Source organism: Chrysoperla carnea, chromosome 1 (assembly GCF_905475395.1).
Source record: "Chrysoperla carnea chromosome 1, inChrCarn1.1, whole genome shotgun sequence".
In the NCBI taxonomy this organism is placed as follows: Eukaryota; Metazoa; Arthropoda; class Insecta; order Neuroptera; family Chrysopidae; genus Chrysoperla; species Chrysoperla carnea.
In genome coordinates, this window is record NC_058337.1 from 139,380,888 (window position 1) to 139,452,976 (window position 72,089).

General features: G+C 31.2%; 5 protein-coding genes across 5 annotated transcripts; 2 read left to right on the plus strand and 3 right to left on the minus strand.

Moving 5' to 3' along the window:
* Nucleotides 1-17,949: 17,949 nt before the first annotated feature.
* Nucleotides 17,950-20,852, minus strand: LOC123296414 (propionyl-CoA carboxylase beta chain-like). Its single transcript, XM_044877885.1, has 3 exons — nt 20,828-20,852; nt 20,261-20,739; nt 17,950-19,314 (listed from the first exon to the last, which is right to left on the minus strand). Exons 1-3 carry the CDS (start codon nt 20,850-20,852, stop codon nt 17,950-17,952), a joined length of 1,869 nt encoding a protein of 622 aa, XP_044733820.1.
* A 41-nt stretch (nt 20,853-20,893) lies between these two features.
* On the plus strand, nt 20,894-23,097 carry LOC123296424 (putative ankyrin repeat protein RF_0381). The gene is made up of 3 exons (XM_044877895.1): nt 20,894-21,299; nt 21,498-22,713; nt 23,016-23,097. Exons 1-3 carry the CDS (start codon nt 20,894-20,896, stop codon nt 23,095-23,097), a joined length of 1,704 nt encoding a protein of 567 aa, XP_044733830.1.
* Nucleotides 23,098-23,482: 385 nt separating this feature from the next.
* LOC123296431 (tyrosine recombinase XerC-like) lies at nt 23,483-24,196 on the minus strand. The gene is made up of 2 exons (XM_044877906.1): nt 24,010-24,196; nt 23,483-23,883 (listed from the first exon to the last, which is right to left on the minus strand). Exons 1-2 carry the CDS (start codon nt 24,194-24,196, stop codon nt 23,483-23,485), a joined length of 588 nt encoding a protein of 195 aa, XP_044733841.1.
* A 162-nt stretch (nt 24,197-24,358) lies between these two features.
* LOC123296440 (DNA polymerase III subunit alpha) lies at nt 24,359-26,712 on the plus strand. Its single transcript, XM_044877916.1, has 2 exons — nt 24,359-24,935; nt 25,124-26,712. Exons 1-2 carry the CDS (start codon nt 24,359-24,361, stop codon nt 26,710-26,712), a joined length of 2,166 nt encoding a protein of 721 aa, XP_044733851.1.
* A 22,178-nt stretch (nt 26,713-48,890) lies between these two features.
* Nucleotides 48,891-54,499, minus strand: LOC123296450. The gene is made up of 4 exons (XM_044877928.1): nt 54,388-54,499; nt 53,817-54,229; nt 52,924-53,192; nt 48,891-48,950 (listed from the first exon to the last, which is right to left on the minus strand). The coding sequence occupies exons 1-4, from the start codon at nt 54,497-54,499 to the stop codon at nt 48,938-48,940; spliced, it is 807 nt and encodes a 268-aa protein (XP_044733863.1). The 3' UTR covers nt 48,891-48,937.
* Nucleotides 54,500-72,089: the final 17,590 nt, after the last annotated feature.

Consider the following 72,089-nt stretch of genomic DNA (forward strand, 5'->3'; position numbering starts at 1 on the left):
GGCAGCATAAGTCCTGATCATGTTCATATATTAGTATCAGTTCCACCGAGTATCTCAATATCTAAGGTGTTACAATATATTAAAGGAAAGAGTAGTCGTAAATTGCTACAGGAATTTGAACTACTTCGTAAGCGATATTGGGGTCAACATCTTTGTGCTAGAGGGTATTTTGTTGTTACAGTTGGTAATGTGAATTCAGAAGCAGTACAGAAGTATATAGAGCAACAAGAAGAATATCATAAAAAAGATGATTTTAGAATATCAGAGTTTTAGCGTTTACGCTTTTAATCTGCTTTGCAAGCGTAAACCAAACTACCGGCTTTAGACGGTAGTAATTGATACAAATATTCCATATTTATTTTGTGAGCATGAAATTTCAGCAGGAACACGTTTATTGGAAATTTCTTCATATAGTGTAAAAACTAAAATATGGGATGATCAAAAGTTTCATAACTCGTATATATATAGCTGGATACCTAGTAAATTACCCACATTAATTATTGGAAGCCATGATGATAGGTTACTTCCTATTGAACTATTTCTGGAAGAAAAAGAATGGTCTCGTCATATAAAAATAGTCGAATTATGTAATACGGGACACTTTACTTGGCTAAGCTGCTTTGATCAAATTAATGAAGAATTGTCAGGACTAGCAAAAGAACTAATTGAACAACACTAAAAGCTCTACTGCTTCGGTATATTGACTCATTTATATTTTTTAGAAAATAATATCAGTAAGCATATTTTTCTCTTTAAATATATTTTAAATAATATATTGTAGGTATCAATTACTACCGTCTAAAGCCGGTAGTTTGGTTTACGCTTGCAAAGCAGATTAAAAGCGTAAACGCTAAAACTCTGATATTCTAAAATCATCTTTTTTATGATATTCTTCTTGTTGCTCTATATATATATCTGCAACTTCTGTACTGCTTCTGAATTCACATTACCAACTGTAACAACAAAATACCCTCTAGCCCAAAGATGTTGACCCCAATATCGCTTACGAAGTAGTTCAAATTCCTGTAGCAATTTACGACTACTCTTTCCTTTAATATATTGTAACACCTTAGATATTGAGATACTCGGTGGAACTGATACTAATATATGAACATGATTAGGACTTATGCTGCCACTAATTATATCTATGTAATTAGCTGCACATATTTCCTGAATTACTTCCCTTGCTCTACTTGCTATTTGCCCAGTTAAAACTCTATACCTGTACTTTGTACAAAACACTATATGATACTTTAAATCGTACAGGCTATGAGACCCTCTCCTATATTCCATCTCTTCCTCTAGTAACTTTTTAGATAGATTATACTAAAGTGTTCGCCTAAAGGCGAGGGTGTTATCCCTATCCCACTGAACTACATAAAAAATGTTAATTTATAGCATTTTTTTACTAGATTGCTTCGTCGCTTTGCTCCTCGCCATTACAGAAAAATAAGGCTATTTAATATTATGTAGGTTGGTAATAAATAAGATAAATAAATGTGGGGATGAGAAAAGTTTTTTGAAAAGCAAACAATTAGTTAAAGATAGTGACAGTAAATATTTGGACTGAAGTAATTACTATTAAAGTAATGTACTTAAATTTAGTCTTTAAGGAGGTAATCCCCTACGGCTACCTTGTTACGACTTCACCCCAGTCGCTAATTTTACCGTGGTTGGCTGCCTCTTGCGTTAGCTCACCACTTTCAGGTAAAACCAACTCCCATGGCGTGACGGGCAGTGTGTACAAGGCCCGAGAACGTATTCACCGCGGCATGCTGATCCGAGATTACTAGCGATTCCAACTTCATGCTCTGGAGTTGCAGAGAACAATCCGAACTGAGAATGAGGCAAATAAGAATGAGGGTTGCGCTCGTTGCGGGACTTATCCCAACATCTCACGACACGAGCTGACGACAGCCATGCAACACCTGTGTGTGGTCCAGCTGAACTGAAGGAAAGCATCTCTGCGATCTGCGACCACCATGTCAAGGGTTGGTAAGGTTTTTCGCATAACATCGAATTAAACCGCATGCTCCACCGCTTGTGCGAGCCCCCGTCAATTCCTTTGAGTTTTAATCTTGCGACCGTACTCCCCAGGCGGAGTGCTTAATGCGTTAGCTGCGAAACCGAGAGAAAATCTCCCAATATCTAGCACTCATCGTTTACGGCGTGGACTACCAGGGTATCTTATCCTGTTTGCTCCCCACGCTTTCGTGCATCAGCGTCAGTTGTAGCCCAGATGACCGCCTTCGCCACCGGTGTTCCTCCTAATATCTAAGAATTTTACCTCTACACTAGGAATTCCATCATCCCCTACTACACTCTAGATTAGTAGTTTTGAAAGCAATTCCGAGGTTAAGCCCCGGGCTTTCACTTCCAACTAACTAAACCGCCTACGCACTCTTTACGCCCAGTAATTCCGAACAACGCTAGCCCCCTCCGTCTTACCGCGGCTGCTGGCACGGAGTTAGCCGGGGCTTTTTCTGCAAGTAACGTCATTATCTTCCTTGCTAAAAGAGCTTTACAACCCTAGGGCCTTCATCACTCACTCGATATTGCTGGATCAGGCTTTCGCCCATTGTCCAATATTCCCCACTGCTGCCTCCCGTGGGAGTCTGGGCCGTGTCTCAGTCCCAGTGTGGCTGATCATCCTCTCAGACCAGCTACAGATCGCAGGCTTGGTGAGCTATTACCTCACCAACTACCTAATCTGACGCGGGCTCATCCATCAGCGATAAATCTTTCCTCCGTAGAGAATATACGGTATTAGCTTTTATTTCTAAAAGTTATTCCGTACTGATGGGCAGATTCCCGCGTGTTACTCACCCGTCTGCCACTAACTAATTGGAGCAAGCCCTAATTAGTCCGTTTGACTTGCATGTGTTAAGCATACCGATAGCGTTCGTTCTGAGCCAGGATCAAACTCTCAAGTTTGATCTTGTCAGTTTTACTTTAAAAAATTGACAGATTTAATTATCACTTTTGTGATATGTATATGTTTACTGTCACTATCTATATTTAATTATTTACTTTTAAAAACAGCTGCGATTTTTTTCATTTGTCGCTCTCGATAGGTGTAGTTATAAGCAATATAATCGGACCTGTCAACTACAATTTTGAAATTATTTTTATTTTTATTTTATAACTTATTACTACCCAGTATAAATATTTTATTTCAAAAGCCTTAAGAGCTGATTCTTAAAGGTTTTTTATATTTAATTACGTATTAAAATTTATTTTAAAAATTATAATTATTTTGCTTTAATTATAACAAAACTCAAAAATTCACAGATATAATTATCTTTCATTTACTTTATTGCCACGTTTTACTGTTGATTCTTTTAATCTCTCCACATGACTTTTTTATCTGTCATTTTTTTCTTTTCTTGCCTTTGGACAACACGCTCATCAAGTTTTTTTTGATAATAATTTTTTGATGAAGATATACCTAAAGCACCTGACATTTTTCCAATAAGCTTATATATTTTATCTTTAAACGGCAGTTTAAAATCTTTCATAGCTTCTTGACGATCTTGAGAAGCTTTGCTTTCTAAGTACTGATCTACTTTATTATGAGCAGCTAATTTATTTTCTTTAAAGCACTTTGCTAATTGTGTTTGAACCTTTTTTAGTTCTTCTACCTGATTAGGATTTTGTAAATTTGCGTTATCTATAATATCTATTAAAGGTTTAATAGAATTTTGTTGCATCTATTTTGCTTCTTGTGCTTTTTTTATTTCAGACTCAAAACCTACTGCCATGCGTCGCTTTAGCTCCGATACAGGTGGTGCTTCTTGTACTTTCTTTGCTTCTTTTTGTGCTTTTGTTTTGGATTCAAAGTCTTTAGACATATACTAACTTATTTATGTTAAAAAATTATACAATACTTAATAAGTATCAATTACTACCGTCTAAAGCCGGTAGTTTGGTTTACGCTTGCAAAGCAGATTAAAAGCGTAAACGCTAAAACTCTGATATTCTAAAATCATCTTTTTTATGATATTCTTCTTGTTGCTCTATATACTTCTGTACTGCTTCTGAATTCACATTACCAACTGTAACAACAAAATACCATCTAGCCCAAAGATGTTGACCCCAATATCGCTTACGAAGTAGTTCAAATTCCTGTAGCAATTTACGACTACTCTTTCCTTTAATATATTGTAACACCCTAGATATTGAGATACTCGGTGGAACTGATACTAATATATGAACATGATCAGGACTTATGCTGCCACTAATTATATCTATGTAATTAGCTGCACATATTTCCTGAATTACTTCCCTTGCTCTACTTGCTATTTGCCCAGTTAAAACTCTATACCTGTACTTTGTACAAAACACTATATGATACTTTAAATCATACAGGCTATGATGCCCTCTCCTATATTCCATCTCTTCCTCTAGTAACCTATTAGATAGATTATACTAAAGTGTTCGCCTAAAGGCGAGGGTGTTAACCCTATCCAACTTAACTACATAAATATAAAATCTTAATCTAAGCTAATAAATATTAACTTTTTGACAATTATTTTAAATGATTGTTGTAAATAAAATTATTTATTCAGTAAATCCTCTAATAGTTTTTCCGATGGAATGCAGCCATTTAATAATAATTCGGAACTATGTAAATACTGGAAGAAATATTTATAGTGAAAATTACACTAGTTGTTGAGCCTTAAATTATGGACTTTCTAAAGTTTTTAGAAAGCCTAATTAATTACATTTATTTCATGACGTTTTACCTTGAGCTTAAGCTCATCAAGGTTAAACCTAATATCAATCACAGCTCCACCTGTCTCTCTATTTGCAATATCTAAAACACCGCAATGTTCTTCGACTATTCTTTTAACGATAGCAAGCCCTACTCCTATACCTTTACTTCTAGTAGTTACATAGCTTTCAGTAGCTTTACCTATTAGCTCTGGTGGAAATCCTCTGCCGTTATCTAGGACTGTAATTTTAATAAATTGCTCACTTGCATTTACATTAATTTTTATTGCTGCTTGATTGCTTCCCTCTAATGATTCTTCAGCATTTTTAAGTAAATTTATCATTACTTGATTTATTTGAGTAGTATCACACGTAAAATTAAATTGATCGATATTAGTTTCAAAACTATATAAAATATTATCATTAAGTAATTTACGTGCTTCTACAATATTATTAATTACGTAAATCAAATCACAATTGGTAAATTTAGGTGCAGGAAGACGAGCAAAAAGAACAAATTCAGACACAATATTTTTAATATCATTAGTATGGCGAATAATCATTTTTAAATAATTCTCGAACTCTGCCCTTTCTTTAATTTCAGGACTAAATTTTTTAAGCAATCTTTCAAAAAAAAAAAGCAAGCAAAATAGGTGTTAACGGATTTTTTATCTCATGTGCTACTTTTTTTGTTACATCCGACCAAGCTAATGCACGTTGTGCTATTACTAAATCCCTTTGCTGGCGTGAAAGCTGCTTAATCATTCTATTAAATGCAGCATAAAGCGTTCCTATTTCGTCTTTATCTACTTCATTCTCTGGAACTTGCACTGTTAGGTCCCCACTTTTTACTTTATCAGTTGCAATAACCAACTTCTTAATAGGATTTACTATCTTAGCAGTAACTATAACACCAAAACTTATCGCTATTAAAAGAAGTAGTAAGGCAATAAAGATAAAAATAATTGAAAATTTTATTTGTATATTTCCTATTTGATTTTTAAGACGATGATACTCCGCTGCTGCTGCATTTATATGATCAATAATTTTATTATCAATTAACCTACCAACTAATAAATATACATCATTATATTCTTTCAATTTTATCAGCATTCTTATTTTAGTTGGATCAGATTTTACTTCTACAGGCTCACAAGAATCTGCTTTTTTAATTAAATGTGCAGTAAATGACAGGGAAAAACTTAAATAGCTATTAGCAATTATTGTATTAGTCGACTTATTTAACACTATTGCTTCATCAAGGGATCTCATTTCTGCTTCGGTGTTTAATGTCTTAGTAAACAAAGCGGGGTTATGAATTAAATCATAATACATATCACTTAAATCTTCAGCAACAGCGAGTGCTGTTTCTCGTAATTGCAATTAATGCTCAGCAATATAAGAATCAGCAACCATTATAGATTGATCAAGTACCACAGAAATTTTTCGATCGAACCAAGCTTGAATACTAAGATTTAAAAAATAAGCAGAAGATATTGAAACGATTATAGTGGGAATAGCAGCAGCTAGACTAAATGCAACTACTATACGATTTTCTAACTTAGAAGTATTTTGATCGCTATTTTTAAAGAAAAAACTTTGGCAAAATTTGCGAGTTAATAATATGCCAAGAACTAAGAAAATTATTAAATCAATTAATAAAAACCAAATCACTTTACTAGAATTAACTGCACCATTTTTTGTGCCGATAGATATTGTGTAATAAGCGAAATAAGAGAAAATAATAGCTATTGCGACTAAAATACCTATAAATCTTTTACTATAGAGATATTTAAATAAAAATATTTTTAATTTCGGCATCTTGCTATCTTAAAATCTTAATTCGTTTGTTATTTTAACGTGTTGCATGGCTCGTAAATCGTCATTGCGAGCGACCAAAGGAAGCGCGTGGCAATCTCATGAATTAGAACTCCTAAGATTGCCACGTCGAGGCTTCGCGTCTTCCTCGCAATGACGACTATCCATCCACGCAAGCAAGTCTCACGCAGGAATAACATTGACTATAATAACAAAAAACGCTAGAAATACCACTATTTCTAGCTTTTATGCTTTCTAATAAATGAAGATGGTAATTTAATTAAATTCAAGCAGCATCTGACCTTTGACCACATTATCCTTTTCACTTACGAAAATTTTAGCTATTTTCCCGTCACGTTCGGCTAAAATGATATTTTCCATTTTCATAGCGGTTAAGATCATAATTTCCTGCCCTATTGTTACTTCTTGTCCTTCTTTCACTTTAATTGATGCAATTTGACCGTTAAGAGGAGCTTGCAGTTCAGAATTTTCTTCTGTTACTACTTTCGAAACCATTAACCCTTCAAGTTCTGAAATACGAGGAGAACGAACGAAGGCTTTTACGCTAATACCAGCATGTGATAGTAAATAACCAGTTCTGATATTTTCAATTTTAATATTTGTCTTTTTGCCATTAATTATGGCTACAAAAAGCTCATTACCTAAATTCCAGTTACTACGAATATATATTCGGTCACTTTCATGGCGTATATTATAGCCATTTTCAACAGGCGTAATTAGCACGGGGAATAATTTATCGTCAATCGTTACCACCCATCTAGTACCGATTTTATTAGCTTGGTTATTGATATTTCCAGAAATTGAAGAGGCACGTCTTTGCTCAGATATATAAATAAAAATAGCGGTTGCTAAAAATACTCCCGTTACTTCTGATGTTAGACTTGCACCGGAAAACCCATCTGGATATTCTTCTTGAATAAAGGCAGTAGAAATATCACCGCTAACAAAACGAGGATGTAGCATTACTGCTTCTAAGAAGCTGATATTATGAGAAATACCATTAATAATGTAAGAACTTAAAACAGAACGCATTACCTCAATTGCCTGCTCTCATGTTTCGCCGTAAGTACATAATTTTGCGATCATCGAATCGTAGAACATGCTAACTTCACCGCCAAGTCCAATGCCGGTATCTATACGAATATTTGGGCTTTTTATAGGTTCAGAATACGCCGTAATCCTACCACTTGAAGGCAAGAAACCACGACTTGGATTTTCAGCACAAATTCGTGACTCAAACGCCCAACCTTTTAACTTTACATCATCTTGTGTAAATGATAATTTTTTACCGGCAGCAATTTTTATCATTTCCTCAACGATATCTATACCAGTTATTAATTCAGTAACAGGGTGTTCTACCTGCAATCTCGTATTCATTTCTAAGAAATAGAAATTCTTCTCACTATCTACTATAAACTCAACAGTACCTGCTGAATAATATCCTACCTTTTTGGATAAAGATATTACTTGCCTATACATTTCTTGCTGTTGGGGCGTTGATCGCTGGTTCACAAAAAATAAAATATTTCCCAACACTTAGCGATTTTAAGAATGTTTTCGAAATTTGGACTGTATGAAAAAAAATATGTACTCACCAGTTTTTTATGCAGGTTGATGGTAGAAGAATAAAAGTTGTTATTTAAAAGGTTTGATATGGATAAAATCAGGAAGAAGGGAATTTAGGGTAATTAATCAAACCTTTACGTTGAATTTGTGGTTTTTATTACTGTTGGTTATTGACTTTTGATTGCTGCGCCTTTCTTTATATGTCGAAGATTGCAAGGATAAACTTCCAGCCCGTGGGCCATTCGAGTAATATCGAATACGCGTAAAATCTCGATGGCGCGAAAAATATGTAAAATGTTTAATGCACTGCACTAAAACTATGGTTCACTGACAACTATTCGAATATGAATTCAAAATTAAACTTGATTATCAAGATAAATATCGATTTCGAAATTAAACTTTAACACATTGTTAAATAGCAAATTTAAATGTAGAAAACCACGCGTTTCTACATTGAAAAACAAAAACTTGAGATTGAAACTTTGAAAAGAAAACAGAATCACTGACTCGACAATGTTTAAATTACATTTAGATTGATTTAATTCAATCAATCGAAAGAAAAAAGATCCATTTAGATCGAGAAACGAATTAATTATATTTTTAGATTGATTAATCAAATCAACCGAAAGAAATGATCCATTCAGATCAAGAAACGAATTAATTGTGTTAAAAAAAGTAAAGAGTTATAAACTCATTGGGTCGGCTCCGAAACCGACCCGTTTGAAAATACGTAAACAACTTATACAGCACACAGAATACTGTAATAGGAACGCTGTTATTGGCGGATGTTTTGACAACGTCAGTTGGTGCCAACTTAGTATTAATTGAAATCACTAAAGAAAAAAAATAAAAACAGTAACTTGTGAAATGTCCCTAACATAAGTCGCCCCCCCAAATTCGATAGAATTTGAGCCTACCTAAACAAAAAGGGAAAAATTCAGTTACATGGGACCGAACAAATTGAAAATGTCAACAATGTACATGAAAGAAGAGAAAACAAAGAATATTTGAAATCTAACGGATAAAATATTTGAATTACAAAAAAAATGAATAAATGGGGGAGCGAAGGATGAAATGGGATTACTCGATCGACCCACGCAGTGGAAGCAATCTGGCGACCGCCCGAGTAACTACTTGCTGATCCGCAAGTTTTAAATCGGCAACACGAGGTATACCGTCTGCAGACATGTGAAGTCTGATTATACGACCAATAGGCCAAGAAAGTGGGGAAGTTTGATCCCCTTTTACTAATACGACATCCCCAACCTCAGGGGTGGCGGCAGGCGATTTCCATTTGTTTCTTTGAATTAAAGTATTTAAATACTCTTTAGACCAACGCTTCCAAAAACTTTGAACCAAGCGTCGCAGGTTCAACCAACGGTCACGAACGGGCTGTTCACAAGGTGGGTAACGTTCGGGCAACGAGGTCAAGGGGGTGCCGGTAAGAAAGTGTCCAGGAGTTAAATAAGACGATGCCTCAGAAGGATCAGCAGGCAGATCGCACAGTGGGCGACTGTTCAACACCGCTTCAATGCGGGCGAATATCGTGAAATAATCTTCAACGGAATAGGAAGATTCCTTGAACATGCGTTTGAGGAGCGATTTAGCGGATTTGACGCCAGCTTCCCATAAACCCCCGAACCAAGGTGCATACGCACAGTTGAAATGCCATTGTACACTTTTAAGAGACAAATAATCGGAGATATTCTCGCGATTTTCTTCTAAGAAAATAGAAATTTCATTTAAAAGGCGTGAGGCGCCAAGAAAATTCCGACCTTGATCGGAATATATGTCGGATGGAAGACTCCGACGAGCTACAAATCGATCCAGTGCTGCTAGAAAGCATTGAGTAGTGAGTTCTGAAGCGAACTCAAGATGAACACATTTTGTGGAAAAGCACACAAAAATGCAGAGATAACCTTTTGTTAAACGAGGTTTACGTGGGTTGCCGGATTTAACAACGAAAGGACCGGCGAAGTCGACTCCGGTATGAGAAAATGGTTTCGAGGGGGTGACTCGAGATTCGGGTAAAGCGGCCATTTGAGGCGCGAAGGGCACAGCACGGAATCTGTAGCATGTGGGACAGTTACGGATCACTTTCCGAACAAGACCACGAAGCCCGGGAATCCAATAAAGAGCTTGAACAGAAGCTTGGACTGCTCTGGGCCCAGAATGAAGAGAACACAAATGAGCATGAACGCATATTAATTGGGAGATGTGTGCCACTTTGGGCAACAAAATGGGGTGCTTGGAAGCTGAAGAGAGTGGGGAGTGGTCGAGGCGACCACCCACTCTAATTATGGAAGAAGAATCTAAAAACGGACTGAGCGAGCTGAGACTGCCTTTAAGAGCTTTATGAGCGGATAACAAATGAATTTCGGAGGAATAATAATGTTTCTGAGTTATATGAATGATTTTGATTTTCGCAAAATCTAATTCAGTGACGGACAACGGACCAGAAATGGGTTCTAGATGCTGTAGGCGTGCTTTACACTGTTTGATGAAACGAAGCATCCATGCGACTACTCGGATCAAACGCGTCCATGACGAAAAGCGAGAAAATAATTCTAACATTTGATCCGGAGTAATTAAATTGGCTGCGAGAGCCAAGGGTTTAATTTCAGGCAGCTCAGCAATATTGGAAATTGTATCCGTAAAAGGAGGAGGCCACTGACTGAGAGGCTCCGAAATTAGCGATGGTCCGTGAAACCACAAGTTATGTTGAGTTGATTTGCAAAACTGATCAGGGGTCAGTCCGCGAGATGCGATATCAGCAGGGTTGACAGAAGTGTGAATGTAAGACCAGCACATTTGTTGAGTGGTTTGTTGAATGGCTACAACACGATTGGCAACGTAAACTTTGAGTAAATGTGGAGGAGTGTTGAGCCAATATAAAACGATGTGAGCATCGGTGAATAAACGTGGGGGAATTTTGAACAAATTCGGCATAGTTTGACGGACAGACGAGACGAGTTTGCTAAGCAGAAGTGCTCCGCAGAGTTCCAGGCGCGGTATGCTCAGGGTTTTCAATGGAGCTACCTTAGTTTTAGCAGCAAATAAATTGGATGTTATTGCATATCCATCATCACAACAGAGATAAAGCACAGCTGCGTATCCAAGCTGACTAGCGTCAGAGAAACCGGCCAACCATACCGACCTACTTTCTGAAGGAGCAATAAAACGGGGAATGCGAATTTGAGCTACTAGATACATGTTTTGTTGATGGAGGTCCCAAATTTGACGAATATGTGGAGATACAGGGTCGTCCCACCCTGAGTGATCTAACCATAACTTTTGCAGAATACACTTCAAGCTAAAGGTAATAGGTGCTAAAAAACCCAAAGGATCATACACTCCTGCCACATGTGAAAGCAAAGTGCGTTTTGTCAAAACGTTTTCGAATGATTTAAATTGAAATAGAAAACTATCTGTGTTTGGGTCCCACAGCAGCCCAAGTATTTTGAACACAGTCTCCGTTTCGAACACAAATGGCGTCTCGATGTGATCTACAGGGAGATCAGCTAATATGGAAGGATCGTTGCTAGTCCATTTTCGCAACTCAAAACCTCCCCTACTCATTAAAGTTTGTAATTGTGTCATTAAAGTTTTGGCTTGTTCAGGAGACGAAGCACCAGTAATAATATCATCAACGTAAGTGTTGTGCAGAAGGGCTTGAGAAGCCAAAGGATAATGATTGCCTTCGTCGATAACTAATTGTTTTAGGCACCTTTGTGCAAGAAAAGCGGAAGGAACTAAGCCGTATGTTACGGTATTTAGTTCAAATTCAACGACGTCGGATTCAGTGGATGGTCGGTAAAATATATGCTGATAAATGCGATCTTCTGGACGTACCAAAATTTGTCGATACATTTGACGTATATCAGAACACAAGGCTATTGCGTTAAAACGGAATGAATAAAGGATATCCGAGATATCGTTTTGTAATTTAGGACCGGCCAACAATAATGAATTTAAAGAAATTTTGTTATAACCTGGGTCCGATGCGTTAAAAACAACACGTAATTTGGTGGATGTACTAGTGTCCTTAGTGACACAATGATGGGGAATTATATAACCTGATGAGTTAGTTGCCTTTGACATGTGACATAATGAAATGTATTCATCCATGAATTCGGTGTACGCCTTGTATTTTTCTGGAAATTTAGACAATCTTTTTTCCAAATTAATAAAGGAAGCGAATGAACGCTCCTTGTTGAAAAGGGCAGGGAGGCTGCCCGGACGAAACGGAAGAGCGACAATGTATCGACCCGTTGAGTCACGCGAATGCGTGTCTTTAAAATGGCGTTCCGCCAAAATATCTGAAGGATTTGAGGGGATGGAAACCGAAACTTCTTCAGTTTCCCAAAAATTTTGTAAGTGATCACTTATTTGAGCAGTGCTCAGGAGTGAAATGGGTTGAGTAGGGGGGTTGCCCTCAACAGGACCAATAATCAACCATCCAAAAATACTGTTTATGGCGGAAGGGAATCCCTGAATATTTTGAGAATCCGTACATGACAATATAGAGGGGAACAAATCTGCCCCTATTAAGAAATCCACGGGGGATGATTTATAAAATTGACTATCTGCCAATTTGAGTGACGTGAAGCGACTGATGACTTCTTGAGATAATTCAATTGAAGGTAAATTTAACGAAATAGTAGACATGACATAAGCAGTTGTAGAGACTTTTATGTCAGAATATTTTGACTTTAAAATACACGAAACCGTACCATGACAAGAGGTTTCGGTGGCGCCAATACCAGAAATTTGAGTTGAATTTACCTTCAATTGAATTATCTCAAGAAGTCATCAGTCGCTTCACGTCACTCAAATTGGCAGATAGTCAATTTTATAAATCATCCCCCGTGGATTTCTTAATAGGGGCAGATTTGTTCCCCTCTATATTGTCATGTACGGATTCTCAAAATATTCAGGGATTCCCTTCCGCCATAAACAGTATTTTTGGATGGTTGATGGTTGATCCGGCTCGAAGGACCAAAAATGTTGGGGCGATGGTCGCTGGTTTAAGAAAAACTAAATTATTTCCCAACAATTAGCGAATTTTAAGAACGTTTGAGAGCTATTGGACTGTATGAAAAAAAAATATATGTACTCACCGGTTTTTTCTCCAGGTTGACACTAGTTAAATATTTAAAGGTTTGATCGGATAAACTCAGGAGAAAGGAATTTGGGATGATTTATCAAACCTTTACGTTGAATTTGTTCACGTTTTGCTACTGGCTTGGTTATTGACTTTTAATTGATGCACCTTTATTTATATGGCAAATTGCACGGGTAAGCTTCCAACACGTGGGCCACTCGATTAATATCGAATATTGCTTAAATCACCTCAATGGCGCGAAAAGTAGAAAATTCTAGGTTCACTACACTAAATCACATAATTCACTGGGAATCGAACTTGAATCCAAAATTAAACTTGATTATCAAGATAAAATTCGATTCGAAAAACTTTAACACATTGTTAAATTGAAATTAAAATATTGAAGACCATGCGCTTCAACATTAAATTTGAGTTGAAGTGGGTTTAATAGGTAAACCAAGAGCACGACAACATGATAATGAAATAATTGACACTTGGGAGCCAGGGTCCACAAGTGCCCGAACAGAAAAATAATTACCACTGGGGGTATTAATTAAAATTTGAGCTGTGCCCAGTAAGACCCCTTGTGGGTTTTGGGCATATGAAGTACATGACAGCGCCGGGATGTCGTTGCCGGTGCTGTGAGGGGGTTGAGTGATTGAGTTTGAGGGAGACGCATTCAAGTCCGAAACGGTGGCTTTGGTTGCCGACGTGACCGATGATTGAAACCCAGGATGAAGGGTAGTGTGATGTTGATTAGAATCACACTTGCGACATACATTTTTAGAAGCACATTGGCTTCGAAGATGAGAACCTAAACAATTGAAGCAACGAGTAAGTGATTTTAAATATTGATATTTATTCGATAATTCCATTTTTAAAAATGAAGGACAAGCTGCGAGATTGTGAGGGCCTCTGCAGCGAATACACTTTGAAATTGAGTTTTGTTTAAATGAAGAAATTTTGTTAATATTGTGAGCGGTGTTTACTAAAAATGATTTGGGTTTATTTGCTTTTGGAAACGTTGAGCTACTAGGGCGAGTAGCGGGTAATTGCAACTCTAATGAGCGAAGCTGATTAGTAACAAATGTGATTAAATCCGTGTATGACGGAATCTCCTTGTCTGAATGACGTAATTCAAATTCACGGCGCATATTAGTGTCCAGATTATTTAGTGTTAAGTTAAAAAAAATGAAATCAATTAAATCTGGTAAATCCATAGAGCGAATAGATTTTACTGCAGTTTCATGAGTGGTGAGAAATGAATTTAAATTATTTAAATTAGATAAATGAGTTGTCTTGAACTCTAAAATTTTTTGTAAATAAAAACTAGCTATGCGCCTTTTATTGTTGTAGCGAAAACGTAATGCTTCGTATGCTAATGGGTAGTTTTCGCTAGATAAAGCAAACCCGGAAATCACAGCTGCTGCATCCCCTTTCAACGAGGTTTTAAGATATCGAAATTTACAAATGTTGTCCATGTGTTTTGAATGGACAAGGCTGTCAAATATGGAAATAAATTCCAACCAGGAATCTATCTCGCCATTGAATTGGGGTAAATTGATACGAGCTAAACTGTTATCCTGATGAAGAGGCCTGACTGAATCAACCGATGTTGAATCAGAAACCCTGTCTGGCATTAACGCCTTCATTTTGTGGTAATGCAGCTTGATTGAAAATGTCAACTGATCGTAAGCTATTTGAGCTGAAACTGTTTCGATTCGCTTACGTTTTTCTACGGCAGAATTAAATTTCAAAATATCACTTTGAATCATTTTATGATTTTCAATAAAGGATGGCAATTCTTTACATAATAATTCACACTGTAAAAAATCGGCTTGTGCAAGACCCCTTACAGTGTCATAAATTGCGTTTACTTGCGCAAAGGCATTTTCACGATGAAGGACTAGGTTTTCCTTCACTGCTTCCATGTTTTCTCCATATTGGAGTAAGCTGTCAATAACTTGTGCCATACTTGAATGAAAATGCAAATAAAATTGAAAATAATATTAATTGATGAAGGATTGATAAAACAATCAAATGACTTTAACTAATTGAAATACTATTGATAAGCGATACGTTGATGATTTCAATCGAGTTACAGAACCACTGAAATTAAATTTGTTTGAAATCAAAAGAAAATTTTTTAATAAATTAAAGCGAATCAGCATAAGCTACCCGGGCACTCAGTATTATATATGAAAATCAATGAATAATGAATTTATTTGATACCCAAGAATAAACAATTTAAACTTTTTAGAATACAAGTGAATTCAAATAAAAGTATGAAATTAATTAATTTAAAAAAAATGCAATCAAAGTCAATAACCAGAAATTGAAACTAATTAAATCAATTGAGTATTAAATAATATTGAATTAATACGAAATTTTAATCAAATGCGATTTAATTAAAAGAATTTTAAATTTTTTCAGAAAAATTGAAATTAACAATTAAAGTCAAAAAAAGTAAATTATTTACATTTACTTTTGAAATGTCATTTAATAAATTTTGACAATTGAAAAATACAATCAATGTAAATATTATGATTTGTGATTTGAACAAAAAAATAGTCAATAGTGACATCTATTTTATGAAAAGAGTAGTTTTATTATTTGTCAAATTTGAAATATCAAAATGACGTCGAATATTGTTTTTCAAAGAAGCATGAACTATTACGTAATTTGTTTGTCAAGAACAAGAACACGAAAAAACACGTGATTATTTGAATTGTATGAAAAAAACGTATATTTGGCTTGAAGTGACCAAAAATGTTGGGGCGTTGATCGCTGGTTCACAAAAAATAAAATATTTCCCAACACTTAGCGATTTTAAGAATGTTTTCGAAATTTGGACTGTATGAAAAAAAATATGTACTCACCAGTTTTTTATGCAGGTTGATGGTAGAAGAATAAAAGTTGTTATTTAAAAGGTTTGATATGGATAAAATCAGGAAGAAGGGAATTTAGGGTAATTAATCAAACCTTTACGTTGAATTTGTGGTTTTTATTACTGTTGGTTATTGACTTTTGATTGCTGCGCCTTTCTTTATATGTCGAAGATTGCAAGGATAAACTTCCAGCCCGTGGGCCATTCGAGTAATATCGAATACGCGTAAAATCTCGATGGCGCGAAAAATATGTAAAATGTTTAATGCACTGCACTAAAACTATGGTTCACTGACAACTATTCGAATATGAATTCAAAATTAAACTTGATTATCAAGATAAATATCGATTTCGAAATTAAACTTTAACACATTGTTAAATAGCAAATTTAAATGTAGAAAACCACGCGTTTCTACATTGAAAAACAAAAACTTGAGATTGAAACTTTGAAAAGAAAACAGAATCACTGACTCGACAATGTTTAAATTACATTTAGATTGATTTAATTCAATCAATCGAAAGAAAAAAGATCCATTTAGATCGAGAAACGAATTAATTATATTTTTAGATTGATTAATCAAATCAACCGAAAGAAATGATCCATTCAGATCAAGAAACGAATTAATTGTGTTAAAAAAAGTAAAGAGTTATAAACTCATTGGGTCGGCTCCGAAACCGACCCGTTTGAAAATACGTAAACAACTTATACAGCAGAATACTGTAATAGGAACGCTGTTATTGGCGGATGTTTTGACAACGTCAGTTGGTGCCAACTTAGTATTAATTGAAATCACTAAAGAAAAAAAATAAAAACAGTAACTTGTGAAATGTCCCTAACACTTGCCTTATTTCTTCGGTAATGAATGAGCTTGGTGCCTCTTCAATTACTTTTTGATGGTGACGCTGTATTGAACACTCACGTTCCCCAAGACATACGCTATTGCCATACTGATAAGCAAGCAATTGAATTTCGATATGACGAGGTCTTTGGATCAATTTTTCAATAAACAACCTATCATCACTAAAACTATTACCGGCTTCAAGCTTTGCAGATTCAAAAGCATTTGCCATTTCAGTAGGGTTATTTGCCACTCTCATACCACGCCCGCCACCACCGGCAGCCGCTTTTACAATGACCGGAAAACCTATTTCTTTTGCAATATCTATTGCTTGCTTAACATCATTTATAGTTCCCATATAGCCAGGAACAGTACTAACTCCTGCTTCTATTGCTATCTTTTTTGCTTCAATTTTATCGCCCATTTTCTTTATAGTAGCAGCATTAGGACCTATTAAAACTACTCCCTCTCTTTTAAGAACATTGGCAAAATTAGGGTTTTCAGATAAAAAGCCATAGCCAGGATGTACGGCATTTGCACCGCTTTCACGAATTGCCGAAACAAGATTTTTAATAGATAGATAGCTTTCGGTTGCCGGTGAATCACCTATATAATAAGCTTCATCTGCATGCTGAACATACATTGAGTTTGTATCGGCTTCAGAATATACAGCAACCGACCCTATCCCCATTTTTTTAAAGTACGGATTATTCTAACAGCAATTTCGCTACGATTAGCGATTAAAATTTTATCAAATAAAGGTTTAGTCATAGTCTTTTGTTTATATTATTATGAACTTTAATAATGTCATTCTTGCATGGTGCTGACATTACATTCGTGGATCGAGAGTTGTCTTCGGTGTCATCCCGTGGCTTGACCACGGGATCCAGCATAAAGCGAGATAAATCGAGCTTTTACTTTAAAAAATTTTTTTATTTACTGGATCCCGTGGTCAAGCCACGGGATGACATCGAATGCGTCTTACCTACACAAGGATGGCAGCTATAACGGCAAATTATCATGCTTCTTCCAAGGCAATTCCACCTTTTTAGTACGTAAGAAATTCAGGGCTTTACATATTCGCCATCTTGTATTTTGTGGTCTTATTATATCATCTAAATAGCCTCTAGATGCTGCAACAAAAGTCGATGTCACTACTTTTTTATATTCATCGATTTTTTGTTTTTTAGCCTCCAGATCTTTGCATTCTTGCCTAAATATTATTTCAGCTGTTCCCTCTGCCCCCATCACTGCAATTTCGGAATTAAACCAAGCATAATTTATGTCACCTCTAAGATGCTTAGAGTTCATCACTATATAAGCTCCGCCGTAAGCTTTACGAGTAATCACGGTAATTTTCGGCACTGTTGCTTCAGCATAAGCATATAAAAGTTTAGCACCATGCTTAATAATACCATCATGCTCTTGAGAAGTACCTGGCAAGAATCCCGGTACGTCAACAAGACTTACTATAGGAATATTGAAAGCATCACAAAATCTAATGAATCTTGCTGCTTTTCTTGAAGCATTAATATCTAAACATCCCGCTAAATGCAATGGTTGATTTGCAACAAATCCTACCGGATAACCTTCCATATAGCCAAAACCAATTATGATATTCTTAGCAAAATCCGGTTGTAATTCAAAAAACTCTCCTTCATCTACAATACGTTCGACAAGCTCCTTCATATCATAAGGTTTATTGGGAGTATTAGGGATTAGAGTACTTAGAGACATATCAACCCTATCAGCAGGGTCAACAGTAGGACGAATAGGAAGAGGACTACGGTTAGATGATGGCAGAAAATTAAAGAACCTACGAATTTCTAGTAATACTTCTATGTCATTATTAAATGCAAGATCAGCCACACCGCTTTTGGTAGTGTGCATACGTGCACCGCCGAGCTTCTCTTGGCTTACTTCCTCACCAGTAACGGTTTTTACTACATCAGGACCGGTTACAAACATATAGGAACTATTTTTAACCATAAATATAAAATCGGTTAAAGCAGGCGAATAAACAGCACCGCCCGCACAAGGACCCATAATTAAGGTAATCTGAGGAATAACACCTGATGCTAAAACATTACGCTGGAATAGCTCACCATATCCAGCAAGAGCATCCACACCCTCTTGAATTCTTGCACCACCTGAATCATTAATGCCGATTACGGGAGCACCAGTTGCTATAGCTTGATCTAGAATATCGCAGATCTTTTTAGCATGATACTCACCAAGTGAACCGCCAAGCACTGTAAAATCTTGGCTATAAATAAAAACTAATCTACCATTTATTGTGCCATGACCAGTTACAACACCATCACGGAATGGTAAACTTACTGCATTACAATACTCAAATTGATCAATCTACTCCTGTAGATTATAGAATATATGATAAAGAAACTGATGGCAAAACAAAGAACGAGCATTTTTGTGATATGCTTACTTTAGCTAAAGAAAGAGGTATCAATCCTGATGCCATAGTCATGGATGCTTGGTATAGTGTCATTGCTAAAATAAAAGGGACCAGTAAATTGCACGAAAAAGGGACCAGAGAAGTTGGTGTGACCTAATAAGGTTAATGTGCAATATTTACTAGATAATTAAGCAAGTAAATATCTAGTGATACAATGATAAGAATAAATATGTATACAACAATTATCACCCTTTATAAACAAGGCAATAGTCAAAGGAATATTGCGAAACTAACAAGAACAGACCGCAAAACAGTACGGAAAATAAGAAACCGCTATGTAGAGGCTGGTACAGAATCCCCGGCAATCTATGAACGATCTTCAGTTTTGGATTTTTTGCACGAACAAATAATTGAGTTATTAGAAAAAAATCTAAGTTACATAAGAATTTTTGAGGAGTTCAAAAATCAAGGTTATACAAGCAGTTATACTTCTTTGACCCGTTATATCAAAAAATATAAGATTCAGAATAACAGTTGCATTCGGTTTCATACTGTAGCAGGAGAGGAAGCACAAGTAGATTTTGGTGACATAGGCTTACAGTATAATTCTAAGGGGCGTAGAGTTAAAGCATATGTATTTAATATGCGTTTAAGCTATAGTCGCCTTGATTATTATGAAGTAGTGTTTGATCAAAGTTGTAAAAGAGTCTTTCCAATTAACTGTGTAAATTTTTTCAAAGCCCTAGATTCTTCCTTCAAATTTAATTAAAAAATTAGCCATAGCCGCGTTCCAATTTGGGACAGGCATAGACCATTTTCTAGTCATATAATCAATTGCCAAATATAAGCTTTAAAAACAGCATTATCATTTGGGAAAACTCTCTTATTTTTAGTCACCTTACGTAACTGACTATTGACAGATTCCACAGCATTAGTTGTATAAATTATTTTCCTTATTTCTTCAGGATAGCCTAAGAAAATTATTAAATTATCCCAATTGGCATACCAGGACTTAGCAATTTGAGGATATTGTTTATTCCATTTTGCTTCAAAACTTTCCAAAGTAAGATGTGCTTCTTCTTCAGTACTAGCAGTATAAATAGGTTTTAAATCACCTGCAAGTTCTTTACGGTCCTTATAAGATACATATCTTAAACTATTTCTGATTTGATGTACAATACATAATTGATGCTCCGTCTTTGGAAAAAATGCTCCTATAGCTTCAGACATACCAGTCAAGTTATCGCTGCAGGCAATTAACATATCTTGCATACCCCTGTTTTTCATCTCAGTAAAATTACTAAGCCAAAATTTAGCACCTTCATTTTCACTGATCCATAATCCTAAAATATCTTTCTGTCCTTGTAAATCAATACCTAATGCAACATATACTGATTTATTGATAATACGTTTATCCTGACGTACTTTTACTATTAAACAATCAAAAAACACTATAGCATATACTGAGTCCAGTGGACGACTCTGCCATAGCTTAACATCCTCAATTATATCATCAGTAATTTAATTAAGATGAAGGCTAATATAAGCATTAGGAATTATGATAATGAGACACCTATATATTTAGCCGTGATGAAACAAAATCCAAAGATTATACAATTATTCTTAACGGTGGTAAAAAATAGTAGAATATTATTAGATGGCTCGAATAATAACGGTAAGAATTTATTAGATTTAGTGTTTAAGAATCAAAATAGTGAAATAATATCTCAATTCATTCGTTTTCAAGATCAAGAAGGAAAGAGTATATTATCTGCAGCTGTTTTAATTGATAATCAATCTGCAATAAATCTGTTAGTTCAGCATAAAGCAGATATAAATATACAAGATAAAGATGGTAATACAGCTTTGCATTTAGCATTGAAGAAAATGGATACGGCAGTAATAGAGTTACTATTAAGTTTCGTAGATGATGTTAGTATGTTGCTAATAGCAAACCAGAAAGGCGATACAATACTCAAAGCGGCCTTAATGAGCAAGGATAATAAAATAATTTCACTTTTTGTCAATTTTCATGACAATATGGGTAGTACTACGTTACATTTAGCAGTTAAACATAATAAACAAGATATAATCGATTTATTAATCGCAAATAAAATTAATATAAATATACAAGATAGAGATGGTAATACACCTCTACATTTAGCAATGCATTCAAGCAATACTCAAGTTATAAAGTATTTGATAGACCATGATACGAATCTTGATATCAAGAACAAGGCTGGTGATGCAGCTGTGCATTTGGCAGTAAAAAAACATGATAGTGATATTCTTGCATTTCTTCAAGCAAAGAATGCAAATTTCAATTTACAAGATAAAGATGGTAATACAGCTTTGCATTTAGCATTGAAGAAAATGGATACGGCAGTAATAGAGTTACTATTAAGTTTCGTAGATGATGTTAGTATGTTGCTAATAGCAAACCAGAAAGGCGATACAATACTCAAAGCGGCCTTAATGAGCAAGGATAATAAAATAATTTCACTTTTTGTCAATTTTCATGACAATATGGGTAGTACTACGTTACATTTAGCAGTTAAACATAATAAACAAGATATAATCGATTTATTAATCGCAAATAAAGTTGATATAAATATACAGGATGGAGATGGTAATACACCTCTACATTTAGCAGCACAAATAAAGAATATCCAGATATTTCAATCACTGCTAGACAACAATGCTAATTTAAATCTGAAGAATAACGATAATAAGACAGCCTTTGATGTAGCAAAGGAATATGGTATGGATCTAATAAATTTTCAACTGCCAATACCATTGCCATATAAAGATCATAATATAGAAGACATCGCTATCAGGAATCAAGATTTAGAGAATAGTTATAATCATCACAAACATCGCCATCATCATGGAGAGAGGAATGAGAAAGCTGAACACCACATTGGCAAGAAGCATACTGGAGATAATCAAAGAGGTCGAAGGGATATAGAAGATGCATTACATATCAAGTATGAGAAACAGTACGATAAGTTAGTTTCTAGAGATGATATTGGTGGGTATACTGATATTAGACTGGATGCTATAGTTCAAGTGCGTGATGCGATTGGTATAAAACATACAATAGAACAAGATACAAGAAAATTTATAGGTAGTAAAACATCTCCTGTTGTTAACAGTGTTCACAATAAATTGTTAGTAGATTGGCAAGGAAATTTATTATTGGGGTACTTATTATTTGGTAAGAAATGCAGTGGTGCAAAATGTGAGATAACCAAAGATGTCGCTAACGAACCCAAGGATTTGGAATATGCTCATAGACTTGCATATAGTAGTTATGCCCCAGTGATTGGACAAAATGCAGAGGATATAGAGTTAGTAGGGGTGGTATAATCTTGTATTGTAGAGGGTGTCAGAAAACGCAGATTAAAATATTAATGATTGAGAAACTAAAAACGTTCTGATTCTCCTAATTAACACAATACTTATAGGGGCACCGTCAAGTTATATAATGGACTGAAAAATCAAGACAAATTATTGAATAATATTATTTCCTATTTTTGCATTTTTCAAGCGGCTATTTGTTGATAATTTTGTATATTAGTCAGATAAACACTCATAGGTTTTTGATAACCAATAGTAGAATTAAATCTTTGATAATTGTACTTATTGATAGTCCCTTTGGAGGTACAAACCTCCATCTTCCAGATGGAGAAGCTTTAGCTTGCCATGTGCACGATGATGCGTTAGCATCATAAGCACTATGACACATTACAGCAGGAAATCACATACAGTTTACTATCATCGCTATCACATAGTGTGGATTACAAAGTATCGATATAAGGTATTAACTTACGATATAAAAAAGAGGGTTCGAGAAATTATTGCACAGGTAGCAACAGAATTAGGTATTAAAATAGAAAATTGAGTAGTATCAAGCGATCATATACACATTTTTGCTAATATTCCACCTCATATAAAAATCTGTGAATTTGTACAAAAAGCGAAAGTCAGATCTTCAAAGAAGATGCAAGAGGAATTTCCAATATTAAAACAAAAATACTTGGGTAGACATTTGTGGGCACGGGGTTACTTTATTGCTACTAGGACCAGTGTTAAGGTAGCTGTGATGAGCCGCCACATTTAAACAGGGAACTCTTTTATCTTTTTTTCATACTCTGGTTGGCAGTCTACGAGTGATAATTTTGAATATATTTCAAGCGATTGACGACTCTCATGTCCTGAATAAGGTTGAATCAATGCATCATCTACACCTTTTTTCTTCATCCATGTAAAAAGAAAATGTCGTAATTTATGTGGTGATATTGAGTTCTCAATACCTGCTTCTTTTGTATAATTCATTAATATTTTTCTAATACCTCGATCAGAATATGGTTTCTTCCAAGTAGATTCAAATTGGTAAATTGTCTTATTTTTCTTCACATTTTCTATGTGTACAGCCAATACTTCTGTAAATGCATTAGGAAACGGAACTATTCTATCTTTATTACCCTTTCCTTGGTTAATTATAATTTGACAACTATCTATATCTATATCAGATATTTTTATTTTAACCAATTCCGATACTCGTACTCCAGTATAAAGTAAAGTCTTAATAATTACTACATGCTTCATATTTCTTGATTTCCAAACAGCCTTATAATACTTACCAATCTCTTCTTCTGTTGGCACATAGGGTAATTTTTTTGCAGCATTATTGTCTACTTTTACCCCCAATTCTTTACGGATATGCCTAAATAATTCTCTTAAGTAATTATAATCTGGTTGTTCTTTTTTCAGATCCTTCAAAAAAGATTTAGCTTTTTCTCTTACTGGAGTACGGTTTATTGTTGTCATCAATAATACCCCTGTCCAACTTGCGAATATATTAATAATCTTTGATTACACTAATTAAAAATGCAAACTGAATTTATACATTTAAGAACACAAAGTTCCTATTCTTTCTTAGCAAGTGCATTAACTACCGAAAAAATAGTAGAGCTTGCCTCTTCTTATAAAATGCCTGCTATTTGCTTAACAGATAAAGAGAATTTATTTGGATCGCTAGAGTTTGCTTTATATGCAATAAAGAAAGGTTTGCAGCCTATTCATGGGGTTATTTTAAATATACAATATGAAGCAAACGTTTTTGCAGAAATATTATTGATAGCTAAAGATGAAACTGGCTATAAAAATTTGCTTAAACTATCCAGTATCACCTTTACTACAAATGATCGTAAAATATGCAACCATATTACTTTTGAGGATTTAAAAGAATATCAAGAGGGATTAATAGCATTATGTTGTTACACTGAGGGTATTATAGGGAAATGCTTGCTTGCTAATAAAGAAGAACAAGCTGAAATGTTTGCACGAAACTTGCAAGAAATTTTTGGAGATTGTTTTTACTTTGAAATCATGCGACACGATCTACCGGAAGAGCAGCATATTGAAGATAATTATATTAAAATAGCATCAAAATTAAATATTCCGCTTGTTGCTACCAATAAAGTACTATTCAGCAAAAAAAGCATGCATGATGCACATGATGTATTATTATGTATTTCTGCCGGTGTTACTAAAGAATATCCTGATCGTAAAACAGTGAATTTTCTGGTTATTTTTTGATCGTATCGGACTTTATAAAATGGAGTAAAAATCAAGGTATTTTAGTAGGACCAGGCAGAGGTTCAGGAGCAGGATCAGTTGTTGCTTGGAGCTTGCTTATTACTGATCTTGACCCTATTAAATTTGGCCTATTATTTGAAAGATTTTTGAATCCAGATCGTATTTCAATACCTGACTTTGATATTGATTTTTGTCAGGAAAGACGAGAAGAAGTTATTAATTATGTACGTTCTAAATATGGTAATAATAGAGTAGGACAAATTATAACTTTCGGTAAAATGCAGGCAAAGGCTGTAATTAAGGATGTTGCACGAGTACTAAGCTTACCATATAAATTTGCAGATTATCTAACTGAATTAGTGCCGTTTAGTGCAATAAACCCCGTTACGCTTGAGCAGGCAATACGAGAAGTGCCGGAACTTGCAAATGCTGCTAAAGGTAACGGATTATATAATTTAGAGGGTGAGCTAGAATTAATTAAGCTAGTACTTGATACCTCATTAATTCTTGAAGGGCTGCATCGCCACTCCTCAACGCATGCAGCAGGAATCGTAATAGCTGGCACTGATTTAGTTGATATAGTACCTATCTATAAAGATGCTAACTCCGATATATTGGTAGTCGGCTACTCCATGAAATATTGCGAGCTTGCTGGTTTAATTAAGTTCGACTTTCTTGGGCTGCAAACTTTAACTGTTATTACCGATTGTAAGAAATTGTTAAAAGAGCAAAATATAGAAATAGATTTTAACGATATGACATTTGATGATGAAAAAACTTATCAAATGTTATGTAAAGGTAAAGGAGTCGGCGTATTCGAGTTTGAAAGTGTTGGGATGAAAGATGCACTTAGACGCCTTAAACCTGATTCCATACATGACTTAACAGCTCTTGGTGCGTTATATCGCCCTGGACCTATGGAAAATATTCCAACCTATATAGCTTGTAAGCATAAATTACAGCAGCCTGATTATTTGCATAAGTTGTTAAAGCCTATCTTAGAGGAAACTTATGGAGTAGTGATATATCAAGAACAAGTCCAAAGAATTGCTCAAGTTTTAGCTGGTTATACGCTAGGAGCTGCTGATTTGCTTCGTAGAGCCATGGGTAAGAAAATTAAATCTGAGATGGAACAACAAGAAGAAATTTTTGTTAAAGGTGCAATAGCTAATAATATTTCTAAGGCTCAAGCTAAATCTATTTTCGCCACTGTCGCTAAATTTGCTGGTTATGGTTTTAACAAGGCACATCCCGCAGCTTACGGGGTTATTTCATATCAAACAGCATATCTTAAAGCTAATTATCCAGCAGAATTCGTAGTTGCATGCTTAAATCTTGAACTAAATAATCGCGATAAAATTAATTTATTCCTGCAAGAAGCAAAAGATAATAATATAAAAATCATTGCACCGAATATTAATATTTCTGATGGATATTTTAGTGTAAAGTCTGTCATACCGCGGCTTGACCTCGGTATCCATGGAGACCAATTAAAAGACACCGCGGTCAAGCCGCGGTATGACATTGATAGTTCTATAATCTTCGCACTTGGAGCTATAAAAGGAGTCACGCCGAATTTTGGTAAGCTAGTAACAGATGAAAGAAATGCAAGAGGTGCTTTTAAATCGATTGTTGATTTTATTGAGAGATTACCACCAAAAGCTATCAACAGTAAATTACTTGAAAATCTAATTAAAGCTGGCTGTTTTGATGAATTACATGATAATAGATTGCAATTATTTTGAAGCATTTCTAAGCTTCTTGCATATTCGGTTTCTTATCATGAAGAGCAGGCATCTAATCAATTTAGTTTAATTAAAGTCTCTAGCTTAAGCAAAGAAATATTAGTTTCAAGTGATTACGCTGATAAAAATACTTTAGCTTTTTATGAATTTGAGGCCATGGGGCTATTTATCTCAAATCATCCGCTAACAGAATACAAAGAAATATTCAATCGCTTAAATATCTTAAGCTCTGCTGACTTACATAATAATTTGCCTGATGGCAGTAATAGAGTTATGATTGCTGGTGTAATACAAAAGAAAGATTCTCGTATGTCAGCAAGAGGTAGATTTATTACCCTAGTGCTTTCTGATCCTGAAAATATATTTGAGTTAAGTATTTTTAGCGAAGAAGTTTTAAAAGATTACGTACATCTACTTGACGTTAAAAGTTTAGTAGTTGTTAATTGTGATATCATTAAAGATGAAGGCGGTATTAAGATAACTGCTAAAAGCTTTTCATCAATTGAAAATGCAACTGGCAATCAGCAATTTGATTTACAGTGAAGCAAAAAAAAGATGAAAAAAAGAAGATAACCCATAAGGGGTTATAAGAAAATTAAAATATGAATATCAAAATTAAGATTAAGATTTACAGAAGTTACAAAGTTAAGAAAAGATTTAGAGTACGAGTTAAAAGTGTGCAAGGGCCCACCCATACAGTTTCCGGGATAATTGTACTATTTAAAGCCACCCTGATATTTAAACTGACAGGTCCAGAGGTTTTTAGATCAGAACTGGATGAAATGTTTGATGTTCAAGTAAGGGCTTCATTTCTTTACCTTTCCAAAATTTACCGCATGGATTTAAATTTCACACCTACAAAACAAAATGTCAGAAGGAAAGAGTTAAAAAACAATATCAAAGATAATATAAACTTGAGAGATATTTTATGTAATTCATGATCAATTACAAAATTGGTACAGTATCCTAAATTTAACACATTAAGTTTTACTAAAAACAAATACTAGTAGGTATTTAATAAATACACAAATCTAAAGTTTTTACAAATGGAGATAAATAAATTCTAAGTCATGTTAACCTAGGATTTTAAATAAACTTATATCAAAGTTTAAAAAAATGGATGCATTATAAAATTAAAAACCCAAAAACCCTTCAAGCTATCTCAAAAATTCCATAATAATAATAATTCGTCAATACATACCAGATAATTTAATAGAAATTCACTGTTTTTACATGTTAATTTTAAGTATGCCGCATGCTAATAATTTAAATTGTATTTTAATAAATAGGATCCATTACTTTTTACATTGACGATGCTTGCTGCTCGGTGGATCAAGTCGAAGAGACCATCTTCTCATACTTCAAGCAGTAGCTTAGTAAATTAATTCGCGCATCAATCATTGCGCATAAGAAAGTAGTTCAATTATTTTATATAATCTATTTGTTCGTAATTTATGTACTTTAACTGACATAAATTACGGAACATTCCCCAAGAGTCAGGAAAAAAAAAATTTTTTTTTTTGAAAAAAAAAAAAATTTTTTAAAGCAATCACCCCATGTATAAAGAAAGCAATAAAATTCGCCCCATTCAACGATATGCATCCATTTTCACATTTGTCTAACTAAGTATAACTATAATTTAAGAAAAACGATTAATAGAATTTTAGACAACCTTAACTAGAATCTATAATACAATTTAAATAACAACTTTAAGAAAAACTTCTAAAAATGTTAAAGAATTTTTAAGCTTTAACAAAACATTATTAATTTATCAAAATTTTTTAATAACAAATCTAACTATCTCTTAATAAATAATTTTTACCTTAATTATAAGCACAAATTTAAGAAATAAAAGTACAAATATATTAACGATTAATTAGAAATTTTTTAGCCTGTATCCCTTATCCAGAAATTCAAATTTTAGTAGACGACTAATAAATAAAACCTTAACTAGAAATTTTAGTAGACTATTTATCCAGAAATTCAAATTTTAGTAGACGACTAATAAATAATTTTCACATTAAGCATGAATTATAAATTTAAGAAAGAAAAGTACAAATATATTAACGATTAACGAAATCATAGACAACCTTAATTAGAACCTATAATACGATTTAAATAACAAATTTAAGAAAAATTACCAACAATTATAAAAAATTCTTTAACTTTAACAAAAACTTCCCTAACTTTCCTATCTTATCAAAATATTACAACTTTAGCCATCTCTTTTCTAAATAAATAATTTTAATTTTTTTACCTATACGTACAAAGAAAATACACATGAAAAAGATATCATTAACATTTATAATGACAAAGAAAAAGAACAAATTACACCTCTGACATTTTTAGAGGGTCCACGAAAATACAAATGTCAAGTGACGAAAGAAAGAAAGAAAATTGTTTTTTTAAACAGGCATGTCATTATCATGATCCTGATATACAATTTTAATTATAAGATTCAAAAGGATTATTTAGAATTATACAATGTCAACTGACGAAAAGAAAAAGAAAATTGCTTTTTAAACAGGCATGTCTTTATCATGATCCTGATATACAATTTTACTTATAAGATTCAAAAAAAAAATTATTTAAAATTATCGAAAGTGTTGAATTCCTACTTTACATATATAAATTTACTTAACAAAGAAAAACTCAAATTATTGCACTCGTTAAGTTTAAAAATTAGATTAGGAGTTAATATACGTTATTATATTAAACCATCTTCATACCACTTTATTCTTCATATATGATGTTGATGTAAATAAAATTCCAGAATACACCTGTTAATAGCACTTAGAAAAATCATTACACTAGGTAAATTACAAATTAATACGTCCATCAAAATATGGTATGTCCAGTTTAAATATACGTAATTAAACATTCAAAATGTTTTACCAATGGTCAGGCAAACCGTTATCCACAATGTTATATCTATTGCATAAAAACTGACGCCAACATCCAAATATGAATTCATTTAAATCGTCATCATTTGTTTATTGTGACGAAAAAAATATACAAAATTTTCCATCGAATTTTATGTGTCCAAACGTAGTTATGCATAATCCATTTTGTAAAATTTAATACTCCATCTCCATGAATAGAAATAACTTTTACCGTGAGTGTATGAAATTTCAAATCGTTATCTATTAAGATTCGTGTATTTTTGACAACCATAATTGTGTCAATGACGTTTAAGATAAATGGGGTTATGTTCCACTAACCCAGTTTTTTTGAAGAAATTTGCTGATTAATTTTTGTTATTAAAGTATGATGATTAATTTATTCATTATTAAAGTATGATGATTAATTTATTTGTTATTAAGGTATAATTACTTGAGTGCGAAAATTTTAAAGGAACAAAATTCGTTCAAGTCTTTTTACTTTTTGAATGAAAATCATTTTATTCATTTGAGTATTACTAAAAAGTATTAAAATTATAACATCTTATTCGTTCAAATCCACCAAAGTATACAAAAAATATATTTTTTTTTTTTTTTTTTTTAAGAAACGGTAAGTTTTACGAAAAGAAAAGACTTGATTTTACAATAAGTTTTTACATTATACAATAAAAAATTTAATTTGTAGGAATTCAAACAAAAAGAAAAAATGAAAATTAAAAAAGAAAATATACTAGGTGTAATGCGAATTTTCCGCTCTTCAACTAGGAAAAAGAAACAGTTTATCTAAAGAAAACTTTACTCTAACAAACAGAAATTTTTTCTTTTTATTTTATTTTATTTTTTTTTTTTTTTTTTTTTTTTTTAAAAATACGTCCGCGGTAATAGGTAAAATTCCTTCAGATAACTTTAACCAAAAAGATAATATTAAGGATCTCTATGGAAAATTCTAGTATAATATATTATAAGTGAACAAGTTTAGAAAATATAATAACAATAATGATCCAATAAATTATACTGCTGATAGGTAATGATTTAAACAATTTAAAATTAACTGCACGTAATATACGTTTTACAAGTGTTAAATAATTATTTTTATTTCAGTTTTAGGTTATGTTTATGATAATTTACTTTATATAAACAATTGATGATGAAAAATGATATGAATTTTACGAAAAAAAATTAAAGTTTGAGAAAAAATTAAGAATAAAGTAATTTATAAAAAGCTCTATAAGTTTTTAATTTACAATCTTGGTGCACCAGTTTCTTTCCAGATATATCTCTGTTTGTTTCGTAACACCGGAATGAGATAGATTATGAAAATACTAAGTGTATAATTTAAAAATTTTCGGAAAGAACTATTCTTTTCGCACGATTTTTACCCCACGAATATACACAAAAGACCATCCTGACTAAAGAAATATATGACATTTGAACCCGACTGGAAGTCACGGTAAATGAATTTGCAATAATCCGAACTTTTTCTGTGATTCTCGAAGAGATAAATAGTGTTGAGATAAATAGCCCTAGATAATAACAGTTTAAACACCGAAATATGAAATTATTTATTTTTATTTTTTTAAATTATCGAGTATAGTATCTTTCTCGTTTTGTTCGAAAATACGCAAAAATTAGATTAAGATAAACCAAAGGCAAATGTATGAAAATACTGAAGCGTATAATTTAAAAATTTTTCGGGAAGAACTATTCTTTTCAGACGATTTTTACCCACGAATTTACACAAAAGACCATCCTGAATAAAGAAATCTATGACATTTAAACCCGACTCGCGTCACGGTAAATGAATTTGCAATATTCCGAACTTTTTCTGTGATTTCGTAGAGATAAATAGCGTTGAGGTAAATAGCCCTAGATAATAACAATTTAGCCTCCGAAATATGACCCTTTAGATTATCAAATACAGTATCTTCCTGGTTTGTTCGAAAATACGCATGAAATTAAACTAAGATGCAAAACGCACAGTTAGTGAAAATAATACGAGGATGATTTAAACTAGAAATTAATTTACTATATGAAAACTTTGTAGCCTGTGTACTAGCATTTCTATGATTATTAGCTGAAGTAATTATATCATAACAATTTGTAGATGATCGAAAATTAGTACTTGACAAAACAGTCAAAAAGGAAGCAAAACGGTTTTGTATTTGTTCGATTTTCAAAGCAAAAGAATCTAAATTTTCGAAATTACGTGGCATATCCATAGTTTTAACTAAATGATATGTCCGCGAGTTTAAATGAGAAAATATAATGGTAATTATTTCTGTTTGCGAAAATACGGACAAATTACTCTAGCATATTTACGGATAGAAGGACAAAAATTGTAAATTCTTGTTTAACGTCTGTGTTCGTTGTACAAATCGGTCTACTAAAAATTTCATCAAATTCTATTACAATTCAAAATCGACTCAAAGTTCAATACATCAACTACCGGAATTTCCTCAATGACATCATGAGGTCGAGCAGATTTATTATTATTGTTACTACTGTGGTTTTACTGCATTTGCGCATTTCTAGTTAATTCAGCAACAGAGTTCTGTTGTTGGCTAACGGCCAAAGATAAGTTTGTCTTAAAGAAAGACTCACCCAATCATCAATTCGCCTTTTTGCTCTTCTACAGGTAGATAATGGCGTACGTTGTCGTCTACGTGGACTAGTGCCTGAGACAGGTACTGCTGGTCCATCTTGCTTTTGTATTTCTGTGATTGTCGAAACCATATTGATACTAAATTACCAGATTAATGAACTTTATAGATATATCCAACCTATAAGAAACAACTGTACATAAAATGTTCAACAAAAACTTAAAGAGAGAAAGAAAATACAACAGGTATTTTCAAAAAAAAATTTTTAATAGTATATCAACAAGTTATCTATTAAAATCTTAATACACAAAAGGTGCTTTAAATGAGAAAAAATCTCAACTTTAAGGTAAAAACTTAAAGAGTGAAAGAAAATACACGAGGTATTTTCAAAAAAAAAATTTTTTAATAGAACAACATCAAGTTATTCATGAATGCACAAAAGGTGCTTTAAATGAGAAAAATCTCAATTTTAAGGTAAAGGAAAGAAAATATTAAAAATTATAAGTAATGACAAAAAAATATTCATATTAAGGATTTGAGATAGAATTGAAAGATAAAATTTAGTGTAGATCAAAAAGAAAATAAGTTATCTAGTTGGATAACCGAAGAAATGTGTATATCCATCCGTTTACGGTAAATTTCGGTTATAAAACACCAAACATCCATCCATTTGGCTCGCTGCCAAATGAAGCAAAAAAATGAAAGAAAGAATAACCCTAATGGGGTTATTAAAAAGAGAATACGAATATCAATTATTAAAATTAAGATTTACAAGTTACGAGTTACGAAGTTAAGAAATGAAAGAAGTGACTTAGAGTACGAGTTAAAAAGTAGAGATTACGAGTACGAGTTAAAGTATGCTAAGGGCCCACCCATACAGTTTTCCGGGATAATTGTATTATTTAAAGCCACCCTGATATTTAAACTGACAGGTCCAGAGGTTTAGATCAGAACTGGATGAAATGTTTGGTGTTCAAGTAAAGGCTTCATTTCTTTACCTTCCAAAGGTTACCGCATGGATTTGAATTTCAGATCTACAAAACAAAATGTCCAAAAAGGAAAGTGTTAAACAATATCAAAGATAATATAAACTTGAAAGATATTTTATGTAAATCATAATTAATACAAGAATTGGTACAGTGTCCTGAATTTAACACATTAAGTGTTTACTGAATAACAAAATCAAATATTTAGTAAATACACAAAATTTAAAGTGTTTTACAAATAAAGACTAATAAATTCTAAGACATATTAGTCAAGAAACCTTAAATAAATTTATATCAAAGTTTAAATGGATGCATAAAATATATTGAAATAAAAACCCTTTCAAATTATCTCCAAAAATTATAATAAATTAAACATTACCAGATCATTTTGAATAAAAATACTTCTGCTTGCTCACATATCGTTTTAAAATACATCACGTGCAAAATAATTTAAAGGTTGTATTGGATCTAGGATCCATTATTGTTGATATTTTAAATTCAATCCATACTCTAGGAGATCCCAAAAAGAAGAGAGCTCCTAATCAATACTCAAACGAGTAGGTAAATTAATTCGCGCATCAATCATTGCGCATAAGAAAGTAGTTCTATTATTTTATATAATATGTTTGTTCGTAATTTATGTACTTTAACCGACATAAATTACGGAACACAATTGTAAATAAAAATATTTCGCTGTACTTGTTCCAATCGTTAGGCAATTGTTTGAAAATATTTTTACTTTATTTTACTATGAAAAGGCCAACTTCGGCATGAGGTTATCATTATTTTAAGTTTGATTTCAGTGCTATAATATACAAATAGGTTACAAAAATTTTTTTCTTCATATCAGCAGGGAATTGAACCCCGAACTTGTGAATAGTGCCATTATTAAAACACCAATGCAAAAGGTGGAATATTTGATATTCAGAATATTTTTATAGTTAATATGCAATCAAGTTTTTATGACTTTTTAAATTAATTCTTTTCATTTTAGAATATTAGAAATAAAAAGTTTAAAATTCCAGTTATGTTATATGATAATACATACGTTGTACGCATTCTTGACACAAGGCAGGTTGTCATAATGATTTTAACTGTAGGTGTTTAAAATTAAATTAATGTGTTCCTTCCTCCGGCAAGTCTTGTAATCATATGAGACATATGATTGACTTCTCTATTGCATAACCTTTCTTTTTTTTCATTAAAATAATGAACTGTTTCGAAATACATATACAACAGATATTTATTTACAAATGGAAAGTTATGCGTAAAAATAATTTTTTTAAGCAACTCTCGTAAGGAAATGAGAGAATGTGATTTTTTTTCGACTTAAGAATGTACGAGCGCCAAGGCAATTTTGGATAAAAGGCTTGATTTTTTTTAAAATGAAGTTGGACTTAGTCTAAATCAATTCTGAAAATTTTAGGGGGAGGGGAGAGTTTAATGGTTATTTAAATAAATGACTTCAAAAGTAGGTATATTTAATATTGGTCTTATGGGAAAACGGTAGATGGATGATTTGTTTTCATAGATTCCCCCAAAACTAGTTGTTGGAAATTAAAAAATAAATATTAAAATTAAAATTTAAACCTTAATAAATTATTGAAAACAAAAAACCCGTTGTGCCCGATTAATTAAGAATGTATGAATGTATTGATGGTGAATTATGTGTTATAACTTAACAATATGAGACGAAAAGTAAGTAAATTTATCAATACTAGGAGTAATTTTCAAAATATCGAAAATTAAAAATTTCCTTTCATAATTTAGCTTTCGATATTTCGACAAGTTGTTGTTTCGTTTACATTCATGAAATTATAACTAAACTCATCATCAAAGTTGAAAATAAGATACAAATAATTTCAACCACAAGTCTAAACTTGCCCTAGCGGTCGTACTACCTTAAATGCAAAACCCCAAAGTATGCTTATGCATAGAAACAAATCAATTCCGTTACGATATTACCTCAAAACATCATGAATTGTAGATGACAGATATTTTATTAATTTAATTTAATTTCCTTTATTTTTTAATTCTTTTAACTCTCAATAATTATCTTTGGTAATTTATTATTCGTTGTGAGCGTAGTCATGGTAGGGACAATAAAATCGATGCCAGCGCTTCCAGTGAATAATTTTGGCGATAAAGGACGCTGTTATGACTAATTTGCAATTCTTTAAATGTTAATGTTATAGAAAATATCAAATTAAAATTATTGAAAAACACTAATTAATTAAACTTAATGCATTAAAAATTGTGAAAATAAGAAATCAAATTGCACAAATATTATTTTTCAAATGTAAAGTATCATAATTATTTATTTAAATTTGTGAGACAATAATATTAAATTTTCAATGTAAGTCATAAATGCAACCCATACAATTATATATGCATCCATACAATTCTATAATTAAAGTAGTGTATCGTTGTCATGGAAACGAAACTCGCGCACGGTGCATTCTTTTGTTTTTAACAAATACAAGCAAAAGCTAAAAGTAATTATTACAAATATTCCCCAAATAAATTTCCAACAAATGCATTGACAAAAAAAAGTAATATTTAATACGGCAATTAGTTAGATAACTTTGAGGTAGAAAAATAAATAAGTTTTCATCGTTTGGATAGCATACACAATTGTCGAAAAGAAATGATGAGATGCTATAAATTTCTATATCTTTTATCAAGATCAAGTGAGAAGGGGGTACAGTGAGTCAATGTTACGGTGGATACTTCCAAAAAGTAACTATTAGATTTTTATGAATGTTAACAATTTATTTCCCAAAAAATATTATTCGATAGGAATGGTCCATGATATATTTTGATATATTATAGATAAAGAAATATATAAGGATGAACAAAAAAAATAAATAAATAAATAAAAGTTTTCTACGAAAAAAGATAAAAGTAACAACACCCTATAATGATTCACCCTCACCTCATGCTTGATTTGGAATTTGTAAATTGTTATTCAGAAAAACACTTAATGTGTTGAATTTGTATACTTTATTAATACTTTGTAACTGAGGATGGTTTACATAAAACAACTTTGAAATTTATATTTATCTTATTATATTATATTTAACTCTTTCCTTTCTTGGATTTTTGTTTTGTAGATGTGAGATTTAAATCCACGCGGTAACATTTCGGAAAGTAAAGTATGAAGCCTTTGCTTTTTGGCACTAAACATTCCTTCCAGTTACGATCATTTATTCTCTGGACCTGTCGGTTTTGAATATCAGGGTGGCTCTAAAAGAACAATTATCCCCGAAAACTGTATGGGTGGGCCTAGCACATTTCTTAACTCGCAATCCAAGTTGGATATTCTCTTTTATAGTAACCCCCATCAAGGGTTCCTTTTCTTAATTATTTTTGCTTCACTTTGTTTCATAAAATTCCGAAACAACAAAATTTTTTGGATTTTTTGCAATTTTTTGAAGGGGTTGGAAAACCTTCCTTGGAAAAAATCGAAAAAATTTTTCTGTTTCAGAATTCGATAAAACTCAGTTTATAAGGTAACTTTGTCCCAAAAAATTCAAAAATGGGGTTTATTTGACGATTGGACGAACATTTACTAAACTGTGTTTCATTGGGCTGGTAGATTTGGAAAAAATCGAGTCCTTGGATCGATTTTTGGCGATATCTCAAAAATTACCCACCTACTCGTTAATTGAACCCGATTTTTGAATTTTTTGGGTCAATTATACCTTATAAACTGTGTTTCATCAAATTCCGAAACATAATTTTTTTTCGATTTTTTACCATTTTTTGATAAAAAGTTTATTTTAGACTAATTGCAGCGTAACGAAAACCACCCTTTCAGTCAAAATTTGATCAGATAGATGGTTTTCAAGGTTCAAAAAGTTTTGATGATCAAAGGGACGTGAATTTCGTAATTTCTGATTTTAAAAATATCAACAACTTTTGTACGATAAATTTTTTTGGTACAAACTTAAAAAATTTGAAATTTGTAGCTCCGAAATAGTTCGTTTCGGGACATATGCTTACTAACTAAATTCTTGTTTTAGTATACTCTACTAGCCCCTCGAATATTGACCATTGATTTTGAAACACTCGGTATACCAAGATCAGGATAAAATACTAAAATGGACAGGTAAATGATAATTTGTATGAGCTATCAAAAACGGCCAAATCGTGCTAGCTAAAGCCAACTTTAAAAGAGTTCGCTCAATTCGTTTAATTTTCTAGCTTGTCTTTTGATATTGGCGGTAATGTATACATATGAACATAGATGGGATACCTAGTATCTATACCATAGAAACTGAACTATGTAATCGTAATATGTTAGTTAAATGTTAGCTAAAATTAGCAGATTACTTTTGCCTCTTTCATTGCTAAAACTGTTCCTGAATTATGACGATTATACTGTTTTATACTCATCTATTTCTTTTCTTAGGATTCCGTTGCGTTATTTTTTTTTAAAGTAGGGCAGACTCGATTTTATAGAATGGAAAAAACGAGTCAATCTACCCCATACCTAGGGTAAGTTGACTTATCAGAGATTATTAGTAAAAAAACAAATTACGTCATAAAAGGCGTGTCTTTAATTTAATGTAAACAAACAAAAGCTTTTTACTAGATGCATTTTAAGTTTTAATAATTTTGTTTGTTTACGTTAAATTAAAGACACGCCTTTTATGACGTAATTTGTTTTTTTACTAATAATCTAATGTTTTCTTGCAAAAATATAATAAAAATATGAAAAGTAGGGATTTGACAAAAACAAATGAAATAATTTTTTTAAATGTTTTTCAAAATAATATAATCGAATGAAATCAGTTGATATCCCTTCTTAAGTTGAATATTATTAAATGATAGATAATAATATCTACTGATTATCATTGGCTGTTGGTTATCGAATGATATTCAGTGAATGAACAAATTTATCAATTTTTGTCATACCTGTAGCGCCCAAATTAGGGCTCAGATCCAAAATTGGTAAATAACTTTTTCTTTATGAGCTTATTCTGTAGGCCCCACGATCTGCAGTCAATAACAGAAGACCGTGTATATCGAAAAATTTTAATTCTATAAATTTATTGGTATGTTTTTGAAACACTTTGTAAAAATGTTTATTAGTATGTTTTTGAAACACTTTGTAAATTATTGAAGAAAATTGCGAAAAAAACATCAATTTTACATGTTTTCAATCTTTTAGAAAAGATACAAAAAAAGTTACATATACCGAACCAAACATATTACATGGTAGGGTTGCATCAACACTTAACGAGTTTTTTTTTCCTGTACATGGTTGTTAGATAATAAAAATACGGAAAGTAAATAAGTCTACAAATAATATAATTTGTCTTTAAAAGAGATAAAAAAAAACTATTGCTTTGTTTCATTAATATTTTAAGAAATTAAATCCCTTTTCTTTTTTATAATTATTGAACAAATATAATTAAAAATAAAAATGTGCGTTTGGTAAATACAAAATGAACGAATTAAAAATTTATACAAGTAATTAACACATTATTAATACAGTTAAACCTATTTTTATATTTTCTGAGTGTTACTACATTAATTTTTAAAGCGGAAACATCAAAAAGCTATCCATGATATCTACAATAATGGCGCAACAGCTTTTTCAGACCATTGCATTCTACAATTCATTCAAATTCAAAATTTTACACAAATGAAGCTTATGAACGTTTAAGAAGGGTTAAAAATTTGGAAAAATTCAAAAACAATCGATAAAAAGAATGTGTTACAAACTCCTATTTCGGGTCTAAATTTCAAATAATTTTCTTTAAATTTTTATAAAACCATGCTATTAATTTTGTTATATTAATAATAAACAAATTTTGTATAAATTAATTTAATCGCTTGAGAAGGAACGAAAGTTCGAAAAATTTTGTGATAAAATAAAAAAACTTGTAGTCATACATAAATGATAAAAATTATTTTAATTATTTTAATTATTTATTGTAATATAGTATGCACTACCAAAAAATAATATAATTTCAATTAATAAAAATAAATTATTATTTAAAAAAATTGATACCGATGAAAATTTTTTAAGAGAATTTTGTCCTAAAAATTACTCAAAACAAGAAGAAAATCATGCGTATATTGTTTAGAACAAATTTCAACTTTAAAATATATTAATTGTTAGAAAATTGATACCTTTAAACAATCAGCCATTAGTAACAATATATTTTATGATTTTCGATAATTATTAATATAAGCAAAAATTTGAAAAAATATATTATAAAACATCGATTAATAATTTAAAAAAAATTTTAGAAAACAATTTTATTTAAGCATTCAAAATTCAAAACATTCTCTATAAGAAAATCTAGAATCAGTATTGCAACACTTAAATATTATAAAAATTTTTGTCTAAAATTTATAGTATTTAACAGCGTAGTACCAACTCAACAATAAAAATTTTTATTATTATTAACGATTATAGCATAAAGAAGCACATTTAAATAAAAAAATTTAAAAGAAACATTGATAAAAAATAATTTATTGAAACAAATAAAAACTTACTGATAATAATAATAATAATAGAATTTTATTTACAAATATCGTATAGAGTACATTGAATTCACCAGTTACATGAATGGCAGCAAAAACAGTTAACAATATGAAAATAACAACAATGATGGAAAAACAAAACACCACCTTCATTCTTTGACCATTTGTAAACAAATGTGCAACAATTATCGTCGACCATCTCATTTAAACTATAAACTAAACTATGATGCATTCATTTTGCGCAAATCTAGCTACCACGCAGCATACAATTTTAGCCTGCATGCAATTATCTTGGAGAATAGAAGCAAGGGGGAAATTCTAGGAATCTGAGCTGGGTTGCCAGTGACAACGATAGGGTCGTTATCTATTTTTATAATGAGCTACTCTAGAATTTTGTTCGGTGCATTTTTTATGTTTAATATACATAAATTCTGCAATTTATAGCCCTTTTGAAGAAATTGTACATATACAGCGTATATGCACTAAGGCATAAAAAAATTGAGAAAATTATTTTTGTGGGCAGCTATAGACAAAAGTATCCCTTGTACCTGATTTTTCCTCCTTTGTTTTTGTGGATTTTTTATGATTATTTTTTATCATTTTACGACATTTTTTTCAATTTTTTAGGTAATTTTCACTAATCAGAAAATGGACAAAATATAGAAAGAATCTGATAAGTTATTTAATTTTTTTTTTAAATGATTTTTTTTATATTTCTAAGTGAAGAATTAAAAAAAAAAATTTTTGTATTATTTTACGACACTGGTGATGTTTTTTACGTCAAATAAACCTAAGAAAATACACAGAATTGTGCAATTTTTTCGGAAGCTAAAAGAAAATATCTGTCAATCAAAGTTTTTATTGATTTTTTGAGACTACTTTAAAAATTACCTAGCGAGATTTTTTAGAAATTTTTTCGTCATTTAAAGCAATTAGAAAACGGACGACAAATTTCGCTTTTAACATTTAAAAAAGAATTTGACATGAAAGAAGAATTTCCGTATCAAATTTGTCGAGTTTTCGAGATAGTCGAGTATACTATTTACGCTCCCTGCAATGCGAGCAAGATTATCTGAAACATTTCGCGATATTTTTCTCTCAATTCCTACACGTAGGAGTAGTAAGAAGAAAATTAGGAAGAAATTGTTCCCAATTTTCCTATTAGTCCAGTGTAAACGAACTCGAGTCAATTTCGTTTTCATTACGATTTAGACGAATTGACTTGAATCACTCGAATCAATTTTACTTTTTGGAATTAAATTACACTACCTTGAAACCGATAAAAATAGATCATTCGATAATAAATAGGGCGGACGAGTCAATTGCGGTACCCACAATACTTCTGGTGGATAGCTCTATTCAATACTGTAGTATTACTTATTTTTAACATTATTTTTCTGGCTTTAAAACGACTGTCTTTGAGTTTTTTTTAAACAGTAAATTCATCCGTTTTTAGATTTTTTGACAATAATCAAAGCTATTAAGTATTATTTTTGGAAAGAATAAAAATTTCATTTTTACTTCCCAATTCAGATAATTCATACCTTTGTCCGGAGGAAACACTCGTCGAACATCGGAGACTTTGGCCTAAAATTAAAGATATGGCAACCCTAAATTTATTTAAAAAATATAACAAAAAAAATTAATATTTTTTGCATAATTAATGTAACATAACCTTTATCTCAATTAAGATATTGTTCATAATTTCAATTAGTTGAAATTGAACTTTTAATAAAAACATTGAGCTTTTGGGTAAATATACGAATATTGAAATAATTATTGAACAATAATCAAAGACAGGATAATCAATGAAAGAATTTTAGTGGAACAAAATGTATGGTTTAAATTCAAATTAACAAAAATTTTTAGCAAGTAAGAGAAGCTGTCCTTCCTTTCCAAGATCAAAAACCTTTCAAAAACCCATGCATCTGGGACAAAATTTCTGTTGACTAGTGTAATAATTTAGAATTTTACAGACCTAACCCAACATAGGTTTATAAGTGATTGACTGGTTGCATAAAATTTCGTCATTGATGTTTATACCAACAGCTGGAGTAATTACTTTATGATTCCAAAAAAATTTAAAAACAAAGTAGTTCATTGTAAAACATCATTCACGTGCCAAGGGCAATATTATACAGTCAAAATCGGTTATAACGACATCGATTATAACTTTCAGGAATATCTTAATCAAATGGAAACAATAAACAAAAAAAGAATTTATGTTTGTCAATCAGATACTTAGGAACAAACTAACGCTTTTTTTTTATATTATATTTATTAATTATTATGTGGTTAAGTACCCCCTCCCCCAACCTAGGATACAAATTTTTTTAAATAACAAAATAACGTACGTTTTTTAAAAAATTTTCGAAAATTGGTCTAATTTCCAACTTGCTTTTTCGGTAAAAAATAGAACTTGAATTATCATGGCAGTCGATTTGAAAAACACCATGTCGAGAAAATTTTATTTGAAGTTTTTGTAGGGAGAGTGAGGCATTTGTTATATGCGCACGCGCTTATTAAAATATACACTTGTATATTTCATCTTCGTAAATTTTTGGTGTTTTTATTTGAAATTCTAAGAGAGTATTCTTACAGTATTAAAAAACACATGACTAACCTGTCAGCACTCGCGTTATGAGCTCATGCTCGATTTAAAACATATATTTTTTAAATGGCATTTGTTGTTGAAACTTTTTCTTTTCTTTCGTGTCTCTCATCATGAAAGTAATAAAGGTATGAGCAAAAAAATATTAGCTACTAGCAGTTTAATATAAGTTGTACTCAGTACATTAAAAAATCCTGTGATAGAAGTATGGTGAAATTTGTTTAAATTAATTTAATTATTTAGAATATTTATCTGCTTTAATAATTTCACTTTCAAACATCATTCAATAATCACGTAATCAAACTATTTTTAAACTAAACTAAAATTATGTAGAGGTTATGATTTACAACGTTAAAGAATATTTAGCTCAGGAAATATTTGACGCATGTGCAGAACGCTTTTCGAATGAGGTGATTTAGTTTCCCCAATTTTGTGATTCATATAATTGATCAAACTCAACTCTTGTATAGTTCTAGAAAAATAACACAGATGACTCATTTTCAAATGCAAATCTCTTTAAGAACCAAGCATCTTTAAGTATGACAAGAAAATTGCCTCGTTGCCAATCAGTATTATATCCGATTGTGTACATACGGTACACAACTTTATTAAAATGTATAAAAAAATGGATTAAAAAATATCAGGGAACAATAAAAAAATGAAACAATACAGCTTGAATAACCATATTACTCGCGTTGACTACACAAATACTTATATTTTATTACGTGATTTCATTTGTTTTTGCATAACATATTTTTTTCAATTTTGAATCATAATAATTACATAAATCAAATCAAAATACAGTCAAACCTAGTCATAACGAGGTTGAAGTAATCGTACAAATACGATCGTTGTATTCGATAATATATTTTATATCACGCTCTCTCTCTCTAATATCTTTTATCTCTCTCTCTCTCTCTCTGATATCTATTGTCCACATAGAATGTGGATAATCCATATCGATACATGTCTCAATGTGGCTAAAGAGATAAAAATGATTCCAACCAAATCTCATTTGGCAAAATATGGTATCAATTCATTTAATTTTGCAATGAACTATCCCAACGAATGTCCCACTAGGTCCTAACGAGGGAAAACTAATATTTGCGTTGGGCTACCCCAATTAGTTCCTTCTTGGAGAAAAAACTGGATTACTATATTTTGGATTTGGAAGTTCCAAGAAGTTTCCAACTTGCTTTCGATTGGGAAAAACTTATAGGGCTATTTCCAATTGGATACAGATATATGTATTGGGTCAATTTCTGCTTATTGAGTTATTTTTCCGGATATAATCCGTGGAAACTGAAATCTGAATTCCTGTAATTTATAATACATGAATATTTCTCGGAGGATTAAAATGAATGCTTAAAAAAAAAGAAATTTCAGAATTTTTTACTGTTTTATTTTCCACAAAAAAAAATTTTTGTAAATTTATATTTTACAATAAAAATGGTAAAGTTTGGAGTAAATCGAGATTTTTTATGGGATTTTATTCAATTTATAATTATCGGTCAATATGTTATCGAATCGTTATCGAAATATTTGGAAACTCATGAAAATGAAAATGAAAACCTATGAAAAATTAATTCTAATCCAAACTTTTTTATCTGTTTTTTATTGTAAAATATAAATTCAGTTTTAATGTGTCGGAAAATCAATATATTAATGCAGCAGAAAACAAATTCTTCTAAAGCTTCTCAATTTATAATTAATAACAATTTTTACATAATGGGATTAATTTTTATTTCCAGAATTTCACGTTAAATGATTTCTGTTTGCGGGGGCATTTCTAAATTGGGGCAAAAATCGAAATTTATTTCGATATATCCTAGAGATCTTCATTTATTATCTTTGATAATATTTATACAAAAACAATGCCACAATGTTTTTCAAGCTATGATTTTTGAAGCGTTTATCAATGCGCATTATTGAACTACGATCCTAATTATTCGCTCTAACTGTTGTTCATGCTTCGATAAATTTCATGGTAAAATCATCGATGCTGAAAATTTTATAGCAGAATCATCGAAACCATAGATAATAGTTAATATTTACACAGATACAGATTTATTGATTATTGAAATTTCAACGCCCAAAGCTCAAAAAACGTTTGAATCAGGAAGTTTAGATCGACAAAATATCGCAATATGGGCAAATTTGACCGAGACCCAACTCTCATAAGATTAGGGCGGAATCTTTTGTTGATATAGTTTTGTCTGTAGTTATTTGGAACACCCACCCTACGGAAGCCTGAATGGCTCACAATCAATTTATGATAAAGTGGCGCTACACTAGACTAGCTTAGTTTTTAAATGTGTACTACCCACAACTAGAAAACCAACTTTTAAAGAGCTACTAGTTCACTTTCAACAAGTGCACTTGTGACTTGTGGTATTATGGAAACGAACCTTTTTGAAGATGTCAGTTGGTGATGATTATGCTTTAATTAGATACTACCGAAACTGTCTGGAATTATAATAATAATATGATAATGTTTATAATTTGTCTTATGTAGTTAGTTTAAAATTTTCTTTAGTAATATTTAAAAAATATAATGCTTTAATTGTTGATGTTTTTCTTTTGCATTTGCACATTTCTAGTTTCTAGCCTTTAAAAGTATTATTAAATGTTTATTAAAACGTTATAATTAGAAAGCTGCACATGACAAAATACCGACATCTTCAAAAAGGTTCGTTTCCATAATACCACAAGTCACTTGTTGAAACTTAACTAGTGGCTTTTTCAAAGTTGGTTTTATATTAAAAAATTAGCTAGTGTAGCGCCACTTTCTCATAAATTGATTGTGAGCCATTCATGCTTCCGTATCCACCCTGTATGCAAAAATTTTGAATCTTAATGATTACATAAATCAAATAATATCCATAAATTACATAAAAATTGTCATCCTAATATGTGTTAATTAAAAATAATATGTATATAAGGCATATCAGAATTGATATCTATGTAAATGAAATTGTTTTAATTTTATTGTATTTAAAAAACATAGTTAAAGTTGCATACTTTTTTTTAAATTTATGTTTTTTAGTCGTTTAGAACACTTCACCAAATATTTACGAGTTTTGTTGTGTCAGATGTGGTGAAGCTGCGGGAGTGTGAAAAACTTCAAATAGCCAGTGCACTATCATTCATTATGTTTCAACTGTTTTTGTTTTTGTTGAGTATTGGAATTTGTTCGGAAGCACATCCTTTGCAATTGGAATTCAATTTCGATGATAATATTATGGATGGCATTTTCGTTCGAATTTATACGTATGTGTGAATTTTTTCTAAATTTTTTTTAAAAAAACTAATAAAGTTTTACTGCCATCTATTGAGAGAAACAAATATTTTAAGATAAAAAGTTTTTATAAAAGTCTAAAATTATGTACTAATTGACTGACACAACCAAGTTATTAGATTGTATATTATTAAAAGCAAAAGAATGTCATATGTCAAAATACATTTTTAATTTAACCCTTATATAAGAATGAATTTTGAGATAAATGTAAATGAAAGGTTGATATATTGTTAGTTTATTTTATTGTTAATTTCTTCCAGATTTAAAAGTTTGGTAATAAATGCTATAATTAAACATAATAAGTTAATAAGTGTAAAATACTTATTATTCGAACATATCTATAGCCACCAAAGGGTTAAATCATTTTGTTATTGTCCTCCACGCGAGGTAACACTGTTTGGTATGCCATTTGAAAAAATAGATGGTATGCACGAAGAAATACGATTTTCCATTTTGAAAAATGAAGTGAAATAGGGCTTCAAATTCAATTTCTATAAAAAAAATTAAACTTATTCACTAAAAACGGTCAAACTAAACTTGAAAATATTAATTTTATTAAAATTTCTCATAAATTCGTAGAAAAAAATCACTGAGTACGAATTAAAAATGAGCTTTACACGGTATGTTTTTATTAAAACCTTTCATTCAACCTCATAGAATTTCGCAATTAAAAATTGGCTCACTTCTACTGAAGTTATCGGGCTAAAATTTGGCACAAACGTTTGGTTCTCGTAACCATGCAAGTTATGGTATGAGCTGATTTTCCCGTTGCTTCCACCATATTTGATATACATACGTTTTTTAGTTTTAAATTAAAAATTTAAATAAAAGATACTTTTTAGGGACCAGCTTTGATTTGAACATGACTATTTGTAAAAGGTTGGGACGATTCGAATCATCTTTGACATTTTAAATATGTCCAGCTTAGAAATATTAATGTATGAGGTACCCATAAAAAAATTATTTTCTATGATTAGATACTAATAAAATATTTCTGCCGCTTCAAACGTTAAATATTGAAAAATGATACAGCGAGCTCTGAATATACATATAGACTTTTATTTTCAACTACTCAAAACTTTTAGATAAATAAAAGCATGTTGAAAAAATTTTTAATTTATTTAATAAATTTTTAATTTTCTAAAATATTTTCGATGTTTTATGGTAATCAAATTTCAGATAAACACTCACCTCACATGTAGGGCAAACTAAAATAATAGTTTTTTTTTTCGAATCATTTAATTAATATTCTAAAAATGAATTATCTCTATATATTATAAATGCGAAAGTAAGCATGCTTGTTTGTTTGTTTGTTTGTTACGCTTTCACGTTTAAACTAGCGAATAGTTTTTAATGATACTGTACAGCAATAGCTCATACTTCAGAATAACACATGAGATATAATTTATAAAGATATATCAATTAAAAAAAAAATTTTCATAATTTAATTTGACATTACCATAAATTACAGATTTCTGTAAAAGTAGTCATTTAACATTACCATCAATTACAGATTTCTGTAAAAATAGTCAATATAAAATATTCCACGGCCATCTTTTCTGATATACTCAAAGAATAATTACGACTATTATACATTTAAAAAAAATAGAAAACCATAAATATATTTAACCTATGTAAAACAATCCTTACCATTATTTCAAGAGTTATAGAAACGGGAGCGAGAGCAATCTTTATCAATCTTTACTTTTAAACCCAGCGAAGCGGATGGGCATCACTCTAGTAGTCTATAAAGTATAAAAGTGTTTATGTAAATTACTTAAAATATGCCACTAACTTTATAGTGTTGATGGAATTATTGGAAAATTAGAAATTCCTTCTATTTTTGGGGTCTGGATACGCGCTTGAAATTTCTAATTAATTTGATAAAATCTATCTTTATACATATCACGGAGATTGTATGGAATTAACATATTAAAGTTTTAATTAGTTTTAATTTGATTTCAAAAAGTAGAAATAAACTGGTCAAGTACCTACTCACTCGAAATCATCATTTAATATATATCTACATTTTTTTTTTAATAAATATGATCCTTTAAAGCTATTTAGCTATTTATTTTGAGTTATCGTTTTCAATGTAATTATTTTAAATATTAAAATACACAAATTGAAAATTGATGATTCCAATTTCAGGAATTTTAATAACAATTTATCAAAGTTGTAATTTTTTTTAAATCTGTTTATTTTATATTGGAAAGTTTCAAATGAAAAATATTTCGAATATTTTTAGAAATTAAAATATTATTTTACATGTTATAGCGCCATTATGTAATATTTTTTATCTCCTCAATTAAGAATTATTATTTCTGTGTATGTACACGCTTGAACAACATAATTTAAATCATTCAGAAGCATTAAAATTGAATAACTTTTAAAGCAAAGTAATTATAGGTTATTCTACGGTAAAAGGTATTATGTGTGATAACCATTTTGCAAGTGAAATTTACAAAATTTATAAATCTCCAGACAAATTCAATTTATTATTTATAAACCGATTTTTGGAAACTTTGCTATAAAATGTTCTCAATCAAATCAGTTCGACCGTTTAAGGGCTACGATGTCACTGAGAAACACACAGACGCACAGATAAACACTTTAAACTTATAACACTCTTTTAGACTTTATATTTAATTTTGTTGAGGAGAGGAGATTATAGGTTCCGTTAATTAATTAAACACTTGACTTATTATTATAGTCTTCTATATCTTTATTAATTATTATTTAATAATTATGTGTATTCAAAAAAAATACATATATCTATTGAACTTGTTGCTCGTCTGCTTGCTCGAGTCAGAGTTGGATATATCCCAAAAAGCGAGTGGAGGGGTGCAAAGCCGCCATGACATAGTGCGCACTGCCAAGCGCACTTACTCAAGTATGAGAAAACGTAAAGTCTTCTCCAACACTCCCTCCCTTTGCGTTTTCTTAAATCTAAGTTATTCTTAACAAAAATATTTTATTTTGTACTTAAAGATTACATCTAATAATAAAAAAATAATAATATCTCCTTACAAATTTACTTCTAATTTTATAAGACACTATCTATTTGGTGTGATAGCTTAAACATATAAAAAAAAACAAAAAAAAACTTATTAGTTTAGGTTCTTTGGTACTTCTTAATTACTCTGTACCTTTTTAAAAAAAAACTTATCGAACCCTTTTTGAAAATACTGTGATAAACTATGATAAACTTATTTTCTAGTGATAATAATAATAATTTTTTTTTTTTTTTTTTTTTTTTTTTTTTTTTTTTTTTTTTTTTTCCACTGCGCACTCTTCTAATCAGCAGCATCTATTTCTTTTCTTCTGGTTTAGCGGGTTTTTCTGAAATATAATAAACAAATTAGAGATTTTAATTAAATCTATCTTATTAAATTAAATTAAATTCATAATTTTATCTCTATGTTTTTCATGAGAACTAGAAGGTAGAGGTTTTGTCATTATATCAGCGATATTTTCATCTGTAGGTACCCATTCTACCTTTATCTGACCTCTAGATACACACGACTTAACGAAATCACCGTGTGTTTCCGCCATAGGAACCTTTTGACCCTTAATTTCTCTAATATTTAAATTAGATTTAATTACATCTAAATCATCATCAAAACTTTTTAGTTTATGATGACCTTCTTTTTGAGTACATGCTCCTGCCGATTTATTATCGCATCTAATTGTAACAGGATAATTTGTTTTACCTACCATGTCCCTAATTGCCTTATCTAATGAAATAACTTCCTGACATACTTCGCTCATTGCCAAGTATTCAGCTTGACAAGTTGACAGGGATGGATAATTCTGCTTGTGGCTTCTCCAAGCCACCGTATCACCGTATAGATGAATCACATACCCACTGGTTGAGGTTGATTCTTCACAGTCTCTAAAACTTGCATCTGTTACCGCTTCTAAATTATTTGTAAGACCTCTAAATCTTAAACCTACGTTCGAAGTTCCTCTAAGGTATCTAAAAATTCTTTTGACTTCTACCCAGTCTTCTTCAGTAGTATTTAATTGTCTTCTAGATAAATAGTTGACCGCATACGATATATCTGGTCTAGTGGTGCCAGCTAAATATAATAGACTCCCAATAGCTTCTCGATAAGGTACTTTGAGTTTTGCATCTACTTTGGAACTGACTTGATTTTCATTTTGTTTTATTTTTCCTTTTTCACTTCTATGTTTCACTTGTCTAGTGACCATGGGAGTGTTTTGTGGCTTGCATTCCTTCATATTGAAACGTTCTAGAATCTTTTCAATATAATCTGGTTGTGAAATTAACATTTCTTGATTTGATCTATCTCTTTCTATTTTCATACCAAGAAACATTTTGGGCTCACCCAACATTTTCATTTCAAACTCAGATTTTAACACTGTTTTAATTTCTTCTAATTTTTCAGGATAATTACTAGCTGCTATCATATCATCTACATACAGCGCTAGCACAGCCATTTTACCTTCTTTTCTCCATGTGTACAAACAAGGTTCATTCACATCATTTTCTAATCCTAGTTTTCGAGCAACTTCTGAAAATCTATTGTTCCACTTTTTAGGGCTAATTTTAAGACCGTATAATGATTTATTTAATTTACATACCTTGGTTCTTTTAATTTTATCTCCATTTTCTAGTCCCTCAGGTATTTCCATATAAATTAATTCATCTAATTTTCCATGTAAAAATGCTGTTTTTACATCCATCTGTTCTGCATCTAGGTTATATTTATTTATCACAGCTAGAACTGTTCTGACTACTGATAATCTAGATACAGGAGCATATGTTTCTCTCAATTCATACACATGTCTATCTTTAAAACCCCTGATTACTAGTCTAGCTTTATAAATTATTTCTCCATTTTTATCTTCTTTTGTTTTAAATATCCATCTAGAGTCTATAATATTTGATTTCTCTCCTCTAATGGTTGTAGTTGGCCTGTCAACGATATCCCATACCTGATTATCATCCATTGATTTAATTTCTTCTTCCATGGCCTTTTTCCACTTCGGCCAATCCGCTCTTTTTCTAGCTTCATCGCAATTAGTAGGATCTTTATTAATATTTGCAAACATAGCATGTTTTAGTTCATCTATTTCTATTGCTTTGTTTTCCTGCCCATCTAAATTTTGACCGAATTGAAATTTGTCTATTTCAATATCTTTTGCTGTAAAGAATGCAAAACTAGTATCTTCTATCAGTTGAGTTTTTGCTCTATAAACAAAATTTTCATCTAATTTTGGTTTTGGAATTCTTTTGGATAACTTTGGTATTTTAACCTCTTTTTCTTTTATTTCCTGTTCTTCTAATGATTTTTTCTTTGGTCTACCCCGCTTCAGGTTTTTCTTATCTATTTGTTCCTCTAATACTAACTCATTATTAATAATGGGAATGGAGTTATTTTCTTCTACGTTAAACCAGTCTATATTATTTTCATCTAGTTTTCCATGTTCTTCTAATCTATCAACATCTAACAAGTCTTTATATACTTGTTTTTCATTGAATTTAACATGTCTTGAATTTATAAATCTATTCGTTGAATAATGCCACAAAACATACCCTGTGCTTGAATAACCTACCAATATTGTTTTTAACGCTCTTTCGGAGAACTTGGTTTCTGTGATTGGTATTCTCACATAAGCTAAACAACCAAACCTTCTAAGTGAATCTAAATGATTTTTCAGACTTGAATTTATTCTATATAATGGAGTTTCAAAATTATTTGATTTGTGCGGTGTTCTATTATAAACATTAACTGCTGTTTCAGCTGCCAAAGACCAGAACCTTTTTGGTACCCCAGAACCAATTAGCAACGCTCTAATTTTCTGCTGTAACGTTTTGTTAAATTTTTCAGCTGTACCATTGTGTTCTGGAGTGTAAGGTGGTGCAAAGTTTTCTTCTATTTTCTCTTCTTTCATTATTTCTAGAAATTCCCCTCCACAAAATTCTGTACCATTATCTGTTCTAATGTAACATACTTTACTATCTTTTCCTATCAGATTTCGCATTCTAATCAAGAATTTTCTAAGAACATTACCTGCTTCACTCTTGTTTTGCACTGGATATACTTGAGCATATCTAGAAAAATCATCTATAAAAACAATGATGAATCTATTTTCACCAGGGAACGATAAGGGTGTTATTGGTCCCATGGTATCAACATGAATCGTGTGTAGAGGTCTAACCGATCTAGTTCTAGTCTCTTTGAATGGTAATTTTTCCATTTTTGCTAAAATACACGTTTCACAATTTTGAATTTCTTTTGTAAAATTTATTTTCTTTAATATTTCATTTGATTTTTGTATTTCTTTTAAGTATTTAAACGACGGATGACCTAGTCTACAATGCCATAACATGGCTTCATCTAATTTGTTATTTTTAATTACCGTTTTATTTGACTCTAACTCTTTCATTTTATTGAACTTTTCTAATTCTTTCACCGAATTTAAATCTAATATTTTTCTATTCAAAGTTTGCTCATCTAATTTAAAATCTGATTCTAATTTTTCTATGCCCGTATTATTTTCGTTTTCATTCAGATTTTGTTCATCCCGACACTTCTCCCTCCCAATCCCTGACGAATCGCATCTGATGTTTTGGGTAGTTTCTCCCTCCGAAACTGATAAACCCAAAACATCATTTGTCTGAGATTGATCAAGATGGTCAAAATCTGATATTATTTGCCCATTACATTGATATGATTTTACTTCGCAATTTTCTGAATCATTTGTATTAACTTTTAATGTTACAATCCAATTTGGTTTTTCATATTTTCCTGATAAAAATTCATCTCCCGTAATTTTATCGAAGATTGTTAAAGTTTTATCGTCTAAATATATTCCTAGTCCAGCATCTACAAAGCGTCTTAATGATATTAAATTTTTCGCGATGTTTTCAGCAGCTAATACATTTGTTAATTTTATAGACTGATTTGTATTTACTTTGTATAAATACAAATCACCTTTTCCATCTATTTTTATATCAGCTATTCTATTTTTATTAGCACTTTTAATAACCTCATTTGAGCAATATTTAAAATTACTTAGAATTATGCTTTTCTTAACTATATGTTCTGTAGCACCCGAATCTGCTACGAACTTTATTTCTTTTGTACTTGTATTATCATTTAAAATCTCACCTGTTAGATTAGCTTTAGCATTTGATTTTTGTGGACGACTGTAGGGCTTTTTATTATTGCGGTTGAACGACGTTTGACCCCCTTTGTATACAATTCTACCTCTACCTCTAGTTTGATTATCTGTTTGTGATGTGCTTGACCATTTTTGTTTATTATCTAATTTGTTTACATACCCTCTTCCTCTAGATGAATTTCCTCCTCTGTAATTTTCATTACCACGTTTAGGACAATTTGTACCTATGTGGCTAGATACTTGTCGGCACACATAGCAAAAATACAAATCGTATTTAATTAGAGGACAATCACTCTCATTATGCCCTGTTTTATTACATCTATGGCAATTACGGTGAGGACCACTCTGCCAGGCTGGTTTAACCTGAGCTGAGTTTGCTGTTGTTGTTGTAGCTTTTTGGGGTTTAGCTGCTTTCCTCTCTGCTTCTAACTGTAATAAATATGATTTTAATTGATCTAAAGTCATTTGTTCACCCATTTGCCTTTTCATTAAATCAGCAGATCTAATATCGGGTTCTGTGTCCGATACTGCTTGATAAAATGCAGATCGTTTTTCCTCATTTGTCAAAGGAATTGCTTCTTCACAATTTTCATAACTTCTAATTAACTCATTAAATCTAGTAATAAAATTATGAGCTGATTCATTTTTATTTAGCTTTAAGTTATATAATTGAGTTCTAACTGCTGAATGAGTTAAATTGTTTTCTGTTCTTCTAAATTCTCTAATTCTTTGTAGGACTAACTTAGGATCAGAAATATTTAAAACTTCTGCATGATAATATTCTTCTAAATGTGATATTATTATGCGTCTAACTTTATTACGTCTTTTTGATATGGTATCAGCAGTAAGGTTGTTTGGTGGATTAATTTGATCATTTATTACATCAATTAAATCTTTTTCTGTTAATTCACTTCTCAAATGATCCATCCAAACATCCATATTGCTTTTTCTAGTTAATTTATAATCTTTTTTATTATCTGACCCTTTTGATTCTAAAGTTTTTCTAATTTCTAGTGCCGTATTATTTAATGCTTGTGCTATTTCTAAACTTACATTTTGACCAATACTAGCATTGGGTTGTTGTATGTGACTTGCTTCTAATGTTGCGTCTATTGTGGTAGAATTGAATACATTTCCATCTAATCGTCTAAATTGTCGTTCTGAATCCGCTGGTGTTTGTTGTATTGTTGATGAGATTTTTTGTGCTTCTACCAAGACCTTTCTCACTTCTTCAGTTGCTAAACGTTGTTCTCGTATTGTTTCTAGTCGTGTTCTTTCTGCTGTAGCTAAATTTCTTGTTATACTTTCGACTTCACCCAGCATGTTGAGGTGTTTTTCCATGACTTGTTTCATGGACTTAACCAAATATTGCTGATCTCGCATACATGTGACCAACTTAAAATTATGAATATCAGATTCAATATTAGGGGGATTATCCCTTGTTTCTTCTTCTTCTGATTGATTTTCTGTAAACAATATTTTCTATAATGTTTGGATTTTTATGATAAAATAAATTTAATTCATTTTATCACATCTATTTCTAATACTAAAAAAATTGGATCCTTTTTCTAATTTCTAATAACATTGTTTACCATCTAGGACAAATCAAACAAAAAAAAATTACCTTTATTTTGTGTATTTTCTCCATCACCCTCCAATAATTCATTTTCTAATGATGAATCATCTAAAATTTCCTTTTGCTGTTCAAAATTTTCGTCTTGATTATCAGTCGACATACTAGCTCTATTTTTTTTTTTTTTTTTTTTTTTTTTTATTCAAGCGACAATTCTGTAATAAAATATTTACAGATTTAGATTTTTGTAATAAAATACCAAACATTTTTTTTTTTTTTTTTTTTTCTTTTATTTAACAATTGAGAGTTCAATAAATCTCTCTTCACTTGAATGATTTCGCCCTATCTTGACTGCACAGCAAGTCAAAACTGTTCGAAATCAGCTGTCATCCTCCCACACACCGATACACCACACGCGCTCTCTTCCTCTCGTTTCAAGGCACAGCACTCGAAATTACCGGGAAGAGCCGATCGCACACGTGTGATGCTCAAGAGCGTGTTCATAATGATTGCTTAATTTAAACAAAAGCGTTCCCTGCACAGCAGTTATTACTTTTTATTTGTTTATGATTTGAGCTAGCGAATTATATAATTTAATTTTATTCTTATTTTTGTTTTATTATACGAAAATAATAAAACTCGATTTTATATCTAATTTATCTAATACTTTAGTCTAAGCAACGTTGTTTTATACTTATTATTATTATAAAAATATTATTAATCAATAATCATATAAATATTATATAAATATTATTAAATGATTAATTTTCACTTTTCTAAAATAAAAAAATTCCGAGAGTTTAGAGACAAAGAGAAGAAAAAAAATATATATTAAAAAAACTTAGAATAAAAATGTTTTCAAAACACTTTTATCTGTATTATATGTATATATGTACATCTATAAGCTAAGAATGCTTCGTTTGACAAGAAGCAAAGAGAAAGACAGACAGCTTTCTTGTTTACTTTTCAAGCGTCCGTTACTGTCGTACGCATATCTCCGTCTCTATCTCTCATGCTTGTTTATGCCTGCTCAGACATACCGGCTTTTGCCGGTTGTTGTATGCAGCACATACACAAATATTATTCGTTTTATATATTTTTCCTTTGAAAACAAAGAAAATTAATTTTGTGTCATCCATTTTGAAACTTTAATAATTCTAAAAAAAATTTTTTTTTTTTCTTTTTAACACTTCTTTAATTGATCTAATATTTATTTATATTTTCCTGTAAGGGTAAATTCTTAATAAATCTTAAACTATGTGCATATTCTAATTTCAATCTCACGTGTAACATTCATTCAAGCGCTTGATTTATTATGTCGACAATTAATAAAAAATTTTATGTGGCCACTTACCAGATTTCTAATTATTATCAAAAAAAATTTGTTCACTTCTTTTTGTAATCACAAAAGTCTCCTCTCTCACACACAGCGTGTTGGTCCCATAACCTTTTAGACTTTATATTTAATTTTGTTGAGGAGAGGAGATTATAGGTTCCGTTAATTAATTAAACACTTGACTTATTATTATAGTCTTCTATATCTTTATTAATTATTATTTAATAATTATGTGTATTCAAAAAAAATACATATATCTATTGAACTTGTTGCTCGTCTGCTTGCTCGAGTCAGAGTTGGATATATCCCAAAAAGCGAGTGGAGGGGTGCAAAGCCGCCATGACATAGTGCGCACTGCCAAGCGCACTTACTCAAGTATGAGAAAACGTAAAGTCTTCTCCAACACACTCCTTCTTAAATCAATATCAAAGTGATAATCAAAGATATCAGATGAGATGAAAAGCATACTTAGAGAGCTATCATTTTTTGGGACAAATTGGGAATATTTTAATTGAAATTGAAATATTTGAGTTGGCTTTGTTCTTTTGAATTATTGTTTTGAATTACCTAAATATTTTAATATTTCACTTTCGAAATGAAATGCGCCAGATTTATTTGACCATTCATTTCCACAGCAATTAAGAATACTCGCTGTTAAACTACCTTTCAAAGGAAACCAAACAAAATTAAAATCAATTCATCAGTTCAGGCGCTACGATGCCACAGACAGACAAACACACAGACACACACACATAGCGGTCAAACTTATGACACACCTTTCTTAAGTTGGGGGGTTAAAAATGGATGTTTTTATGCAATATAAGCAGTATCTTAATTCACTTTACAGAATGAATTACGATTAAATCCTCAATTAAAACAAATTTTCTTGAAATTACAAATTTAATCACTTGTATACATTGCCATTATCCAAGAGTAAAATTTAAAATATATTTGGACTTAGTACTTTCTTTTGTTTTTAATAATAGGTATAAAATGTATTTTGATTTTGAATAATTTGTACAAAATGTTAAACTTTTAAAGATACTTCTTTTCTTAAAACCATCTAATTTATCTTGTTAGATGTTTTCTAACTATTGATTAATAACATATTAAAAGTAATTGCAACTTCATTCATTGTTCCGTGACCGACTAACGCATCAAAGAATACTTTTTAAAAACAAGAATAGCATAATAATTGTTCGACTATACCTGCGTTTTGTACAGTTCTTAAGTAGTTTAAAAATTTCTTGTACTCACCTAAAAAAGAAAAAAACACAAAATTAAAATCTTGCAAATTTGGCACATTAAAAAAAAATCTTAATACATAAAATGATTTCAATAAATTTATTGATTAGTGAATGTCAATTTTTTTCATTGCGAATTTAACGTTTTTTCATAAAGAGTTGAATTCACTTTTAAGTTCTATAAATTTGTAATAGATGGCGGTGAGAGTTCTAAAATTTTCCTCAAACAAACTTATTTTTATTTTATGTAAGTATTCAATAGATGGCATTGTCCTTAAATTTCAAATATAATTTTTTTGATACTCAAATTTAGATCATGTGCCTCACATAAATGCAAACACAAAAACATTTTTTCGTAAAGACCATTTTCCATGTGCAAATTTTAAGCAAATCAAAAGTTTCCATTTTCTCCAAAAATAAGTGATAGAAGGTTGTAAAAATTATCGATAACTTGCATGTAATGGTCTGCTGATTCTAATTTCTAAACCAATCCAACAAAATTAAGAGGGAAAAAGGGATCTATTTTTTGTGAAAAATTTGCTTGGTTAATTCATTCAAAGTTAATTCATCATTCCAAAGTGTAGGCTCCGAAAAACGAAACAAAAAAATCTCGAAAAATATTTTTTATTTTTTCTAACAACCTAAAAAAGCACTATCTAAATGGGATCTTTCAGCAATTAACTCAATTAATTGTTATTTTCGCTTGTTATTTCATTGTATTGCCATGGCCCTATAACCGTTTATACAAAAAAAAGAAGATATTTAAATACAAGATTTTGATTATTTATGTTCATCGTTTAATTTTCTCGATGTTTATACATTACAATCATTAAATTAAATACCTCATTGACAGTTTGTATAATTTTTTTTTGAGGCTGCAATATTAAAACTAATCGATTAAATTTTGTGTTTCCTCGAAATCTAAAAAAAAATAAAAACACAAGACAGTTAATTTTAATACATGGCTATTAATACCAATCATTAAAGTATTATTAGTTTATAAATTTTGTATTTAAATTCATCTCTATATATATTATAAATGCGAAAGTAACCATGTGTGTTTGTTTGCTTGTTTGTAACGCTTTCACGCTAAAACTAGCGAATGGTTTTTAATGAAACTGTACAGCAATATAGCTCATACTTCAGAATAACACATGAGATATAATTCTATATATATATATATATATATATATATATATATATATATATTATAAATGCGAAAGTAAGCATGTTTGTTTGTTTGTTTGTTACGCTTTACGCTAAAACTAGCGAATGGTTTTTAATGAAACTGTACAGCAATATAGCTCATACTTCAGAATAACACATGAGATATAGTTTATAAAGATATATCAATAAAAAAAAATTTTTTTTAATTAATTTAATTTGACAGTACCATCAATTTCAGATTTCTGTAAAAGTAGTCATTTGACATTACCATACATTACAGATCTCTGTAAAAATAGCCAATATAAAATATTTCACGGCCATCTTTTCTGATATACTCAATGAATAATTACGACTATTATACATTTAAAAAATATAAAACCATACCTATATTTTACCTGTGTAAAACAATCCTTACCATTATTTCGAGTGTTTTAGAAAAAGGATAAACGAGAGCAATCTTTATTAATCTTTACTTTTAAACCCAGCGAAGCGGGTGGGTATCACTCTAGTAAATGATAAATAACTAATAAATTGTGAGAAAGTGTTTTTTTTTACGAAATGACATCGGATAATTTATGTAAAATGAATGTCATGTATTATATTATAGTACGCACGTGCGATTTTTTGTACTTATCATGTACATGTTTCGGTCAAAGTGACTAATTCATTAGCATATTAATTGTTAATAAAGGAAGTGTTTTTTTAACCTGTTATAAGCATTTTGCTCACGCTCGATTTAAAATATAAATAACTTTTTTTTTTGTCAAATGGTATATGAAAATTCACATCAGAAATTCATCAGAAATTGGTAAAACTGGAAACTTAGGGAAAAACTTTGGGGGTCATTTTCTCCAAAACTATAAAAAGGAGTCTGTTGAAAATTTTCAAGGTTATGCGAAAATTTCGAAAATATTTTCAAAATCTTTTGCTCATTCAATCAAATGAAAAAACAAGTGAAAACAAACAATTGACTGAGTTAATTGTTGAAATACCATGCATAGTCAGTGTTGATTTTTTTATCACATAACACATACAAACATGTGACACATACATAACTGATAATCAAGTATAGTACATACTATGAAATTTCCGCCTAATTGGTGGACTCACGGGTAAACAGTGATGTTTACGAAAAAATGTTTCAAACAAAAGTTGTTTAATTTTTTACATTTAAAGGAACATTTTTTACATTTAAACTTTTGTTCTATCTCTAACGGTTTACAAGATGGGTCCTACGGACCCAAGATCCAATGGACCTATGATGCTCATTTACGAACTTGACCTCACTTTTTACTTCCTGAGTACGCTGTAAAAATTTCAGCTCGATATCTTTTTTTGTTTTTGAGTTATCGTGTCCACAGACGGACGGACGGGCAACCGGAAATGGACTAATTAGGTGATTTTATGAACACCTATGACAAAATTTTTTTCCTAGCATCATTATTTGTAAGCTTTACAAACTTGGGACTAAACTTAATATACTATTTATATTTCATATATACATGGTATAAAAACCGACTCTTAAACCATTAGATATCGAACAAAACAAAATGTAAAAGTTGTTTCTTATAAAAAGAGAATCAATTTTTGTTTGAAATATTTTTTCTAAACATCTCTTTTTTACCCGTGAGGAGTCTCTTAATTTCGAAAATTTCGAGAGTATTTTCTGGAAAATTTTTTATTTTTCTAGAATGTTTCACATAAGTCGATTTGGAGAAAATGACCACCATATATTAGACGCAGGCTCAGAATAAGTGAGCAAATCTCTCATTGTGCGAATAAAGATTACCGAACGCTTGACGCGAATGCTGACGTGTTAAAGCAACTTTCAGAGCTACACAAGTTGTGGGGAGTCAGTTATAGCGTGTCAAAAGCAATAAAGTTCAAATTCAAGAATTAACGAAATTTTTTTTTTGGAATCGTCAATTTTACGAATATCCGTATCGAGACGCTCATTTACTGCTAACGTCTCAATATTACGATCAACAGAATCCAACAGTCTTCTATTGTCATGGATGGACCGAATCAACAAATTCAAGTTCAACTCGAACAATTATAACAAGTATGTCAGAAGTATTTAGCTTTGCCCAAACATGTGGCACCATTTCTTAGATGAAAAAATAAAGAGACGGTATACGACAAGTCACAAAAATATATATAGAAGGCTCTGCATGCATAAATAGACATATCTGAATACCGCATAAAGGATTGTAATATTGATAATAAAGTGGTAACTAGATAGTTAAAAATATACAAGAATAACCACGTGTTTATATAGTTTTTATAGCCATCCTTCCTGAATATTCCACAAAATGTACCTTAAGTCCTTCAGGTTAAGGACTCAGCACGCTCAGGACGTGTTTTCTTATCTCGAAAGGGATTAGAAAAAGGATTGGCTTTGTGTAGTGAACAAAAGAAAATCGTGCTTTAATATTAAAAAAAAAAGAGAGTGTTTCAAATTTGAAGAATATCAAGTAAACTTGTAAGTTTTTAATTTCTGTTATATTAAGAAGTGCATTTTGAATGCAAAATTTAAAAAGAGTTCTTTAGATGAATGTGAAATTAAAATTTAGTAGAAGAATTATAAAAAAAAAAGAGAAATTCAGTTTTTTTGGAACAAATTATTTAATAAAATGCCATCAATTATCTTTGAAAAGTTTCGTTAATTTAATAAAAGTTGAATTTCAGATGAAATTAAATTAATTAAAATTTAATTTGTGTTAATAAATAATAAAAAAAAAAATTATAATAACTAAATATAAGAATTTTATATTTTTCATTTTAGATGAAGTTAAATTTAGAAAATTTAAATAAATCAAAAAGTTTAACTTAAAAATTTTATTTGGATAGAAGTTTTTTTTGTTTTTTTTAATTTTTACATTAAGAGTAATGAATATTACAGTAAAATGTTGGAAAAATTTAATAAAATTTTGGCTGTTGGTTTATATTTATATTAGTCAGGTTTAAGCTCGTCGAAGCCGACCGGCTCGAGTAACATGATATACACAATGTGTTAGTCATATATGTAACAGTGTTCACAACCTGAAGTGTATCTCCTTTAATAAATGAATAAATAATAGAACACGTTAAGTCGATTTTTGAGTTTTTTTGATGAACGAAGCCTATTGTACATCGTACCTTGGCATGAAATTATCGTATATGTACGATGATTATCGTACGGTTGTGAACCCTGATAAGTAACACAGAATAATATATTGTTGTATATGTTTAGATGAAAAAGAATATTTTTTTCAAGCAACAAATAGAGGAAAGTACTTGAAGTTGTTGACTTGTTTAAGATATAGTTTGATTTTAGAAGATTGATAATAAGTACAGCTTAGAATTATATCTTGAAATTAAATTAAGTTGTTATTATTTCTTATAAAAAGAGGGTTAAATATATGAATGACAAATGATAACTGATTTAATAATTGTTTCAGGGTAAAGTCTGTAGTACAGTACTAAGCCTTGTTTCAATTAAATCGGCTGTTGCTCTGGTGTGCGATCTGTGTGTTACACGTGTACGTACGGCCATCCCCGAACGTTTCAACGTGCTGTGCCGTTTGTTATGTGGTGGGAGGGAGCACGTGCGGCATGCTGTTGCATACGGGGGTTGGAGCTGATTTCACTTTTCTCATTTGCAACTTGCAGTGCAGTTGTGGATGGGGGTGAATTATATCAGTCTCTGATAAGTTTGGTACGTTTCAGATTGTTCATAATTAGAAGTTTGCTATTATTTAGAAGACATTAGCAAAGAAACAATGAACGAGCAGAAAGATGAACAATTGTTCAAGAATCATGAGACTGTGGATACTCCACTGGACGCGTCAAACACTAATGAAAATACAGGTAAATTTTCATTTATTTTAGAAGTGGATCCAAATTACTTAAAAAGCTAATTATAAATGAAACTTTGGATGTTTTTTATTGAAGTTTGAAAGTTTTAGAAGTTTAGAAGTTTAGAAGTTTTAGAAGTTTAGAAGTTTAGAAGTTTTAGAAGCTACGAGTTTTAATGAATCGTAAAATAAAATCCAAACTAAAATATTTTTATTAATAAAGGGCCTGGAGTATCTCAAAGCCCAACAAGTCCAACAACTACGGCTCCAGTAGCAGGTCAGACTGAAATTGTCGGAAGTGTGTTAAATACACCAACGACTCGATCAGAAAGTATTGCAATGATGACAAGTACACCAATTACTAAGTCCTCTGCTACACCAAGTCACTCGGGTACTACTGCAACCCAAGCAGGTGACAGCAGTAATACTGTAAACGGTGAACAGACTAGCCAACAACAACCTTTTCCACAAAGTAGTCAAGAATGGCAACAGATCTTGAGTAGACAACGGGAAAACATTGAACTTCAAAACAAAAGTTTTGAGTCAATGAAAACTTTAATGGGTCATATTCAGAAAACTTCTGAAAATTTTCTAGCTGTAGAACGGCTACGGATGCAAGATGTTCGAAATAACATACTTAACTCGACTGAGTTCTTTGATGAAACTCTGACACCACCTGGAACTGGAATGCTCACTCAATCCAGTTCACAAGACATTAATATAGAGGTTACCAAGGCTCTGAATGATTTTCTTACCGCTTTAAAAACTACTTTAGAGTGAAATAATAAAAAAAGCTAATTACCAAGTACCAAGAAAGTATCAACTCGGTCCGGATGCTGATATCACCATTTGGATGGATAAACTCAAGACGGAACTAATACAGAAAGACTTGATAGACGTAATTGACTCGACAGTTACATCTCCTAGTGATTTAGATGCAGAAGCAATCAACAGAAGAAAACAAACAGTAAGAGAAATCATAACTAGCCATTTAGACGACAAATATTATAAGAAAGTTCTCACAATTAAAGACCCTGTTGTGGTCATTGAAAAATTAAAAGAAGCTAAACGAGTTGAAAACAACGTCACACATACTTCAGTTAGAGCGAAGTTGTATCAAATGAGACTGCAACCCAAGGAGAGTATTGATCATTTCTGGAATAGATTCGACAATACCATTGTTGAATATGAGAACTGCGACAACGCAGTGCCTTTAACAGATGAAGAGAAGAGATCATCTTTCTACCAAGCTGTCTGCAATACTATACCAGATATACGGATTGCAGATTTAACACATAGAAGAATTACAAAAAGATCAATGACTCTGGAGGAGTTGAAGTCTTGCTTGCTAGAAATGGAAGCTGAGAAAAAATCAAGCGTTTCTCAGGAACAAGGTGCTACTGCACATCAAGCTAAAAGGTTGAAGACACATCACGACAAATGCCATAGATGTACCAATTATGAGGCTGGTACTCAAAAATCGAGTAATTTTGAGTTCCAACGTGGTCGTGGTCGTGGTAGAGGTAGAGGTAGAGGTGCTTTTAGAAGAGGTACTACTTCTAGAGGAGGTTTCAGAGGTAAATCCAGGGGATTTGCTAAAAACAACCGAAAGGCGTTCGGAAAGCAAGCAGTACCACCAAAATATGGAGACAATCAAAATCCACAAGCACGCCAAGCAGGTATGAAATTTGATTATATTAATAATGTAGATAATATTTCGTTTATTGCAGACTCAGGTGCTACTGAACATATAATAAATAAAAGTTTGTTTTTAAGTAATTTTAAACACTGCACAGGAAGTGTAATTAAAAGTGCTAATAAAAATAAGTCAGCTGACATAGAAATAGATGGAGTCGGTGACCTTTACCTACAATCAAGACTAAATAAAATAATATTAACAAACGTATTATCTGCAGAGAATATATCAAACAATCTAATTTCCCTTAGACGTTTTGCAGATGCAGGTTTAGGTATATTTTTAGATGACACAATTTTAGAAATATTTGATAAAGAAACAGGTGATACCTTTTTGACGGGCACCTATGTTAAACCTAACTGGCTCATAACGTTTGAAGTTAGATCCGTTATTGAAAATAGTAAGTCCAATTATGCAACATATTCGTGTACTGCTGAGTTAGTTTCTCCAAATGACGTTTCCGAGCAATCTCAGACGGTATCTGTTGATTTAAATTTACAAAAGACGGAGAGAGAAGTAGATGTTTTTCCTCAGGAATCAGCACCGTCTGAGGTTGGGAGGGAGAGTCAGAAAAAGACTCTTTTGGAGAAGGATAGACGTAATTCAGAATCTGACGTTACAGATTTTATTTTAGATGAACGAACATTAAATAGAAAAATTTTAGATTTAAATTCAGCTGATGCTCTAGATGAATTCAATAATATCGAAAGTACCAAAAATAATATACATGATTTAAAAATAATCAAATTAGATGATGGTATATTATGGCATATAAGACTAGGTCATCCAAGCTTGAATTATCTAAAAGAACTAAAGAAATCTGAACAGTCGTTGTATAATGTAAATTTTAAAGAAAATATTATAGATTGTGAAACCTGTATTCTTGCTAAAATGGAAAAATTGCCCTTTAAAGAATCTAGATTGATAGCAGATAGACCGTTACACACAATTCATGTAGACACTATGGGACAGTTTAAAATAAATTCGTTTCCAGAGGCTTGTAAATATGTTATTGTGCTCTTGGATGATTTTTCTAGATTTGCTAAAATATATGCTATCAAAAATAAGAGTGAAGCAGCTAATTGTTTAGAAAGTTTCATAACAACAGTTAGAAATTTATTAGGTAGAAATGAAAAAGTGTGCTATATTAGAACCGATAATGCTAGGGAGTTTACTGGAGGAGATTTTGTAGATGTCATGTATAAAGAAAAGATAGAATCGGATTATGCCCCTCCATACACTCCAGAGTTAAATGGTACAGCCGAGAGATTTAATAAAACAATACAGCAAAAAATTAGAGCGTTATTGTTTGACTCTGGCTTGCCTAAGTCGATGTGGATGTTGGCAGCCGAAACAGCTGTTAATATGTACAATCGTACACCACACAAAACCAATGGTTTTGTATCACCATTAAATAAATTCAATGCAAAAATTAGCACACATATGAATAAAATTAGAAGGTTTGGATGTTTAGCTTATGTTAAACTTCCAATATCAGAAAACAAGTTTTCTGAAAGAGCAATATGAGCCATACTGGTGGGTTACTCACGTACTGGATATGTATTGTGGGAGCCAATCTCTGGCAAATTCTTAAATTCTAGACATGTCAGGTTTAATGAAAAATTAGTTTATAGGGATGTTTGCAGGGCGGGGCATTTAGAAGTTGAAGATTCTCTAACAATTGAAAAACAAAAAGAAGTAGAAGCAAATGATTATTCAATTGATGGGAGGGTCGACTCTGAATCTTCCGTTGTAAATACTCCTGTAACAGAAGAATTTGAAGAAAAACTAGTTGAACCAGACAAGTCTAGAAAACGTAAATTAGATGAAAATGTATCAAATGATACTGAACTTAAGAAGCTGAGAACTTCTAAGAGAAAACCAAAACCTAAATTAGATGAGAACTTCGTTTATACCAAAACTGCAGAAAAGTTCAAAATTGTAGACGAAGAAGAATTCATTCACGCTATGCTTGCCACAGTAAACAATGATCCTAGTAATTATAAAGAATGTTTGCTGCGTGAGGATGGTGCTGAGTGGAGTAAAGCTATTAAAGAAGAATTCAAATCGATAGAAGATAATCAAGTCTATGAACTAGTAGACAGACCTGTAGATGTTAATGTTTTGGACTCTAGATGGGTTCTAAAAACAAAAATTGGCAGAACTGGCGAAACCATCTATAAAGCTAGAGTGGTTGTAAGAGATTTTCTAGATGAAAACGAGTACGAGTTGAAAGAAACTTATGCTCCAGTGTCCAGACTTCCTGTAATTAGATCTGCACTAGCAATCATAAATGACTTGATTTAGATGCAAAGCAAATGGATGTAAAAACAGCCTTTCTGTACGGTACTCTAGAAAAAGCCATTTTTATGGAGATACCAGAAGGTTATGATTGTAGTGATGAGATTAGAAGTACTAAAGTCTGGAAGCTCAAGAAATCTCTATATGGATTAAAGATTAGACCTAAAAGATGGAATAAGAGGTTCACTGAAGAGGCTCTAAAATTAGATTTAGAGAATGATTTAAATGAACCATGCTTATTCACTTGGAGAAAAGATGGAAAAATTGCTATTGTAATTCTATATGTAGATGATATGATTGCAGCTAGTAATAACCCAGAAAAGCTAGAAGAAATTATAGATCATTTCAGCAAGGTCTTTGAAATGAAAATACTGGGAGAACCGGAGAATTTTCTTGGAATGAAGATACATCGCGTTAGAAGTAAACGTGAAATGTCTATTACACAGCCAGAGTATACAGAGAAAATCCTGGAACGATTTAATTTAAAAATATGCAATACTCACGACACACCTATGATAACTAGACAAGTCAAAAACAGAAACAGCAAAAGTAAAGGAAAATTAGATGATTCTAATGATCCAACTAATGCACCTTATAGAGAGGCTATAGGGAGTTTGTTGTATCTAGCTGGTGCAACAAGACCAGCTATAGCATATGCTGTAAATCTGTTGTCTAGTAAACAGAATAATCCTACTAAAGGAGATTAGACAGAAGTCAAAAGAATTTTCCGATACCTCAGAGGAACAACTGACTTAGGTTTGTACTATAGAGGTAAAACCGAAGTTATGGAAGCTTTGACAGATTCTAGCTTCAGAGATCGAGAAAAGTCGACTTCTACAAGTGGTTATATAATCCAGCTGTATGGTGATACAGTAGCATGGAGAAGCCACAAACAATCCTCTCCTGCAACATCAACATGCCAGGCAGAATATCTTGCCATGAGTGAATCCTGTAAGGAAATAATTTCCTTAGATAAAGCGACTAGAGATATAATAGGTAAAACTATGTATCCAGTCACTGTTAGATGTGATAATAAATCAGCCTGTGACTGTACTCAGATGGAGGGAAGTCACAAACTAAAAGATTTTGATGATGATGTCAATCTTATCAAATTAAATTTGGCTGAAAGAGAAATTACAGGTATTAAACCTCAAATGGCAGAAACTCACGGTGATTTTATAAAATCATGTGTCTTAGCGAGTAAAATTAAAGTTAAATGGATATCCACCAAAGAAAACATTGCGGATATCATGACTAAACCTTTACCATCCCCATTGCATATTAAATTTAGAAATAAAATGATGAATATTTAGATGACAAAATTTAGATGATATAGAAGCTAAATATAGAATTAATATATATTATTTTAATTAATAAATCAAATCATATGCTAATTACTCATTCTTTTACAGAAATCATTAACTAGTCTTAGCAGAGTGCGCAGTGGAAAGAAGTGAGGAGTTCAGGGACCAAATAATAATATACTTAATACTTATCTTTTGATTATCTCTATTATTCATATTTTATACGATCTTAGATGTAATTTTAGATTTTATTTAATTTATTTTTATGATTAAAACATGTATGTGCAAAGGGAGGGAGTGTCAGAAGTATTTAGCTTTGCCCAAACATGTGGCACCATCTCTTAGATGAAAAAATAAAGAGACGGTATACGACAAGTCACAAAAATATATATAGAAGGCTCTGCATGTATAAATAGACATATCTGAATACCGCATAAAGGATTGTAATATTGATAATAAAGTGGTAACTAGATAGTTAAAAATATACAAGAATAACCACGTGTTTATATAGTTTTTATAGCCATCCTTCCTGAATATTCCACAAAATTTACCTTAAGTCCTTCAAAGTATGAATTCAAAACAAAAATAATCTTATCTATTATAATTTAGACAAAATAAAATACGTTTTCAATAAATAATAAAATTATGAGAAAATGAATAAAAAAAAAGTTTTTTTTAACGTACCGGCAAATAATTATGATTGAAAAGATACCGTTTTTTTAGGGTTCCGTTGCCAAAACAAAATTTATTGTATCATTAACACAACATCACGAAAATGTGGAGAAGAAGCTTGCCTGTACTAGCCTGGGTGTTTTGTGTTGTTTTTGAATCGAGTACACAAAATCACATTTTTGTCCCTCGCTCGACTATCTAGTCGCAGAAACGATGTAATGAAGTTCGAAAAATTTGAGCAGTAAGTCAGATTTGAATACGGTTTTCGGCATATAATTCGTTAGTCAAGAATTCGAATGTCAGGAAATTTTGTGACCTAGTGAATAGTGAAGAAAATAATTCCAAACTTTTTACACGTGGGTTTTTGTTGGTCGCTGACCACAAATATCGTTAGAATTGGTCTCCGAGGTACCTGGTGCTCAAGCTGAACAGTATCCCCGTCGTTTTCTGGAGTTTTCGGGATATTCTTTATAATATCGGTCCAAACTCGTTACTCTGAGGTCTTTGGGGTCGTTGAGCACGAATATCGTGACAGGATTGATCTTCCAAGTTACCTAGGCACCCCAGGCACCCTGTATTCAGCCCAGTGTTTACCCAGGCAGTACCTGTATTCAGCGACCTCACAATATCCCGAGTAACAAGTTTAAAATCATTTTCATCACTATTAACCGAATTGTGAATTTAGTAGATATATTTACGGTTAATTTAAAATTCAATTATAAAATGCATATTATTTATGTAAATTGCATATTTTTAATTTCTTATAAATCCAAATTACGTTAGTTACAAAACTTTCTGAGGCTCTAACGAATCTAATGCATTCAAATTCGACTTACTGCCCAAATTTTTCGAACTTTGACCCTTTTTTTGTGTTTCGTTTATGCGACTAATGTGCTACATCGTGAAAGTGTGGAGGTGGATTTTAGAAGTAAATTTACACATGCGCTTATCCAACATACTCTAGGACTCGTAGTCTAGTCACAGCAATAGGCCTTTTCATCATGTCATAAGCGCAAGTGCAGAGTTTATTTTTTCGTACTGACAGCAATAAGTAGGACTAAGATAGAAGATATTTGTTATTCATTTTATCACATTGGTTATAAATCATTTAGTACGAAACAAATGTGAATCGTGATTTTAAAATGAAAAGCCCTATTAAATATTCAAGATCATTCGTAAACGGAAAAAAAAGTTAAATTTTTTTTCTGACGTATGGCGTGCGTTATTCCCCTCCAATTTAATATACGTGTCACAGCGTTAAATTTTTTAACTAAATTTTTTTGAAAATAATTCATAAGTTTATGCTAATACCCTTCATTCAACGGAACCCTAAATTTATGCTTGGTCGACACACTTGACTTTTTTTCTTTTTTTTTCTGGTTTAATTCAATAAACTAGATTTCAAGTGTATTGTTTCCAAAAAAAAGAAACTATTCATAAGAAACGTAAATTATCTTTTTCTACAAAATAACGAAGATTAGAATCGAAATACAAGAACAATAGTTGATTGTTTCGTATTTGTATATATTTTTGTTTTTTTTTTTAGTGTGTTCAAACGACCTTGAATTTAATTTTATAATATTAATTTTATAATATTATTAATTAATAATATTAATATTAATAAATTTTATATATTAAATTACCTATATTAACACTTGCATCATGTAATTTGGGAGTATTTTAAAGGCTCTCATGAATATATTTTGATATATTTACATAATTTGTTTTTATAGTCTTTTATTTAAATATGATAATTTTGTTTAAGGATGTATGAGCACTGCCGTCATATTTAGTTCACGTGTTTTAATTCGAATTCATCCATCATGCCATATTTCCTTTTCATTTAGCTCTTCTTATTATTTAATGTTTCCTATTGAAATAAGTTTTTAACCCCCGAACTAAAAAAAGGGGTGTTATAAGTTTCCCAGATAGCACACAAGTCATAAAAACGACTACGAGAAGTCTTTTAGAAGACTTCTAACAGAAGTCAATTCATGAGTTCTGAATGAGTTTACATTTAAGAACACTAAATTAAGAACTTTTAAAGACATCTTTTTTAAGACATCAATTTTTTGACATCATCAAGCATTCATTTTTTTTACTTCTTATTGTATTCAAAATTAGGACTACTTTAGAAATTCATAAAAAAGGCTCCATTTTTATACCATGCATATATGAAATATACATAGTATATTAAGTTTAGTCCCAAGTTTGTAACGCTTAAAAATAATGATGCTAGGAAAAAAATTTTGTCATAGGTGTTCATAGAATCACCTAATTAGTCCATTTCCGGTTGTCCGTCCGTCCGTCCGTCCGTCCGTCTGTGGACACGATATCTCAAAAACGAAAAAAGATATCGAGCTGAAATTTTTACAGCGTACTCAGGACGTAAAAAGTGAGGTCAAGTTCGTAAATGAGCATCATAGGTCAATTGGGTCTTGGGTCCGTAGGACCCATCTTATAAACCGTTAGAGATAGAACAAAAGTTTAAATGTAAAAAATGTTCCTTATCAAAAATGAAACAACTTTTGTTTGAAACATTTTTTCGTAAACATCACTGTTTACCCGTGAGGTGGCCAATTAGGCGGAAATTTTATAATATGTGTACAAACTATACACTAAATGTCGGTCGGTAATGCAGAAACCTATAAAGTCATTTACATATGTACTATACTTTATTAGTTATGTATGTGTCACATGTTTGTATGTGTAATGTGATAAAGAAATCAACACCGACTATGCATGGTATTTCAACAATTAACTCAGTCAATTGTTTGTTTTCACTTGTTATGAATACATTATGTATTTATTTTGTAAACTTAATTAATAATAATATTTATTTTGTAAAAAAAATAAGACACGCCATCTAATCTTCTTATTCTGAACCTACATCTACGTACATACATGGTACACACATACATGTTTCCAGTATAGGTATCAGACGTGTACAAGTAATTGCGTCTTTTAGAATTCAAGCGTCTTACGAAATAACAAAAAATAATAAAAAATAAGGGTTAATTCAAAACATTTTAGTAAAAAATAAGTTTATTTTTAAACGTTAATAAAAAAGTAATATAAATTCATTTGATTATAATATACATTCTATATTTTAAATGACTTTCATAAACTAAAGAAAATTTAACCTTACTTTTCACTTAATTTATATTAAATTGATTTGTTTAGATGTATTTTGTTGCTTTTTCTGATAATTGGTGTTCGACTGTACCAGAAAATTGGTTACAAAAAGAAGAAAATAAAATGCAATGGCCTCCTAAAACTGAAAATGCTACGAATGCATGCAAGAAAAAAATGATGCCTAAGAGTAATTGGTCCTATGTAAAGTAGACAAAGCTGTTAGGACCCTACGGTAAGTTCATATTTATTTTGATAATATAAAATTTAATTTGACAATTTATATTAACAAATATGAGATATTTAAAACCATACACACAAGAATACCAATCCCCAAAACCACATTTTATTTATAATCAATCAGAATCTAAAAATATTGTATCAAGTATTTATTTCCGTGTGTGTATGTTAACAAGATCCATTATTTTTGAAATTTTTTAATTGAATTTAATATTTATTTTTATTAGATACGTTTGAAATTGCTAGACAAGTAGAAATGGCCGCCGTTAATTTGTCAACAAGTGATGAGGCATCTTTTTTATGTATTCCAAAACAAAATGATATCCGTGGGAAACGCACGCGAAAACTACCGAAACGCTATCAACATTCTGATCGAATTAATTAAGTATGTTAACGTTAAACATCAGGCAAAAAAGTAACATTTAATTAAAATACTTATTTATGTTCTATAATTTTACCAAATTTTCATTTCTTATGTGTTTTGATTTATCTTAGAATTATTTTAATTTGATTTAATAAGCCAAGTGATACTATAGAATTAATATAATAATATAAGTAAACATCAGCCAAAAAATTAATGATGATAATAACATTTAATTAAAATACTTATTTATGTTCTATAATTTTACCAAATTTTCATTTTTTATGTGTCTTGGTTTATCTAAGATTTATTTTAATTTAATAAGCCAAGTTATATAAAATTAATATAATATTATCAATAAGCAGAAATAATACGTTATGTAAACTACATTTGTGATAATATAAAAAATATCTTTGTTTCAATAAATAATATTGATTTAATTTTTGATACCTAAAATTAAAAAT

What these genes read in the sequence shown, in the direction of transcription:
- LOC123296431 (XM_044877906.1), bottom strand. Translation starts at nt 24,196, where the DNA reads ATGACAACAATAAACCGTACTCCAGTAAGAGAAAAAGCTAAATCTTTT. An exon ending in GCCAACAGAAGAAGAGATTG is followed by an intron (nt 23,884 to 24,009) that starts GTAAGTATTATA and finishes ATATAGATATAG; the next exon opens with ATAGTTGTCAAATTATAATT.
- LOC123296424 (XM_044877895.1), top strand. Translation starts at nt 20,894, where the DNA reads ATGAAGGCTAATATAAGCATTAGGAATTATGATAATGAGACACCTATA. An exon ending in AAGTTTCGTAGATGATGTTA is followed by an intron (nt 21,300 to 21,497) that starts GTATGTTGCTAA and finishes TAAATATACAAG; the next exon opens with ATAGAGATGGTAATACACCT. An exon ending in CAAAATGCAGAGGATATAGA is followed by an intron (nt 22,714 to 23,015) that starts GTTAGTAGGGGT and finishes ACTTATTGATAG; the next exon opens with TCCCTTTGGAGGTACAAACC.
- LOC123296440 (XM_044877916.1), top strand. Translation starts at nt 24,359, where the DNA reads ATGCCTGCTATTTGCTTAACAGATAAAGAGAATTTATTTGGATCGCTA. An exon ending in TACTAAAGAATATCCTGATC is followed by an intron (nt 24,936 to 25,123) that starts GTAAAACAGTGA and finishes TTTTGAATCCAG; the next exon opens with ATCGTATTTCAATACCTGAC.
- LOC123296450 (XM_044877928.1), bottom strand. Translation starts at nt 54,499, where the DNA reads ATGTCGACTGATAATCAAGACGAAAATTTTGAACAGCAAAAGGAAATT. An exon ending in AGAAAATACACAAAATAAAG is followed by an intron (nt 54,230 to 54,387) that starts GTAATTTTTTTT and finishes TATTGTTTACAG; the next exon opens with AAAATCAATCAGAAGAAGAA. An exon ending in ATGCTAGTATTGGTCAAAAT is followed by an intron (nt 53,193 to 53,816) that starts GTAAGTTTAGAA and finishes TATTTATTACAG; the next exon opens with TTAGAAGCAGAGAGGAAAGC.
- LOC123296414 (XM_044877885.1), bottom strand. Translation starts at nt 20,852, where the DNA reads ATGGCAGAGTCGTCCACTGGACTCA. An exon ending in AGAGTCGTCCACTGGACTCA is followed by an intron (nt 20,740 to 20,827) that starts GTATATGCTATA and finishes ATGTTGCATTAG; the next exon opens with GTATTGATTTACAAGGACAG. An exon ending in TCAATAGTCAGTTACGTAAG is followed by an intron (nt 19,315 to 20,260) that starts GTGACTAAAAAT and finishes CTACAGGAGTAG; the next exon opens with ATTGATCAATTTGAGTATTG.